Raw genomic sequence first — 72,089 nt, 5'->3', positions numbered from 1 at the left:
TGTTTCCAACGGGGCTGTGGGGGCACATAAAGGTCGTTGCGAGGGCCTCTCCCCCCATCCGGTCTAAAAGAACGGATCTTCGACTTTGCTCATGTCAGGATGAGGTTTTCCTCCTGTTCCTAACATGGCTATGGGGGCACATTAGGATGTTGTAGGGCCTCTCCCCCCATCCAGTCTAGAAGAACCAGGCCTTTGACTTTGCTCATGTTAGGGTGAGGTTCTCCTCCTGTCCCTAACATGGCTGTGGGGGCGCATAAGGGCATTGTAGGGCCTCTCCCCCCATCTGGTCTAAAAGAACCGGGCCTTTGACTTTGCTCATGTTAGGGCGAGGTTCTCCTCCTGTCCCTAACATGGCTGTGGGGGCGCATAAGGGCATTGTAGGGCCTCTCCCCCCATTCAATCTAAAAGAACCGGGCCTTTGACTTTGCTCATGTTAGGGCGAGGTTCTCCTCCTGTCCCTAACATGGCTGTGGGGGCGCATAAGGGCATTGTATGGCCTCTCCCCCCATCTGGTCTAAAAGAACCAGGCCTTTGACTTTGCCTATATTAGGATGAGGTTCTCCTCCTGTCCCTAACATGGCCCTGGGGGCACTCAAGGGCCGTTATATGGGCCTCTCCCCCGATCTGATCTTAAAATAATCGAACTTTCATTTTGCTCATGTTAGGATGAGATTTTCCTCCTGTTCCTAACATGACCATGGAGGCACTAAAGGGCCGTTATATGGGCCTCTCCTCCGATCCGATCTTAAAATAATCGGACTTTCATTTTGCTCATGTTAGGACGAGATTCTCCTTCTGTTCCTAATATGACCATGGGGGCACTCAAGGGCCGTTATATGGGCCTCTCCCTCGATCCGATCTTAAAATAATCAAACTTTTATTTTGCTCATGTTAGGATGAGATTCTCCTCCTATTCCTAACATGACCATGGGGCACTCAAGGGCCGTTATATGGGCCTCTCCCCAGATCCGATCTTAAAATAATCGGACTTTCATTTTGCTCATGTTAGGACGAGATTCTCCTCCTATTCCTAACATGACCATGGGGGCACTCAAGGGCCGTTATATGGGCCTCTCCCTTGATCCGATCTTAAAATAATCGGACTTTCATTTTGCTTATGTTAGGACGAGATTCTCTTCCTGTTCCTAACATGACCATGGGGGCACTCAAGGGCCGTTATATGGACCTCTCCCCCGATCCGATCTTAAAATAATCAAACTTTCATTTTGCTCATGTTAGGACGAGGTTCTCCTCCTGTTCCTAACATGACCTTGTTTTAATTGTTCGAAGGGGTTATCTCCAGTCGTAACAAGTCCATGCCAAAAGAGAAAGACATGCAAAGTTGAAAGGAATTTTGATTCAAAGCAAAGTCGTTAATAGTACATTTACAGGTTTCTCGAGTCCCATGGTCATGGAAGGTCTACTCCTCCTTGAGGTCCTCCGGTGATGGAGTCGATGGTCCCGATTGGAGGCCGATCTTCGAGCTGCTCCTCTCTCCTTGGTGGTTCAGGTTGCGGCAGGGCCCTTGGCCGATCCTCTCTGCCTTCAGGTCGGCATCGAATGAACCTGTCAAGCCGACCTCGTCTGATGAGCTCCTCGATCTCATCTCAGAGCTGGATGCATTCCTCCGTGTTGTGGCCGTGGTCGCGATGGTAGAGGCAGAACTTGTTGGGATTGTGCTTCCCGGGGTATGTGCGCATCCTCTCTGTCCTAGGGAGCTGCTCTCTGACCTCCATCAGCACCTGGGTTTTCGAGGCATTAAGGGGGGCATAGTTGTGGAATCTTCCCGATGGAGAACTCCGCCGAACTCCGCGGTCCGAACTTCTCTGCCTACATACCCGGGGAAGAGTATGGACATGCTTGTGCCCGGGAGGAGTTCGAGAACATGGCCGAGCTTCTCTCGGCCCTTTTTCGACTGCGGGCTTACTCGAGTCTCCCGCCTGCCGCTCTCTCACAGTTTTCTCATCCTTCATTTTGAAGGCTTCTTCCGCTCGGGCGTACCCTTCGGCCCGAGCCAACAGATCAGCAAAATTCCCGGGGTACTTCTTCTCCAGGGAGAATAAAAGGTCATTCTTCTAAAGGCCACCCTTCAAGGCGGCCATTGCTACCGACTGGTCCAAGTTCCGGACCTCCAGCATGGCGACATTGAAATAGTTGATGTAGGCCCGAATGGACTCCCCCTCCCTCTGCTTGATATTGATGAGGGACTCCGAACCCTTCCGGGGGTGCCGGCTACTGACAAAATGGGCCACAAATTGGTGGCTCATCTGATCGAAGGAAAAGATGGTACCTGACTTCAGCGCCGAGTACCAGTTTCTCGCCGCTTCCTTCAAGGTGGATGGGAAGGCTCAGCATAGAATGGCGTCGGATGCGCCATGAAGCAGCATCATCGTCCGGAAGGCCTCCAGATGATCAACCGAGTCCGAAGTCCCGTTGTAGCTTTCAAACTGGGGGAGTTTGAAGTTTGGCGGGATCGATTCCTGCATGATCATTTGAGAAAAGGGAGGGTCAGTGCAAATATCCTCACCATAAGCGGGGGGAGCGTGGTGGAGTTCTTCGATTCATCGGTTCATCTCCTGGAGCCTCCGGTCCAGAAAATCCTCTCGACTACGGGTCTCGAGGGTCCTCTAGCAGAATGGGGGTAGAGATCTTCCAGGGGTGGAATCGTGGTCCGACTGAGGGCACTCCACCCTCGGATTCGTCTTTCCGGAAAAGATGGGGCGGCTGGCCCAAGTGGCCCGCCCTACCGTCGGATTCTGATGTTTCGATGACGCTCTTTTCAGACGCACCGATGCTTGTGGCTGCTGCTACTGCTGTATGGCCTGCACAACTTCAGTGAGGCCTCTGACCTGCTGCGCCAGCAGGTCAAATTGCTCCGCACCGACCGTCATTGCCGGAGGAGGAGGGGGAGACTGGGAAACTGGAGGTGAGGTCGGAGCTTGAGATCTGGCCACGGAGGCTGTGGATCATCGCGTGGATGCCTTGCGGGGAGGCATCGGGCAAAGACCAAGTGGAGGAAGGAGGAGAGGATGCCGGAAAAGATGCCCGGAGAAGGTCCCGTTGAGTGCTCCTTTAAGAACAAGGGTACTGCGAAGACACAGTCCTTCTTCTAGCGCCAATCCTGTTGGTGCAAAAATCCGCCTGCGTCGGAGAAGCTAGAGTCAAGGGAGTCACGGTCGCCGCCGGGACCGGCAAAAGAAGTCTAAACTGGAGGTGGGGTTGCTCCGGCAAGACCCTCCGACGCTCAAGTCAGTTCTCTGCCTCAACAAGAATGGAGTGCTCGAACGATAATTTTAGCAGAGTTTCTAGGTAAAAATGAGGGCTTAGAGAATAACGTATCTGGGGTCCCCCTTTTATAGGTGGAGGGAGCAACAGACGGATAGCGATGTCTGTAACCGTCTGGCAGTGGGCTGCCCAGAGTCAGGAAGAGTTTGTTGTGAAGAGTAGTGGGGTGGAATCGTGGCTATCATCGGGACATGCCACGTGGAGTCTGTCGCAGAGAGTGGAACGGCGTCCGTTGTCGCGACTTGCCAGAGGATGGAAGAATCGCGCGGTATCCATCGCAGGAAGTGGAGCAGGATCGTGGGCATCATAGTGGTCTGCCAGGGAGTAATGGGGCCGCGCAGAATCCATTGCAGGAAGTGGAGCAGAGTCGTGGCCGTTACTGCGGCCACGCCAGGGAATGCAGGCCTGTCGATTGAAGTTCGACTGGAGTGTCTGGCGGAGAGAGGTGGTTAGCTACCCGTTTGAGAGGAGCCCAGAGTCCGGCTCCCATGGGAGTTCGGACGAAGTCTTCCTTTAGCTGAAGTTGAGGATGAGGTCCGGCTCCCGTGAGAGTTCGGACGGAGTCTTCCCGCAGTCGGAGTCGGAGACGAGATCTGGCTCTCGTAGGAGCCCGGGCGAGGTCTACCTGCAATCAAAGTCAAAGGCGAAGTCCGGCTCCCTTAGGAGTACGGACGGAGTTTACCAGCAGCCAAGGTCGAGGTGGAGCCCGGCTCCCGTAGGAGTCCGGGCGGAGCCTTCCAGCAGTTGAGGTCAGGGACGAGGTCCGGATGGAGTCTTCCTACGGCCGAAGTCGGAGATGAGGTCCGGCTCCCGTAGGAGCCTGGGCTGAGTCTTCCTGCAATGGGAGTTGTGGGTGAAGTCCGGCTCCCGTAGGAGTCTGGACGAAGTTTACCTGTGAGCGAAGTCGTGGGTGGAGCTCGGCTCCCGTAGGAGTCTGGGCAAAATCCGCCTGCAGCCGGAGTAGGGAATGAGGTCTGACTCCCATAGGAGTCCGGGCGGAGTCTTCCCGCAGCCAGAGCTAGAGACGAGATCTGGCTCTCGTAGGAGTCCGGGCTAAGTCTTCCTGCGATGGGAGTTGTGGGTGAAGTTCGGCTCCCGTAGGAGTCCGGACGAAGTTTACCTGTGAGCGAAGTCATGGGCGGAGCTCGGCTCCCGTAGGAGTCCGGACGAAGTCCGTCTGCAGTCGGAGTAGGGAACAAGGTCCGGCTCCCGTAGGAGTCCGAGCGAAGTCTTCCCGCAGCTGGAGCTGGAGACAAGATCTGGCTCCCGTAGGAGTCCAGGCTGAGTCTTCCTGCAATGGGAGTTGTGGGTGAAGTTTGGCTCCCGTAGGAGTCCGGACGAAGTTTACCTGTGAGCGAAGTCGTGGGCGGAGCTCGGCTCCCGTAGGAGTCCGAGCGAAGTCCGCCTACAGTCGGAGTAGGAAACGAGGTCCGGCTCCCGTAGGAGTCCGGGCGGAGTCTTCCCACAGCCGGAGCTGGAGACGAGATCTGGCTCCCGTAGGAGTCCGGGCTGAGTCTTCCTGCGATGGGAGTTGTGGGTGAAGTTCGGCTCCCGTAAGAGTCCAGACGAAGTTTACCTGTGAGCAAAGTCATGGGCGGAGCTCGGCTCCCATAGGAGTCCGGGCGAAGTCCGCCTGCAGCCGGAGTAGGGAACGAGGTCCGACTCCCATAGGAGTCCGGGCGGAGTCTTCTCGCAGCTGGAGCTGGAGACGAGATCTGGCTCCCGTAGGAGTCCGGGCTGAGTCTTCCTGTGATGGGAGTTGTGGGTGAAGTTCGGCTCTCGTAGGAGTCTGGACGAAGTTTACCTGTGAGCGAAGTCATGGGCGGAGCTCGGCTCCCATAGGAGTCCGGGCGAAGTCCGCCTGCAGTCGGAGTAGGGAACGAGGTCCGGCTCCCGTAGGAGTCTGGGCAGAGTCTTCCCGCAGCTGGAGCTGGAGATGAGATCTGGCTCCCGTAGGAGTCCGAGCTTAGTCTTCCTGCGATGGGAGTTGTGGGTGAAGTTCGGCTCCCGTAGGTGTCCGGACGAAGTTTACCTATGAGCGAAGTCGTGGGCGGAGCTCGGCTCCCGTAGGAGTCCGGACAAAGTCCGCCTGCAGTCGGAGTAAGGAACGAGGTCCGGCTCCCATAGGAGTCCAGGCGGAGTCTTCCCGCAGCTGGAGCTGGAGACGAGATCTGGCTCCCGTAGGAGTCTGGGCTGAGTCTTCTTGCGATGGGAGTTGTGGGTGAAGTTCGGCTCCCGTAGGAGTCCGGACGAAGTTTACCTATGAGCGAAGTCATGGGTGGAGCTCGGCTCCTGTAGGAGTCCGGGCGAAGTCCGCCTACAGCTAGAGTAGGGAACGAGGTCCGGCTCCCATAGGAGTCCGGATGAAATCTGGTAGTTGTAGGAATCTACCGTTGGAGAAGTTCAACCGTTGACAAAGTCCGGGATAGTTCGGATTGGAGTTGAACCTGGCTGGAAGAAGTCTGGAAGAGATTCGGGGAACAGCTGATAGTCGTAGAAAGTCGGCTGGCGGCGGAGCTCAGTGAGCACTTGGGGCGGCTTAATAGATGACTGGGGGAACTCATATTGAAGGAGCCCGCGTGGTGCAGTGGGAGTTCGTCCGTCGGGGGAATTCAGTCAGCACCGTGAGAATCCGGCTGTTGGAGAAGTCCGAAGAGATACCATCCACGGTCGAAATCCGGAGGAGTCCTGGGAGGGTCAATCCTGTCAAAAACTTCGGCTGAGGGTATTTTATACCCAACAGTGACTAAGTCAACTATACCAAAGGTAGGCTTCAATGACATTATCTAATCTAGGATGCTAGTTAGATGTGTACTTTATACTAACAGGCTATGGTACTGAGTTTATATCATTTTCAATTATCTACTCATTATTGCAGTATCATTCACAATGATATCACAATAATCATTCTTTTTGACACCATCAATAAGATTGGACAATAGTGATAATTACTTAAAATGACATCTTCGGGATTGAAAACAAGCTTGATGATTCCTAATATTAAGACTGAAATAGACTTCCATCTCTTACATTCAGGAATCTCTTGCCATTTATAAACCTTCTACTATCCTGAAATCTTTTACAACTATTTATAAATATGACTTGTACTGTCAGTATCCTATACCTAGGTAGTAGTTTTATCAATAGAGAAACTTCAAAGAGTTATTATATAACTATCTTGACCAGCAACCATTTGTTGATTTCTCTTTTAAGCCTATTTAGGTTAGTCTGAGACTTCTTGATCAATTCGGTCAAAAATTATATTCAACTTTCGATACTAGCTATCAAAGTTAGGTCCGATAACATTGTCATTGTCTAAAAGTGAATAGAGTGATAATATTTTAGCCATTTCTGAAAAGAGAACAATTGATCTATTAGTATATGAATATTTTAAGCCTAAAGACTTGGACTTTAGTCTAAAGGTTCTTTCACTATTTTATACGAATTGGTAGCCTCTATCTCCAATCTGAGAAATTACTTTAATTCTTTAGCAGGTACTAGAATCCACACAGACTGCATTCAGGCCTGAATAGGACTCGGCCAACCCTAATGCATCCATGGGTAGGTTCATAACCAATTATTTCTCCAAATAATTTCTAACAATTAGATTTTGCCCTAAGCATCCCTTCAACAGGCAGTGGTGCCTCCACTGAAAATTTTGGTTAGATCCAACTATTAACATGACAACATCAAGTGCATCCAATAAACGAATGTCCAGGCCCAAGTATGGCTCGACCAATCTGAGTATTGATCTGAAGGTATAATAATATGATCATATGATAGATAATAATTTTAATATGTAATAGACACCAGGCGTGTGGCACCTCCAATATCTATTTAAAATATTGAACTCGTTATCACGCACCTTAATGGGAGGCTATGATCTAGTTATCTCCATAACTAGTTCATTTTATGAACCTAATAATTTAAAAAATTTGATTAATTTATTTAATAAGATATCAATCGACTTACAAATCATAAATTCTCTCACTGACTTCACCAAGTCATATAAAGGATTAGTGACTAGCGGATCCAGCCGGCACATCGTAAATCCTCCCACTGATTTCATCAAGTCATAAGAAGGACTAGAGACAAATTGGGCTAACCGACAAGTCAGTTCAAGGCACCTAAATCAGTCATACTGATTAACCTTAATGATATGGATCAATTTGAGTCACTTAGTGATCTAATCAGCCCAATGACTCGGGTTCAACCTTTGAGCCTCAATTAAGGTCCATTTGGTTTAATCAAAAATATGAACTCAACCAACTACAACTATTGTATTTAATCTAGAATATCCTTAACCTAATCTAAATCAACTGTTGATTAGATTTGATCAACTACCCTTTTAAGTTTATTAAGTCTTTGATTTTTAACCTTAGGTCTAACCCAACTAAAAGAACCTGATTTGAGCTAATCTATACCTCATATTTTATGCAATGTCATAGATCTTTAATCATAATTCTAGATCTAAAATATATTTTTTAATTCTTAATTAAGTATAGTATTAATATGGGTTAAGATTATTAATTGAAATCATTTCAATTTTGTAAAATAATTTTGTATCAATTTTATGCAAAATTTTTTGTTCTGAAAATTAGAACGGCTCACTCCTGAACCGAGTTGGCTAACTTCAGTAGGTCGACTAAGTGTGATATTTGATCGACTAACTGATCATAAACAGTAATCATTACTGTTTGACCTTAGACAACTGGATCGGGTCAGTCAGTACTGAAATAATTAAATCAGGAGACTGGTTGGACTCAGTTCAAAATTAGTCGGCTCAGTTAGCGTGACAACAAGTATCACATAGTTTCATATCTAAAAATTTTTGCATAAACTGAAATAAAATCAATCATAACAAACTTTAGATCATATCTAAATATTTTATGATTTCAAATTTTATTTTTCGTGATTAAAATAATTTTAATCATATAGACTAGATATTCTACTTTTCATACAACTCAAATTTTGTATCACATACAACAAATCCTAGAGTTTCATCATCTAGAGTTTTGTAGAAAAGTAAGTTCTTCCTTTCGCTTTCTTCTTCATGGGATTAAATCACATGGCATCCCTACACGTCATAAGAGCATCCTTTCAAATAGGAAGAGAGGGCCTTTAAACCTTTTTGCTCCTATGATCGGATAGTCTGATGATCAACCCAATCTAATTACTTGCTAATTGGATCATCTAATCTACTCACATATTATATATGCAAAAATTTAGATCAAATATAAACTACATCAGATCTAATTTTTATATTAGATCATATCTAAAATCAAATCATAACATACCTCATACATTACTAAATCTACATTTTAACTCTACATGCATATATGTTCATGTCATAATGAACATTCGCTCTGATACCAGTTGAACAGAAGTGTGGTGGTTTTGTGTATGCATTTTTAAAATTTTACAGTGAAATATACATAGATTAAATAATTTAATCTATAATGTATATATAGATCAAATCTAAAACTACCATACAGGATTCATGACATGAACTAATATGCATGTATGTAAATCTAAAATCTAAAATTCAGTAAGTATGGATCATATCTATATATAATTAGATCATATCTAAATTATATTAAGATCATATCTAAATATGAATTGAGTTCAAAACTCTATACCTGAGTGCAAATAGCAGATCACCACATCCGAAATCTATGATAGTTGGTTCTTCATGATGCTCGACAGCCATACACGTGTCCGACCTCTACAGGTATCCATATGAAGCCCATGTGCTGATCGATCTCTCTGGGAGTGCTAGCTTGCGAAGATACCATACTTTGGCTGATTTAAGAGGAACATAAAGAAGATAAAGAATAAAGAGATCTTTTTCTTTTCTTTCTGGATCCACACATCAGATCTCTACAATAGAGATCAAGAGAAGAACCCTTTCTTCTCAATTCTTCCACGCACAAGAGAGAACCTTTTTCTCTTCTTTTTATACTTTTAAGAAGAATTTTTCTTCTCTAAATTTTTATGATAAAAATTAAATCTAATTTGATTTCTCATGCTAAAAATCATATAAAATTCTAAGCTCTAGAAGAACCCAAAAGAGAGATCCAAGAGAAGAACCATTCTTCTCTCTTCTTCTCCCTTTTTCTCTTTGATCTAGAACTCTAGGAAGCCCCAAACATCCAACTAAATTTTTTTGATATTTTTTCTCTAAATTCTCATATTAAAAATTAGATCCAATCTAATTTTTATCCTAAAAAAAATAGAAAAAGAATCTATGAGAAGAATTCCTTCTTCTCCAAGGCTGCGCATAAGAAAGAAGATCCTTCTTCTTCCATCTCTTTCTCTCATTGGGAAGAACTTTTCTTCTCCAATTTTCTGCTGTAAAACTAGTAAGAGAGCCTCTCTTTGATGCCTAAGAACTAACAGTAAAAGTCTCACAAAATCTCTTCAAAAGGAGTTGGAAAGGAAGCCTAGATGCATGGGATATGGGGCGTCCAACTCTTGGATGCCCCTCCTTTCCTTTTGGCAACAAGAGTTGGACGCCCCTCCTTTCTTTTTGGCAACAAGAAGAGGGGGGATGCCCACTTTATCTCATGGAAGGGAGGGAGAATGTGGCTCTTCATGTGGGGCATGGGATTTTACATGGTGAAGAGGTGGGGTGTGAGGAATTCTTAAATAGATGGGTGGAGGGAGTTGGTTCAGTCCTATTCCAAATAGGACTCATGAATCTTGGTCAAACTCTAGCTAATTCTTGGACCTAATCCTAACTAATTTAAAAATTAATTATAACAAACTAACTAATTAGGTCCTAGCCCAATTATAAAACTAATTAGGCCCCAATCCAATTAGAGAATTAGTTAGATCAAAACTCTATTGATCCAAGGATTGATTCTTAATGGATATCAGGAAACTTATTGATTAATAGGACTTGATCCAATCAAACTTATATCAAACTAAATTGAATCTAATTCAACTCAAAATTTGATTTGCATCCCTAAGGTCAATTGGAACAAGTCCTGTTATCCAATAGGGCTGCATCCAATCAATCTAAAGCAAATCTAATTGAATCCAATTCAATTAGATTTGATCCAATCTTCATTACTCAATCAAATTGAGTCAATTAACAATCATATTGTTAATTAATTATTTCTCTAATTTATCAATCTTTAGTAAATAATTTATTGCAACCTTTGTAAAAGATTAATCATCAATCACATTGATAATTAAACCCTTCAATGATTCATAATCGTTGATCAGCCATTTGATCAGATGGTACTTCTATGTGTGTGACTCCATCGATTCAAATCTAAGCTAGTAGTACAAGAACAATTCTTGTACTAATCGATATTACCATCTAGCAATAGTTTCCGACATTCGAAGAGGCCAAATGTATACCCAGCAACACTCTAGAACCCATGTGGATATAGTTATCGTTTAATTCATCCCTTTGACACTTGATGCTCAAAGACGACTTTGGGTTAAACTGTCAATCCAGGATGAGTGGTCCATATTGTGTCTCAACCTCAAAAATCTTATGACTCCTCACTATGACTACTTTGATCAAAGTTTTACTAAATTGAAACACAGTGATGAATCATCTCCAATTTTACTTGAAGCATTCAATTCCTTCTTGACTCGCACTCAGAATTCATAAGTTCTTGACTGTATCCAAAAATCTTCCATCATTGAATTAGAAATTCGGATAGTCTAGCACCAAAACATAGTGAGTTGCTTACAAGTCACCAAGACAGCCTTAGGTCAGAGGGACACATATACCCATATCCCATCAGAGCAATCCTTGATAGCAGAGTGCCCCGGAAGTAGTCACGCTCAGTGAAATATACTCCTACAAATCACCCATATGCCATACCCATGTCACCACACGTCTTGATTAAGAGGACAATCAACTAATATGGTATACAACAACCTACACTTGATACAATTATCGTCCTTGTAACAATTGCATCATTTAGTCATGAGCAGGATTTAAAAACCATACGATAAATCCTCCTTTATCATTTTGAAAGTAGCTCTAAGGACTTCATCATAACATATGAGTTCTATTTAAGAAGATGTATTCCTTATGATGAATCTTGTCGGATAATATTTATCATTTTATAATTCAATATATATGTATGGAGCACAATCATCTACAACCTAGATGATTGGCTTTACGACATAATTTCCAACAGGCCTTAAGCCAGGTATTTGGTTTCAAACTTTGGCTAAGGATGAGGTACAATCAGGTCGACTATAGCCAACCTCAGGAAGAGGCAGTAACCCCAATGGGAAAAGACTACCAACCTTGTGGCTCTAAAAACTCCAGATTTGAAGACGGTTTGCTTTAGGATGTCGATCTTCAACACGTCAATAGTGAATAGCTCGATGAGATCAACCTCGACCTTGGGCTGGTACTCTCTTTGGCCAATCTATCAGAAGCTCGATCTCGAGAGGGAGAGGCATCTAGTGTAGTACCTCGACCTCGGCTAACACTTTTTCAGTATGATCAAGCTATAGGAGTGATGCTTATCAGATCTTAAGTATGCGATAGGTATGAAGATCATCAGACACGACCTACTGAATTGGCAGTAATTTCTACTCCTCAGTCCAATCCTGATTCACCTCATATTCGGCCGACCTACAGCTCATACATGACCGATCTACTACGGTAGCTCATACTCGACCGACCTACAAGTCATATACAGTCGATCTACTATAGTAGCTCATACTCGGCTTACCTACAGCTCATACATGTCCGATCTATGGTAGCTCATATGTAGCCGATCTATGTTCTCCTCATCCGTGGCCGATTTATGGTAACTCATCTATTGCCGATCTATATTCTCTACCAACAAATCCATCCTTCCTCCAAATTGGGAAAGTCTAGATAAGGTAGAATTCCTCTATGATCAAATCTCCGTAAAAGGGAAGTCCTTCTTCAATTCTATTTGTATGATGAATCCGAAAATCACCAGGATTTCGAGACGGATATAACTTAAACTCCTCTCCTATAAATTAAAGGCTCCAGAACCCTCCAAGATACGTAATCAATCAACTCCTAACTCGCTCTCCTCATCGTTTTCCATCTCCTGACTTGAGTTTCGGAGGGTTTATACCGTAGCCACCTCCAGTGTTGACTTGTTTTGTAAGTGCTTGGGCAAAGCTCTAGTGGTGGATTCATCTTGGCCACATCCACCTTGACGTCCGACCTTTAGGTGGGGAGATCAGTAGCAATAATATATAATTTTTTTTTTAATTTTATAAATATAGTATACGGTTTATTTGCTCTCAATTTGACATAAATCCATTCACGTACATCATGTCTTATTTTGACTACTTTTACAAAAGACCTCAGACATCCTACGCTTCACCCCACAGGGCCGAACACTAGGTAGCCCATGACTAACATCATGACCGGTTCAAACAAGCTTAGCAGCGGCGAAAACGGTTTGGAGGTGAAACACTACTACACTTGGGACGCGTGGAGCAAGAAAGAGCACGCGTGGAGAGGCAGTGCTAAAGCCGGGTCTGACAGCAAACATAACCAGCACGACAAACGCTCTCATCGCCTTCCACGTTTTCACACTTCAACAAACATCTGTAACCCCTCCACAGCTCCACTCCTCCCACGTATGCCTCCAGTTCCCCAACCTCCTAAGCTGAAAATTCTCTCCTCGGCTTCCCCTCTTACAAATCCCCCATTCTCTTTATTCTCCGTCTCAGCTGCATGAACACCATACCAAAGTCATGGCAACAGGAATGGCGGCTAGGGGCTTCCTGGGCCCTCTTCTATCTGTCAACCTTGCCATGTACATCGTCGTCCTCGGCCTCGCCGGATGGTCCCTCGATAAGTTCGACGACCAAGAGGCTCACCGACGTTAAGTTGTCGGATTTCTTGTCCATCTGTTCTTCTTACTTGACCTGTTTCGATGGCTTGAAGGTTTGTTATTTGATTTGAAAGACTTTGCTTGCTTACGAGCTTTATCGTCTGCATAGATTTAGGAGGGAATACGTCGACGAGCTACCTGCTGATCTTCTCGTTAACGGCTGGAGCAATGGGTTCGTGCTCGGTGCTGGCAGGCCTGCTGCATATTAGGGCATGGCGGAGCGACAGCTTGGCTAGTGCAGTGTCCTCTGCATTGGTTTCTTCGGCTCTAACAGCCCTCTCCTTCGGGTATAATTCCTCTCACAACGTAGTTTTACCATGTCTTTTTACCGTGTTTTCCTTAGGAGGAATGTACATGGGTTAATTATAGGGCGCAGGAAAATTAACGGAGATTGCGAGTCCAGAGAGAGGAGAAAATAAATAGGTTAGAAATCTCGACTTGTGTATAAATCTACAAAACACTGCAAACAAGCAAATAAATAAATAAATGTAACTCATCTTTCACCACCACCACCACGACAACAACAACAACAACAACAAAAAAGAGCTCATGATCAAACTATGCAAAATAATTGAACTCATGATCAACTGTGACGTCCAAACCAGATCAAATATGGATTGGAGATTGTTAGAGTTTTCATACGGTTCCAAAGTTCTACTGAATTTTTCTCATCTTGGTTGCAAAAGTAGCCAAAGTGATGATTGAAATGCAGCCATTAAGAGAATTCTGAAACAAGGATATTATGCTATACAAGGATGGAAAACAGGAGCTGGCTAATTCACAGATAAAAACGCATCTTTCTGAAATATCAGTCATAGAGACAAAACCAAAACCTATCCCATCTCCACAATTGAGTTTCCACAATTTGTTATTTTTTTTACATGTTGACTAAAGCCGAGATGATTATTACCATTAACTGACAAGGTCACAATTTTTTTCTCTTCGGGTTCTGCAGTCTTGCATGCAAGCATATCAATTTGGGAAATCGAGGGAGACGTCTGGTACTTTTAAGTACTCCAATCATTCATAAAGCATGGATTAAAATTGTTCTCAAACATGTATTGTGTTTAAATGTTGCAGAGGACTTTGGAGGCATTTATCATTATTTTGACATTCACACCGCTGCTTTACCTGATCCTGCTACATGCTGGCATCATGAGCAACAGATATGGCCCTGGTTACCGGAACTACAGCACTATGGAGTAATGTCTCATGACACTCAGAAGGATTCAACCACAACAGCACCTCCAGATGCATAAATATATCAGTGGTGTTTAATCTGATACAAGCTCAACTTGGTTGGGCTTCTGTTCTCCAACTTTCCTTTTTCCCTTAAATTTTTATCCTATCCGAAGTTAAAAACTCAGAACCTTGTATCAGCTCAAAGTAATCATTTCAGTGAGTTGTGTCTTCCTCTGTTGAACTGTTGGCTGGGCCTTGTAATTCTAAGTCCCTGCATTCTTTGAAGATGAACTCGGACAACAGGGCTATGTGGTCGCTTCCCATCTCCTGGATTTAAGATAAACTTCTTTAATTAGTAGCCATAAATCTTGCAGCTGGAGGTACACAAGTATGAACGTGCAAGAAAACATCATAAGGTCTGACACATGCCTGTCTGATTGCTGGAGAAAACAATCAGATCATCAAATGCGGGAAAAACTAAGAGAGGATTAGAGCCAAAGGGCCACCGATGAAGCTCTGTTTTTTCAAGGTATTTTGAATCAATTACCAAAGCTAAAAACGTCACCTCATCTGAGGGCATTTCAGTAACAACTCTACAAGGCGTCAAAACTAGAAAATTAGTCATGAAAGCTTTAAAAAAAATTTGTTCAGGGAAAAAGGACCAGCAAAGCAGAATTGACTCGCAAATGCTGTTTGAGATTAACAATTCTGTTGCTTAAATGCTAATAGGTGAAGAAGGCTGGAATTAGAAGGTAGAAGCAAAACAATTGGATGGAAAAAAATTTTAATGATATTTACCATCGGATGCAAACTCAATTTCAGAAAATCAATCTTACTGCTGGTGCATCTACTAACATATAAGCTCCATGAGATCCCAATTATCAGGTGCCAAAGTATGCCACACTTAAGGGTTATAGTTAATTTGTGGTACGATCCACCTGATAAATTCACATAAGATGTGTCTCGTTTCATAATTAGTAAAATGCTTTTCAAAGAGTGCCTTAGAATAAGTTGCTTGAAACTATTACAGCCGGCAACCTAATGAAAACATGCAAAATCCTGATCCTAGCAAGGCTTGTTTGTCTAAAACCCGAATATGCTAGGATAGGATTGCTGCGAGAAGGGAGGGAGGCAGCATGAGAGGAAGTGAGAACACAGGGACCATTGCCACTCAGTGGGATTAAGAAAAAGACCTGCTGGGAGCAAGCTGCATGACCATCACGCTCTTCTTCTCCCTCCCTGTCCCCCATGCTATTCTGGAACATATGGGAAGCTCCGAAACAGGCCCTAAGGGTCTATTTGGCCCGATCTTGCAAGGTCCAACAAGATGAGGGGAGAAAAGGAGCATGAAAGAATAAGTAAAAGAACTATGGAGCCTTCTTCTTTTTTTCCTCTTTTTTCCTTCTTTTTTTTTTTTTTTCCTGATCTAGGGGACCAGGCTCAAAAGGAACCTCTCAAGGCTTTCTTTTTTCTACATCCCATAGGGATCAGGCCTAAAAACACCCATGCTGCTGTGCTCTCCCACTTCCTTCTCCACCCCCTTCCCCTGCTCACTCCAACCCATCCTGCCGGATCTTGAGAGATAAGACTACAAATGGGTTGAATTTGGCCCAGATCCATACCATATCTAAGAAAATCTAAGATCAAATTCAGGTTCAAATCCATCAAAATGAATAAGTTCCAAATTCACATCTGAGCTTGATTAATAATCAGATTCTAATTTTGATCCATGTATTTTTTGAAGTAACTTCGCAAATAATTTTAGTAGGCCAACTAGCCAAGAGTCCATGGTCTCCAAAACTAGAAAATATGTTTATCAAAATAATCTTCCATATATGGTAAACCAATGACAAGTTGCGGCAGGAAAGTAGCATCAAGATTTTACGTCTCGGCAAGACAGGAGGCGTCTCGGCTAGTTCCTGTGAGAAAAAAGGATAGGGATGGGGTCGGGACTCTGAAACCCATCCATACAGGGAAAGAAAAAGAAAGAGAGAAGAAAGAACGGAAGATGGAAAAAAGAGAAAAGTGAAAAGAAAGAAGAACAAGAAAAACGAAGGAAAGGAAGGGAAAAGAAAAGAAAAGGAAAGAAGAAAGAAAAGAAAGAGAGAAGAAGAAAAGAAAAAAAAAGGAAGGGAAGATGAAAAGAAAGAAAAAAAAAAGAAAGAAAGAAAAGTAGAAGAAAAAGAAACAAAGGAAAGAAAGCAAAAAAGAAAGATAGAAGGCAAGTAGGGGAGAAAGACGGATGATATCTGCCGGAATGCATGATCGGAACGACCTTCGAAATGAGATGGAACAGTGGGGCATCCAGTTCCATGAATATATTGGGACTCCTCTATCTCACGGGATTTAAAACCTTGAGTAGCATGATATAGGAAGTGACTGATTGGTGATGTAAAAAATCAAATCACTATTGTGATAGATTTTAGTTTCTACTTATATTCAGTTTGATTGAAACATAAAATCCATATGTTGGTAGAGATTTTGGAACTACAATAGCAATGGGCAAGAGTTAAGAAGAGCATGCAAGAGAAAAAGGAAAAGAAGTAACAGAAGTCATATAGCCAATTCTCACCATTATATTTATATCAAGGTTCCCAAACCAGACCGAGGCTCGTACTAGTCAGTGATGGTTTAGTACAGTATTGGTACATACCATATCAAGCCGAGGTGTACTAAAGATGAAAGATCGAGAGAAGAGGAAGGGAGAGAAGGAGAAATCCTAACCCTATAAGGCAAAGAACCAAGGGAGAGAGAGAAGATGAAGGGGAGAGCGATGGAGAGGTAGAGAGGGAAGAGGGAGAAAGAGATGGAGGGAGAGAGGGAGAGAGAAAGAGGCATATAAAGGGAGAGGTGTTGGAGTAGGCATCAACCAAGAGCAATAGTGTCAACATCAACATCAGCTTCAATCAAAGAAGAGACCATCTAAACCACCAAGAAGAAAGCATCAACATCCATCAACATGGATCATCAGAAGAGAGGAGAGAGAGCGAGAGGATGCTGAGAGAGAGATTGCAGAAAGAGTAGAATCAAGAGTGAGGAAGACCCGGAGAGAAGCTTCAAGAAGTCGCTCTTCTGCTTTTTATATTCAAAAAGGATTGAACTGAAGGGCTAAACCATGCCAATCACCAAGCAATCTAGTTTGGTATATCTTGAACCATGGTATTCCGTACCAGCTCGAACCGACTAGTACACCCCATACTGTACCGTACCAACGGAAAATTGGTTCGGTTCAGGCCTATTTTTCGAAAAATGGCCTGAATCAGACCGAACCACATGGTACGGGCTGATATGATGCGGTACAGCACCGGTACGATGCCGTACGGCCTGGTTTTCTTTATTTTTTTTGCCGTTGGATGGAATTTTTTTGAATTTTTATTCTCAGTACGGGCCAGTACGGTGCGGTACTGTACCGTACCATACCGACCGACAACCAGTACAAGGTCCGGTATCGATATTTAAAACCTTGCCTTGAACTATCCAGTTGGGTACTGTTTAGCAAACTTTGATTTATACTAACTACTTATATAGTTTGAGACTTTGAGTATCTGTATTTAGGTTATCAAGTTTTAGGGTTCCAATATAGCTACACCTGAGTTCCACACAATAAGAAATTGGATCCTATATATCAAATCCAATTTCAATCTGATAAGTTATCAAAAATTTAATTTGATCTATATCTAATTATTTTAAAATAATTGGGTCGGCTATTGAGTTTTCAGTACCAATTATATCTCTATCCAAAGTTCTTCTCAATTAGACCTTAAGTAGGAAGAAGAATATGAATCATAATATCATTGGTTACTTCCATGGCTTGGCTTACAAAATTGCTATGTTTCTTTAAATCAATTTTTATTGGATCCATTCACATATGATATGTTATTTTCTCTTTATAAGCCTTAGACATAAATTCTAAGATCCTTCTGACCACACAACTCTAGCTTAAGATACATGCCACCATACCAATTCAGAAGTTTTCATATTGATTGTTGCTGTCCACATTACAAATCTTCTCAATACCTTCACGTCCTATCTATGCCCACCTCAAATGGCGGTCATCTCATAATCATATTCTTCTGCACATGAGCTATCCTCATTGCCTAAATTTCAGTCAATGCAATATATTCTTCCTAACTCTATTCCTCACTCTTGATATCAAATTTTTCATGATGCATTGTTGCTGCCCTTTCCATCCCATTCCAGATGAGCTAGAGAACTCCGGATCCCAAGGAACTCGGTCAGTTGGTGAAGGGTACACTGCCAAGCTTGTTCGGATAAGGGATAAATGCATGTGTGGCATGCCACCAGCATTGAACTAGTTGAAAAGATGTTGATCGAAAGGAGGATAGGGCAATGCAAGTCTAGGTGCCTTGACCTTCAAGGACTTTTACCACCATCATACTATCGTTCGAAGGAGGTGGTACTGGATATTAGTATAGCATTAGTCTATAGTAAGGCTGTAGCACTAGACTATGGTAAGGATGTACCGCTAGGCTGTGATGGGAAATCTAAGTTATGTCCACACTTAAGATAAAAGATTAAGATAAAGTAATATGATTGGATTGGTTGTCAAAAGGTCTATTTATATGGTACACTATTTATACTAATACATAACCCTCAACCACAATAATTATTTGCTCCAACGGTTACTTTCTACGCATGGTCTTCACTCATGGTGGCTCTGGTAACTGTCACCAATTGTCAACCCACTACACACGTCATAAGCATTATTGCTTTACAATTATCAAACTAAAAATCATATTCTATTGGCCTTGAGCTTGTTCTAGCCATCTGTCTTCACTCAGCCTACAATATGATCTTCTGCCTTTAGGAATTTTTAACCCATAAGATCGCCCCTGTCTTCCACTAGGCAAACAGCCAAGACTTGATCTTTTGACTGAGTTATCCAGATTAAAGCTGCATTCTGCTTGTTCGGCTTGAATCTTCATCCTTAGTACAATTTCTCACAGTTGAACTTTATTCATTTAGTCTAGCAAGGGTCATGGGATTCCTTCTGGCACTGATTCCATCCAACCTGCTCCACATGATGCTTGCTCTCAACCACTAGCTAAATTGGTGAGACGTGTAAACAAAGGCCCCCACATCTCATCAGTTGTCAATCAGGCAGACAATGGGTGGTAATAGCCACCACATCTGCTTCTATAATTATGGTGCCCAGAAGTTCAAATCTTGAATGCCTTTTGGAATTCCTGCACTTTCATCCTAACCCGTGTTGATCCATATCTTCTCTTCTAAAGATGGACTAGATGGCTTAATCAGATTGCTTCCCCTTCGGGACAGCACCCCTCAATGAACCACAATCAATTAGAATCCTTTTAAGACTCGATATTCTGCTGCGCCAAAACCTTTTTAAGAAGCTCAATGGGTTCATCCTCCAATAATGACTCAGCCACAATTATCATCAATATTCAGCCTCCCTCTTGGATCAATGATTTTCAACACCTGCTAGCTGAATTCTCTTGGAAGAATCAGACCATATCCTTTGAAGCAGAACTGCTAGACGACAACCCAACCTCTTCAGCCAGAGTGAGACTGGAAGAGCTGTGAGAGATCTTGAGTAGGGTCCATCTTTGCAGTAGAGCAGTTGTATCAACTTACTGGCCGAAGTTTAGTGGAATGTCTCCTTATGAAATGAAAATAATATATAATATTATTTATTATTTTTTCATTTAGAACAAATTCATTACCTCTTCGATCCTCAAGCAAATTATTATCTAGCTCAGAATTCTGCACGATCAATGGTCCACGTAAGGATCTCCAAGTACACATAACATCAAGTACCATGTCAAATTGGCCCCCATGTAGTCATGTTGCCCCTAGCATATGGCTCCAATATGTGTACCATCCAAGGAAAGTGTAGCTGCTTTTGTTTTGATGGTTGCCCTCCAACCCTTTTAATGGCAATGAGTTGCATTGTAGGATGATAGTGCTACTACCTTCCATTACCACCAAGAGATCACGGGCTTCAAAAGTAAAAACCTGTGATGGCGTAGCATCACCAACATCAACAACAATTATCTATAATGCACTGTGACTGACAGCTCCAAGTGCCAATCCAATGGTAACCGAAATACCAATACCTTGTTTAGTCTAATGTAATCCTACATTTGCTAGCAAGATTTCCACCTTGCCTCAGTCTGTGGAGCCCAAAGACTCCATATGATCATCTTTGACCTCTTCCTCCTGATAGACCAAAATCTAAGGGATAGGTGACTTAAAGGCCTTGGCATTCTCGTGCCATGGCAATAGGGAAACCAATTCAACTACCATGAAAACAGGATCAGCTAATTCCACCACAGTTTATACTGGAATGTACTATTCAATGAAACAAGTCTATCAACCTATACCACATTAGAGCCAAAAAAGCTGCATACCGCTCCAAGAGTGACCAAAGTATGGCAGCCACTTTCACTGCAGCTGCTTGATCTCCTTCTGCATGATTTGATGATAGCTATGCAGTTGTCCTATTGAAAAGAGTATGATGATGATTATGTGACATCCCACCAGACATGCTAGAAAGCTTGTCAACACCTTTTCCATCCTGTTCCAAGTGAGCCAAGGAACTAGGTTACTTGGCAGGAGGTGTGCCTTCAAGCTTGTTTGGACAACGGGTAGATGCTACGCAGATATGCTACAATGTTGGACTAGCCAGAAAGATGTTAATTAGAGGGAGGATAGAGTAATATAAGTTCAGATGTCTTGACCTTCAAGAACTTTCACCGCTATCACACCTCCATTCAAAAGAGACATAACTAGATAGGGGAACAGCATTTGGTTACAAAAAAGATACAGTACTGAGCTACAGTAAGAGTGCAGCACTAGGAAGCAGTACAGGTGTAGTATTAGGCTATGGTAGGAAATCTAAATTATGCTTACTCCTAAGATAATAGATTAAGATAAAAATAAAGTAATGCAATTGAATTGATTGTTGAAGGATCTATTTACAAAGTATAATTCCATCATTTATACTAAAACATAACAACTATCCTTAAACACAATAACTATCCACTCTGATGATTGCTTCCCATATCTTGTCTTCACTCCTGGTGGTTCTGATAAACAATCACCGACTATCCTCCCACTGCGCACATCATAAGCATGATTGCTCTGTAGCTGCCAAACGAATAATTATATTCTATCAACCTTTGGCTTGTGCTAGCCTTTTCTGTTCATTTGCCTACCATATAATCTTCTGTCCAACCAACGTTCAAGACTTGATCTTTCAGCCTATATATTTAGATTAAAGCCGAAATCTACCTTTCGGCCTAAGTCTTTACCCTTGGTAGTTGGTACAGTTTCTCATAGCTGAACTTTTGTTCAGTCTAGCAAGGGTCACATGACTCCTACTTGCACTGATTCCATCAACTTTGTTCCACGTGGCCCTTACTCTCACCCACCAGCACAATTGTTGAGATGTGGTGTAAATACACCCTCATCTTTATTGGCATATCTTCTATTACTTCACCGCCTGACATCTTGATCAGTAACATAAAGTCTACCAACAGCATCTTGGTATAATGCTTGTCTATACAAAAAGATGCTAAACAATGAAAAGCAATCCCTTTTTTAATTGCAAACAATGATTATCATCTTTGAATTTAACCAGCTTTCTCTGCAACTTTAACAATAGGCATCCAAGAACTAAGACTAAAATGACCTTCAATGACAGGGAAACCAATTCAAGTGTTTTTTATAAGGTATGAAAGTATGATCCAAGCAGTCACAAAGAGTCTTCACAAAAATAGAGATAAAAACATTAACAAAATCAGGGCTAAGAATAACAACAAAAACTTAAAAAAAAACAAAAACAAAAACAAAAACAAAAACAAAAATGAGATCTTTCTTTATAGAGTGCTATGAAGCTAGTACAGGATGTACCCATGGTCTGTCGTATCACCTGGTATAGGTCATACCATATCATATCAGTCTTGTACCAGTATGTTGTCTCGCACCATACTAACAACACTCAATATGTTGTCTCATACCGAACCGCATACCAACACTGCAATAGGATGGTACCGGTATGGGGTCTAGTATCAAGATGGCGAACCTTGAATGTATCCATAGTTTCAAGACCAAAAATTCAAAACAAAAGTCAGCTTAGTCAAGTTGCTTTTAGAGACTTGGGCAAGTACCATACTAGTATGAGATGTACCTATAGTATAAACCCAAAAACTCCGCTTGTCTCTAAAGTTAGCTCAGTAGAGTTGGTTCAAAACTCAATCAAGCACCCAATAATACATGCTCGTATAGGATGTACCCATAGTTTAAACCGTAGCAACTCAAGCCAACTCAAAGGTTAGCTTAGTCAAGTTTATTCAAAGACTCGATCAAGTACCCAATGATACAACATGCATACATGCATGATATATGCATGTATTTTTATGTTCCTTTGACTACCATTCAAATCACATGAACTGAAGGAAACAAATGAACCATCATGATAAATACTATAATAGTTCTAACCAAAAAATACTAAACTAATGGAGACCATCATGAGTTCTAAACTTTTAACAATGTCAAGGACGAGCACCGACAAGCTTGTAGATGGACAAGGCTTGGATCAAGAGCCTCAGCTGATGCATCAAGCCTTAGACCGAGTCAAATTTTGGATTGAGTACAATGTTAAGTTAGTTTAGGCAATTAACTTAGGATTTTCATCACTTTCTTTGTATTTTCTTTATGTTTTTATATTTTAGGTTGTTTCTGCTGCATTTTTAGTGTTTTGAGCTGATTGCAATATGTACTTATATGGAGGGGTATTCTAGTCACAAAAAGTCTTAAAACCCTATCTATAGTGGGTGGCTCCTCTTTTCTATTTTTTTAAGCAGAATAAAGTAACATATTTTTCATACATAGAGTTCTTATCCTTCATGCAACACAAAGATAGGTGCAAGGCCTTTTTGAAGCAAGTTGGGGTCTAAATTTTCCTCCATAACCTCTCTTGCATCTTTTCCTCCTTTGTTTCTCTTCCATTATAGTGCTATGTCTGTTTGTTTTTTATGCAAAAAAAGTAACCCTAGCACAAGAACACCAAAATAACCTATTATTGCTTGCATCTATTTCAACTAAAAATATATTTTTTAATCAAAAAAATTATGTAAAAATGGAAAATCATGGTTTCAACTTCCATGCGCAGATTACCTTGAGATTTTCAGCATAGCATGAAATCATGCTAAAATATAAATTTTTGGCAAGATTTTCCCTTATTTTACCATTTTTGGCCTATTTTACGTATAAAATGGAAAAAAAATGAGAAGAATGAAGAGGAGGGAGGGGATTTACCTAATCATGGCTTCGTTAGGCCTTAAAACCATAAAAAATTGCTTCTCCCCTACCCTCAATAGAAAAGAGAGGAAAGGCATCAAGATGCCTTCTCCCATTCTAAGTCACTAAGGAGCTAGGAACTAACTCAAACCGAGTCTTACCAAGCAAAGCCAAGCGGGACCTATTCCCACGGAATCCTTGAACTTGCAAACCAGCCTGGTTCCACATCACTTCAGTATAGTACACTCCAAACTGGCAGTTTAGCATGATACTCACTAATTCATGCAAGTTCGGGTCAACTTTACAAATGATATTAGTGTTAAAGACTTGATCAAGGCAACCGGTTTGGTCCGAGATCTGACTAAGTTGGTAAGTCAAGCAAAGTCAAGATCCATCGAAATCTCAATTTCACACAATACGAATCTTCTACCAAGTTGGCTTGAAAACCTACCAAGTTTCAAATCAGCTTGCAAGTTTTAAAACTATGCCACATAATGTTATCTTTGGATTGGATCATGTTTCATTTGAAAATTTCCATGCTTAAGAAATCTATGCCAATATATGATACAATTTGTGTTTAGGATCTAGATTAATGGAGTTTTAGTGCAGGGGGTCTTTTGTTTTAAAACTATGCAGATACAACTTTATTGAGGTCACCATGCATATTCATATATTTTTTGCTCCCCTATTTTTTCATGTGGAGATGATGATTTGTTGTGTCAATTATTATATGACCCATTAGAAGTTGGCACCCTTGATCTTTTTTTATAAACAAATGTTATATATGCTTGATGCAGAATTAAGAGGCTTCTCTTTGACTTCCTTATCGAACTTTGTATACTATGGATCATGATTATAGGATAAGTTCATAATAAACATGGATCATCACATATCTTTAATAGGTTTTGGGCTCAAAATACTACCATTAAAAAAGCATAATTGAACTAGTAAGCCAATTAGCGAACAGCAAATTGATCTTGAGCCCATATTTGAAACAACTCTAAATTTGCTCCTTGTCTTATGGTTTATGCTTATTTTTTCAACCATTGACATGATGCAACATAACCTGCATGGCCTCATGATTGGTGAGGAAGGGCAAAGTCAAAAAGCTTGTTACCACTTTATTTACGATTCATATGCTAGGGTTCAACACTGTTTTCAAGTCTTATGCATAAAGCTTGGTTTGGCATTGCTTTTGGAGGACCAACAAGTGCTTCTTGAAGGGCCAAAAGCTCTTTTAGTTTTTTTTTATTATATTTGGTAAAAATATTGAAATAGCTTCTACTTCCTCCAAAAGCTGAAAAAAGTCTGATAGGGAAAGCTCTAATCTATTGGGCAAATACTCCGCTTGAGATACATTGGGAAACTTTTTAAAAAAATAATTTCAAAGACTTTCATTGCATGAAGGATTTTGAATTTCAACCTTAAGATATCTATTGTTACTTAGGAATCACCCACAAAAAATAATTATATTATTTATTATGTTATTTAGATTAAAATATAAAAATAAGTTTTAAATTAATGATATTTTATAATAATGTACAAATAAGAGTAATATAATATAATATAATATGGTAAAAATATAATAATCTGTACATTATTTATATTATTGTCATGATTATTATATTTTTATAATTATATCATAATAATATAATATTGCTATATGATAATAATATGTAATATAATACTACTATATAAGATTTTAAATCCCGTGGGACAGACATGTCTCGGTATCTGCATGGAATGGGATGCCCCACTATCCCATCCCATCTCGATAGCTATCCCGATCATGCATCTCGATAAATATCCTCCTTTTCTCTCCTCTTCTTTCATTTCTTTTCTTTTTTTCTTTTCTTCTTTCTTTTTTTTCTTTTTCTTCTATCTTCCTTTCTTTTTTTTTTCTTTTTGTTTCATTTTCTTAACCCTTCTTTTCTTTTTTTCCTTTTTATTAAACCTTTCCTTTCTTTTTTTTTTTTTTTTACTTATTCTTTTTCTTTCCATTCTTCCTTCTTTTCTTTCTTTTTCTTCTTTATTTTTCTTCTTCTTCTTTCCTTTCACCTTTTTTCCTTTCTTCATCTTCTTTTCTTTTTTTCTTCTTTCTTTGTCTCTCCTTACATGGATGGATTTCGAAGTCCCAACCCCGTCTCGATCCCGCTTTCTCGTAAAAACGAGATGGGATGGCCGGAACACCCCTCATCCCGTCGGAATGCAAAACCTTGCTACTATATTACCATAATAATATCATTTTATTATGTTATAATATTGTTACTGTAATATAATAATATCATATCAAAATATTGCTATACTTTATAATAAATATAAAAAATACTGTTTATTATATTATTTAGAATAGAATATCATAGCAACTTATTTTCTGAATCAAAAAACACCTTATAATAATAATTTTTGATGGTACAAGCAATTAGACAATTGAAAGCACTATGCAATATACTTTGTTGTCATTTCCTGATACTAAAAGTAGTTTCTTAGTTTGGTCACCATCAAATGTTAAAATTTCACGGTACTTCATATATGTGGTTGCTAAACAGCAAACAACTACCTATTAAAAGTTATGTTGGTAAAAGCTCTATTTCTTAAAGCTCTACAAACAAAAACTCTACTACCTACAGCAATGCCAAATGAAGCCTCAGTAGAGCACCTGTAGTTACTAAACAACAAAAAGTATTTTTGTTAAAGTTTTGTTCGTGAAATCTCTATTTCCCAAAGCTCTCCTACCTATAGCAATGCCAAACAAGGCCTAAGTAGAGCCCCATCTAGGCCCACTTAGAACCTACCCAAGCCTTCATAAATTTTTTTAAAAAAAAAAGGAAAAGAAAAAAGAGAACCTCTACATGATCTACTATACTTTTACATCCTCCCAGCCGGTTTTTCTTCCTCACCTTTAGGTAATCCCACATCTCTCCCCCCGTTTCAGGCTTCAAGCATGGGTTTTCCTCTCCCACTTCCATGCTCTCCCTAGCTCCACATTTACTCGTTCCCCAGAATCTCTGTCTCACCCTTGTTTTCTCCACCAAACATGGTTGCTGTTGGGTATAAAATACCCACAGCCGAAGTCCTCAACGGAATCAACGATTCCGCCCACGATGCCGACCTCAAGGGAAGACTCCGCCCGGACTCCTACGGGAGCCGGGCTCCGTCCTCAACATCAACTGCTGGTAAGCCCCGTCCGGACTCCTACGGGAGCCGGACTTCGCCTTTAACTTTGATTGCAGGAAGACTCCGCCCGGACTCCTATGGGAGCCGGGCTTCGTCCTCGACTCCAACGGCTGCAGACAGACTTCGTCCGGACTCCTACGGGAGCCGGACTTCGCCTTTAACTTTGATTGCAGGAAGACTCCGCCCGGACTCCTACGGGAGCCGGGCTTCGTCCTCGACTCCAACGGCTGCAAGACAGACTTCGTCCGGACTCCTACGGGAGCCGGACTCCGCCGACAACTCCGACCTCAAGTTGACTCCGCCCGGACTCCTACGGGAGCCGCGCTCCGTCCTCAACGTCAACTGCTAGTAAGCTGTCCGGACTCCTACGGGAGCCAATCTTCGCCTTTAACTTTGATTGCAGGGAGACTCCACCCGGACTCCTACGGGAGCCGGGTTTCGTCCTCAACTCCAACAGCTACAAGCAGACTTCGTCCGGACTCCTACGGGAGCCGGACTCCGTCAACAACTTCAACCGCAAGTGGACTCCGCCCGGACTCCTATGGGAGCCGAGCTCCGCCCTCGACGTCAGCTGCCGGTAAGCCTTGTCCGGACTCCTACGGGAGCCGGACTTTGCATCTGATTTTGATTGCAGGGGATTCCACCCGGACTCCCACGGGAGCCGGGCTCCACCCACTACCCCAACCGCAAGGAGGACTCCGCCTGGACCCCTACGTGGGGTCAGACTCCGACCACAGCCGAACTTCAGCCGACAAATCTGCACTCCCAGGCCACAATCACGGCCACGATTCTGCTACACTTCCTGCGGCGGATTCCGCACAGCTCCACCACTCCCTGACAGGCCGCAGTAACGATCGCAGCGCTGCTCCACTCCCTACGACGGATCCCACGCGGCTCCATTACTACCTGACAGGCCACGATAAACGGCCGCGATCCTGCTCCACCTCCTGCAACGGATACCGTGCGATTCTCCCATCCGCTGGCAAGTCGCGACAACAAACGCCGCCCCACTTCACTCGGCAGACTCCACGTGGCACGCCCCAGTGATAGCCACGGGTCCATTCCACTACTCTTCGCAGCAAACTCCGCCTGACCCTGGACAGCCCACTGCCAGACGGTTACAGATACCGCCATCAATCCGTTATCTCCCCCGCCTATAAAAAGGGGGACCCAGATACGTTATTCTCTAAGCTCATTTCTTATCTCAAAACTCTGCTAAATTCTCCGTTCGAGCGCTCCATTCTTGTTGATGCAGAGAACTGACTTGAGCGTCGGAGGGTCTTGCCGGAGCAACCCCACCTCCGGTTTAGACTTTCCTTGCAGGTCCCGGCGGCGACCGCGACTTCCCCGACTCCAGCTTCTCCGGCGCAAGCGGATTTTTGCACCAATAGGATTGGCGCTAGAGGAAGGGCGGCGAACCTTCGCAGTACCCTTGTTCTTAAAGGAGCGTTCAACGGAGCCGCCTCCGATCATCTCCTCCGACACCCACTCCTTATTTTCCCCCGCTGGGTCCACACTCGATGCCTCCACGCAAGGCGTCCACACGACGGTCCACGGCCTCCGCGGTTAGATCTCAGGCTCCAGCCTCCCCTCCTATTTCTCAACCTCCTCCTCCTCCTCCAGCGGCGGCGGTCGGCACGGAGCAGTTTGACTTGCTGGCACAGCAGGTCAGAGGCCTCGTCGAAGCTGTGCAAGCAATGCAGCAGCAGCAGCCGCAGGCGTCAGCACACCCGAAAAGGGCGTCTCCGGAATGTCAGAACCCGGCGGCGGGGCGGGCCACCTGGGCCAGCCGCCCCGTCCTTCCCGGGAAAACAAACCCGAGGGTAGAGAGCCCTCAATCGGACCACGACTCCACCCCTGGAAGATCCCTGCCCCCGTTCTGCCAGAGGACCCTCGAGACTCGAAGTCGAGAGGATTTCCTGGACCGGAGGCTCCAGGAGATGAACCGGCGGATTGAAGAACTCCGCCATGCGCCCCCCGCTTATGGTGAGGACATTTGTACTGACCCTCCTTTCTCCCAAACGATCATGCAGGAACCGATCCCGCCAAACTTCAAGCTTCCCCAGTTCGAAAGCTACGACGGGACTTCAGACCCGGTTGATCATCTGGAGGCCTTCCGGACGATGATGCTGCTTCACGGTGCTCCTGACGCCATCTTATGCCGGGCTTTCCCGTCTACTTTGAAGGGAGCGGCGAGGAACTGGTATTCGGCTTTGAAACCGGGTACCATCTTCTCCTTCGATCAAATGAGCCACCAATTTGTGGCCCATTTTGTCAGCAGCCGGCGCCCCCGGAAGGGTTCGGAGTCCCTCATCAACATCAAGCAGAGGGAAAGGGAGTCCATACGGGCCTACATCAACCGCTTCAACATCGCGGCGCTGGAGGTCCGGAACTTGGACCAATCAGTTGCCATGGCCGCCCTGAAAGGCGGCCTTCAGAAGAATGATCTTTTGTTCTCTCTGGAGAAGAAGTATCCCAGGGATTTTGCCGATTTGCTGGCTCGGGCTGAGGGATACGCCCGAGCGGAAGAAGCCTTCAAAATGAAGGATGAAGAGACAGCAAGGGAGCGGCAAGCGGGAGATTCGAGTAAGCCCGCAGTTGAGAAAAGGCCAAAGGAAGTCCGGCCGCGTTCTCAATCCCCTCCTGGGCATAAGCGCGCCCATACTCCACCCCGGGCACGCAGGCAGAGAAGCCCGGACCGTGGGGTTCGGCGGGGTTCCCCACCAGGGAGATTCCGCAACCACGCCCCCCTCAACGCCTCGAAGGCCCAGGTATTAATGGAGGTCAGGGAGCAGCTCCCTAGGCCAGAGAGGATGCGCACACACCCCGGGAAGCGCAACCCCAACAAGTTCTGCCTCTACCACCGCGACCACGGCCACGACACAGAGGAATGCATCCAGCTCCAGGACGAGATCGAGGAGCTCATTTGGCGAGGTCGACTTGACAGATTCATCCGCCGCAGGCCTGAGGGTAGAGGAGACCGGCCAAGAGCCCTTCCACAGCCTGAACCGCCGAGAAGGGAGGAGCAACCCGGGGACCGGCCTCCCATCGGGACCATCGACTCCATCACCGGAGGGCCTCAAGGAGGAACGGGCCACCCGCGACCGAGGAGCTCGGAAAACCTGTAAATGTATCACTTACGATTTCGCCTTGAATCTAATTTTCTTTCTACTTAACGTGCTCTTCCCACCTGGCGTGGATTTATTATGACTGGATACGACCCCACCGAACGCTTAAAACATAGCCATGTCAGGAACAGGAGGAGAACCTCGTCCTGACATGAGCAAAGTCAAAGGCCCGGTTCTTTTAGACCGGATGGGGGGAGAGGCCTTACAACGCCCTAATGTGCCCCCACAGCCATGTCAGGAACAGGAGGAGAACCTCGTCCTGACATGAGCAAAGTCAAAGGCCCGGTTCTTTTAGACCGGATGGGGGGAGAGGCCTTACAATGCCCTAATGTGCCCCCACAGCCATGTCAGGAACAGGAGGAGAACCTCGTCCTGACATGAGCAAAGTCAAAGGCCCGGTTCTTTTAGACCGGATGGGGGGAGAGGCCTTACAACACCCTAATGTGCCCCCACAGCCATGTCAGGAACAGGAGGAGAACCTCGTCCTGACATGAGCAAAGTCAAAGGCCCGGTTCTTTTAGACCGGATGGGGGGAGAGGCCTTACAACGCCCTAATGTGCCCCCACAGTCATGTCAGGAACAGGAGGAGAACCTCGTCCTGACATTAGCAAAGTCGAAGGCCCGGTTCTTTTAGACCGGATGGGGGGAGAGGCCTTACAGCGCCCTAACGCACCCCCACAGCCAAGCCGGGAACAGGAGGAGAACCTCACACTGGCTCGAACAAAAAGGAAGACTTCACCCGGACTCCTACGAGAGCCGAGTTCCAGCCACGACGCCAGGGATGACTTCACCCGGACTCCTACGAGAGCCGGATTCCAGCCACGACGCCAGGGAAGACTTCACCCGGACTCCTACGAGAGCCGGGTTCCAGCCACGACGCCAGGAAAGACTTCACCCGGACTCCTACGAGAGCCGGGTTCCGGCCACGACGCCAGGGAAGACTTCACCCGAACTCCTACGGGAGCCGGGTTCCGTCCACGACGCCAAGGAAGACTTTCGGCACCGATTAGGAAGACAACGACATCCCCGAAATAATGTGGGGTCCGGACGGCCAAGCTCGGGCTTGCGGCCACGCACGACGAGAAAGGCAAGCTAACGCATCGACGACCGGGCGCCCCCTGACGACGTCTACATCAGACAAGTCAAACGACAAGAAAGGTTCGGCAGACAACAATATTAGTGCAACGTGCGGACGAGGTAACACAAAACGCTCTTTTTATTCCATTTCCGATATACACACTACAAAGTCAGGAAGGCCAAGGAAAGAAGGGCAAAACGACAAAAAGGAAGTAACTACATGACAAGACAGAAAGACAAAAAGAGCTCTAAGGAGGCCCTGCTCCCTCCGACCTAGAGTTATCTATTCCGCCCCTCAACCAGGACTGCCTCAGATTCTCAATTTCCTCTTCTAGCTCTTCCCTCTTCCGCAGCGCGTCCTGGAGCGCCCGACGAAGTTGCTGGCTCTCAGCCTCCGCCTCTCGACGCCTCTTCCTCAAAACTTCGGACTCCGCCTCCGCGTCCGCGACGGCCCGCCGCTCGAGTGCCAGTTGGATCTTCACTTGTTGCAGCTCGGCTGTCTTTTCCCCGAGGGAGACAGAAATCCCCTCCACGGTGCCTCTTAGGGCTTGGAGCTCTTTAGAATCTTGGACGGAAGTAAGCTGTGCCCTGCCAGCCAGCTGTCTCTGGAGACGGACGACTTCGTCGGCTGCCGTCCTGAATCTCCCTTTGTATTCTTCCACTTGCCTGCGCCAGCTAGCCCGTTGCACGTCGTGGCTCACCTCGGCATCCTGAAGCTACTGCTGAAGGTCGGAAACCTTCTGCGACCATCTCTGGTCATCGTCGACCCGGGCCAAGAGCCGGGATGAATTTCCTTCCAGCTGGCCGATCTTCCCCTTCGCAGCTGACAGTTCCACCTTGAGGGCGCTGATCCTGGCGGCCTGGGCCCAAATCCGGTCACTGGAGCTCTTCTTGCATTCCTCGAGCTCCTTTACAAAGTTCGCCTTCCTCCGGCTATACTCCATGATCCCCTTCACATGGAGACTCCGAAAGTGGGCGGCCTCAGCGGCGGCTTCAGAGTGACCTTCTCTCGATTTGCGGAGCTCGGCTTCCGTCTTCTTTAACTTCTTCGTCAGGTGAAGGACCTCCTTTTTCAACCGCTGGATCGTTGATTTCAGCGGGACCCCCAAGGGCAGGGGGAGTGCTTCTGCGGGACACTGCCATCGGAAGGTAAAGGCGTCAAAGAACGATTCATGGCAGGAAGAAAAATAGAGAGGAGGGAGGAGGAAAGAGAAGCCGTCCGCAACGAGAAATTCAACTTTATTGATTGAATGATTTTTAAAGACAAATGGAAAAGAAAAATTACGACGAAATAAAGGTACAAGATCGGAGGTCTCAGACCTCAGGGGCGGGGGTGGAGAACTCAGCGCGGGGGCTGCGACAGCAGTGGCGGCTGACGAGGGGCCGGCCTCGTCCTCAGACTCCTCGCCTAGGAAGCTGAGGTCGAGCTCTGAAAATTTTCTGGCCACCTTCTCTTGGCAGAGCTCGAACCCCTTAATGAACGCTTCCTGGCCGAACTGGATATTCAGGTCCCTCATCTCCGCGGAGGCCTTGAATTCCTCCACCGCAAGGACTCTGGCCTCCGAGACCAGGACCGGAGTTTGCTCGACCAAGTGGGCGACCTCGGCCTCCGCCTTCCTCGCCGATTCCTCCAAGATCTGCCTCTCCTCCTCCCGGGCTTTCTTCTCCCTTTCCAGGGCCTCCTGGAGGGCGGCTACTTCGGCCGTCTTTGCTTGGAGGCGAGCAACCTCCGTCTGACAGCGCTCCTCCACCTGAAGGATGTCCCTCCTCGTGCGGCTCATCGCCTCGATATAGGCGAGGAGCTGGTGCCCAATCTGCAAAGACAGCTAGGGAATCAGTACAAGGGCCGAATAGCCATGTAAATGAAGAGTCGCTCACCTCAAGGAAGGACCCCAAAGAATCCCAAGCCCGCTACTCAGGATCGACGCGGTCGATCCTCTCCACGACGTCAGGCAGAATGCAGCCGTCGATCAGCCGCCTGATCAGGTCCCTATCATTGAAGGGATTCTCCGACCCCTCCTCGGAGCAGAGGACTCGTCCGCAGCATTTCGGCGGCTACTCGCCCTGCGGGCCACCGATTTCCTCCTTTTCCCCGCGGCGGGCGCCTCCGTGGGGCGGACCCCCGGGGCAGGGGCCCCAATCGGCAGACTCCTCGAGGAGGCCCGAGGAGCTGTTAGCTCGGCATCCGAGGGAATGTCGATGGCCGAGGCCGCCTGGACGGGTGCCGCTGAGCTCGTCTCCTCTGCCCTGGCCCTCTTCGCCGATCCGGAGGTCGTAGCGCCCTTTCTCTTGTGGACCCTCATGCCCCTGGCGAGCCTCCGCACTGCTTCGGCGTCCATTCCTAAAAAAAAAAAAAAAAAAAAGAGAAAAAAGAAGAGAAGAAAAGGAGAGAGAGAAAAGGATAGAAAAAAAAGAAGCAAACCAATCAGTCAAAAAAAAAAAAAAAAAAGAAAAGAAGAGAGAAAGAAAGAAACAGAAGGAAAAAAGAGAGAGAGGGAAGAAGAGGTAAAAAGAAGAAGAGAAGGGAAGCATGAAAAGAGAAGATAAGGTAAAAGATGAATACTCGCTGGATCCTGAGAACTCAGGCCGATGTTGAAAAGAAACTGCTCCCTCAGAAGATTGGGAAGGGAAGGAGCGGAATAAGCTAGAAGCTTCTGGGCGGCCTGGAGGTCGTCCTCCCCCAGGCTGGGAGCCCGGCGGACAGAATCCCTCAAAGAGCCCGAAGGGGGCAGGCCCAGTTTCAGGGTCGGGCAATGGACGAAGAGGTATTTCCTCTTCCAATTGTGGATCGAAGAAGGGGCGCCTTTCAGCAACCCCTTCTTGCCGAACTGGGGGGAGAAATACCACCAGTCCTTCGCCGAAGGATGGCGCTTGAAGGTATAGAAGTGCCTAAACAAGGAGAGAGACGGCTGGACCTCGACTACGTGGCAGAGAGAGAGAAATCCTATCAAAAACCTAAAAGAATTAGGGGCCACGGAAGCCAAGGAGATGTCCAAGAAACGGAAGAGGACAACGACAAAGGAAGGAAGCGGAAGCCGGAGTCCAGCACGGAATGCTTCCTGGTACAAGCAAAAGCGACCCGGAGGAGTGCTGGTCCGACCAGAAGGGCCAGGCAGCTCCAGGTCGTACTCCGGAGGAACTCCGTACTGAACCCTTATCAGAAGGAGCTCCTCCGAGGTCAGGGAACACGGAATGGCGCCCGGCGCAAAAATCGGGCGGAGCCCAGCCCCAGACGCGGGTTCGTCTGCAGAGACGGGGACCTGGGGGTTCGAGGCGGAAGAACTCCCGGAACTGCAGGGAGCAGAAGAGCCGAAAGACATTTCGAGTAGTTTCGAAGGGGGGGCTCTAAAGGACCCTAAGAAGGCGGACAGAAGGGGGAATGAGAGGTCACAGGAAGCTAACTCGGAGGGATGCAAAAAGATAATGACAGAAAAGAAGTCCCTAGGTGGTGAGAAGAAGGTTGGCGGTGCTGGAACTAACCTATATCGCTCTGAGGGACCCGAGGAACAAAAACAGGAGACGCCTACGACTCGAGAAGACGCCCACTGAAACAGGGCTCTCGAAGAAAAGGCAAACACTGGTAAGAACTCAGGAACGAAGTAGGGCACCTAAAGGTGGGAGGACGGGTTTAAATAGACCCTGGGATCCAGCGCCATAATGATCGCGAATCCCCCCAGACCGGTCCGCATCCGACACGTGTCCCACTCCCCCTTGGCAGGCGGCTAAAAGCGGCTGACGGTTGACAGGGCCATTATTACGTCGTACCTAGGCCAGTGTACCTGCGGAAATTTCGAAGAGTCACTTCGCACCGCCCCAATTCGAAAAGACTCCGGCACGCGCGCAATTAATGCCCAAAATATCTGGGGGCAGCAGTGCGTGGGATTCGAGGGACGGCTTCGGCTGTACCCATCTCTCTGTACTTCCTTCGTTCGAAATTCAAACTCGGAAGTAGGGGGACTGGTGTTGGGTATAAAATACCCACAGCCGAAGTCCTCAACGGAATCAACGATTCCGCCCACGATGCCGACCTCAAGGGAAGACTCCGCCCGGACTCCTACGGGAGCCGAACTTCGTCCTCAACATCAACTGCTGGTAAACCCCGTCCGGACTCCTACGGGAGCCGGACTTGCCTTTAACTTTGATTGCAGGAAGACTCCGCTCGGACTCCTATGGGAGCCGGGCTTCGTCCTCGACTCCAACGGCTGCAGACAGACTTCGTCCGGACTCCTACGGGAGCCGGACTCCGTCAACAACTTCAACCGCAAGTGGACTCCGCCCGGACTCCTATGGGAGCCGGGCTCCGCCCTCGACGTCAACTGCTGGTAAGCCCCGTCCGGACTCCTACGGGAGCCGGACTTCGCCTTTAACTTTGATTGCAGGAAGACTCCGCCCGGACTCCTACGGGAGCCGGACTTCGTCCTCGACTCCAACGGCTGCAAGACAGACTTCGTCCGGACTCCTACGGGAGCCGACTCCGCCGACAACTCCGACCTCAAGTTGACTCCGCCCGGACTCCTACGGGAGCCGGGCTCCGTCCTCAACGTCAACTGCTGGTAAGCTGTCCGGACTCCTACGGGAGCCAATCTTCGCCTTTAACTTTGATTGCAGGAAGACTCCACCCGGACTCCTACGGGAGCCGGATTTCGTCCTCAACTCCAACAGCTACAAGCAGACTTCGTCCGGACTCCTACGGGAGCCGGACTCCGTCAACAACTTCAACCGCAAGTGGACTCCGCCCGGACTCCTATGGGAGCCGGGCTCCGCCCTCGACGTCAGCTGCCGGTAAGCCTTGTCCGGACTCCTACGGGAGCCGGACTTTGCATCTGATTTTGATTGCAGGGGATTCCACCCGGACTCCTACGGGAGCCGGGCTCCACCCACTACCCCAACCGCAAGGAGGACTCCGCCTGGACCCCTACGTGGGGTCAGACTCCGACCACAGCCGAACTTCAGCCGACAAATCTGCACTCCCAGGCCACAATCACGGCCACGATTCTGCTACACTTCCTGCGGCGGATTCCGCGTAGCTCCACCACTCCCTGACAGGCCGCAGTAACGATCGCAGCGCTGCTCCACTCCCTACGACGGATCCCACGCGGCTCCATTACTACCTGACAGGCCACGATAAACGGCCGCGATCCTGCTCCACCTCCTGCAACGGATACCGCGCGATTCTCCCATCCGCTGGCAAGTCACGACAACAAACGCCGCCCCACTTCACGCGGCAGACTCCACGTGGCACGCCTCAGTGATAGCCACGGGTCCATTCCACTACTCTTCGCAGCAAACTCCGCCTGACCCTGGGCAGCCCACTGCCAGACGGTTACAGATACCGCCATCAATCCGTTATCTCCCCCGCCTATAAAAAGGGGGACCCAGATACGTTATTCTCTAAGCTCATTTCTTATCTCAAAACTCTGCTAAATTCTCCATTCGAGCGCTCCATTCTTGTTGAGGCAGAGAACTGACTTGAGCGTCGGAGGGTCTTGCCGGAGCAACCCCACCTCCGGTTTAGACTTCCTTTGCAGGTCCCGACGGCGACCGCGACTTCTCCGACTCCAGCTTCTCCGGCGCAAGCGGATTTTTGCACCAACAGTTGCTATGGCCAAGTTCCCACTAGTCGCCTACTTGCCACCATCCCATTGATGTCTTTTAGACTTCAATCATATTGCTATTACTCTCTCATTTTCCTATGGCTATCGGCTGTGGAGCCAAGGGGTAAGTGGAGCCATGGCCCCTTCCCCTCACCTTGTAAAGAAAAAAAAAGAACCAAGTTCTTTAATACATTAAACATGTAGTCTTCACTAAAATTTCCACAATAGTCAACAAATCCTTCCCAATCTAAATCTATTAGGAGATTGATCAACCAAAGAGAATCAGCCCATAAAATTTTATTCACCCATGCCTCTATCTTTGCTTACGTCTTCTCTTTTAAATGCAAAATATACGAAACCATCAACCCTGTATACTCTGGGATTACAAGAAATCCCAGCAAGACTCCCATGTCATGCCTCTCTCTTCTCCCTTGTTTGTCACTAGCATGATGTTTTCATCAGGGAGGTTCTTTACTTGCCTAGTTTTCTATATGTTGGTTTCATGCTTTTTTTATTTCCCTAATATGCCTTCAGATTATTTTTCATAAACCTCATGGCAATTCACTGTACATTTATTATTATAATAATAAGTATCATATTGCATCTTCATTTTCTGAACTTTTACCGCCTTTTATTTTGAATACCTAGTTGAGAACATAAAACTTGGAAATTATTTTTAGTAAAACCATGTTATTTCCTCAAACATCCGTCTGGACACGTGTCTCTTCATTCCAGTCCAAACACAGATTGTTGAGGAGATTAGCAGTTTGCTGAATGGGAATTTTTTTTTTCAAGCACCATGCTGAAACAGAATTATTTCAATTTTGTTCCATTTCCAAGTTATAGCATTACCTCTTTTATCTATTCTCTTATTTTGTCTCATCTTTTTGTTGGTACCCATTACTGAGCCCTATCAAGAACAACAAATGGAGCAACACTTGAGATCAATTTGCAAGATGCAAAAATCTAAGAAACTGAACTACTTTTATATTTCTCATTATGTGATCTTCCTACTTCTTGTCTCTTAATTCATAATAATTTAAAAGACTTTATTTCAGATTATAAATAGTATGCATGTCTTTATATATAACTGGGTATATCCATACGTAATATATACGCTCGTCCATGTTGTGCTTGGGTAACTGTTCTTATAACATGAATCAAAGGACTATAGGACTGCACAGAATCGGAAAACAGAAAGAGATGTACTATTTTGGCATCGACAAAAAAATAAATAGCATTGGTTCTATTTTAGTTGCCACAAATAGTTTTTTTGAAAGCTTTCCGCCAGATTTCTTTGGTGGTCTTTTACAAAATCATACCCTCAGATGTTTGATTATTATTTCCAATTACATCTTTATGGTCTAAATTTGTATCAGATACTGCTATTATGTGTATCTATTTATTATTTCTAAGTCTTGAAAAGTTGATGGTTCCGACTTACTTCTTTACGTTAGTGTGATATTTTTTTCCCTTTATAGATAAAAAAGAAAAAAATTCTGCAGAATGAGTGAAGGTATTGGAATTAAGACATTTTCCTCCAATCTGGTGGCCTTGGATTTTGATTATCCTACTAGCCATGCCTACTAAAATCTAGGAGGTTTGGGCAAGCTGTTGGAGAAAAATCAATAAGACTCAGTGGGTTAAGGCTGTCCAAGGTATGATGATATAAATGGGAGACCACCAAAATGATGGAGAAGGTTGAGCTACTTCCACAAAAGTACATTGATACCATCTTTTTTGGCGAGATGAATGTGGCATGTGAACATTGGAAGAATACACCACCAAAGAAATCTGTTTCCTTGGACCAAGGACATCATAAAGAAGGATTGGCCAAACTGCCAAAGTGTGCATCCATGTTAATATTGCTAAACCTCTGTGGTCAGGCATCCACATTTTAGCTAAAAGTAGGAAAACATAGCAATAATTCTCTTGGAGAAATCTCTCTAATCTGTGCCGCGTGGAGGTGCTGGCCAGTAAAGATACAGTTGGGGAATTTTCTTGTCAAGACTATGCCATGAATGATAACATCTCGAGTTCCAATTAGGGATGACCAAGAATGGTGGAATCGGTACCGACAAGCATGCTGGCATGCGATCAGTACAATATGGTACCAGTCCATGCCATACCAAACCATGGCATATCGAAACCGTGAGGGAGAAAGAAGAGGGAGGAGAGGAAAAAGGAGAGGGAGGGAGCGAAGAGACTTGGTCGGTCTCCCGCATCCGGCAGCCATAGCCAAGGAAGGATAGGAAGCAGAAGATAGACTAGAAGGAGGATGTCGACAATGACGAGTGGAGGTGGGAGAGCGGCGAGGGTTTTGAGAGCAACAACATTGGGTTGGAGGAGGAGACGGAGGGATTAGCAGATCCATGATGGGGCAGCGACAACGAATGGGTAGGGTTTCAATGTGGGGGGGTGTTTCCCTTGCGCAAGTTGGGAAGAGAGGGGAGGGGAGGTGACAATCACGAACTAGAGATACGACATGCCTATTTAATCAATGAGCATGAAGAGGGGGGGATTGGGTTCGGCCTATATAAAGAAATAGGCTAACTAGGGGCCTTTTTAATTCAGTTCAATCTATCTACCGAGCCGGCAAGGCGAACTAACCTGGTTTCCCATCTATTCGGTTCGGTACACCCTAAACCATTTTGGCACAACTAGAGGTGGCAATCGAGTCGGGTCACATACAGGTCAAGTCGGTGCTAGTTGGGTCAAAAATTCATCAACCCAAACCTGACTTATTTATTTAATCGATCAAAAATTCAGATCTTAATTCGACCTGTTTATTAAATAGATAACTCGACCCAACCTACATAACCCATTTATTAAATAGGTCAAGTCAAGTTAAACTGGTTAAACGGATTGAATAGGTTAAACAAGTTAAGCAGGTCAGATTTAACAGGTCAGAAACAAGTTAAGCAGGTTTAAAATAAGTTAAACATGTTTTAAATGGGCTGAATGGGTCGAGATATGATTCAACCCAATTATTAAATGGATCAAAATAGATTAAACGGATCAAAGGTTTAAACATGAACCCAACTCATTATATAAACAAGTTTAGATGGGTTGACTCGTTTATGACCCAAACCCATTTACGTCAAACCCAAACCTACTTATAATAGGTCGTTCGCAGGTCGAGTTGACTAGTCAGATCATAAATTGGCACCCTTAGGTACGGCCAACCAAAAGGATGAAAAACAAAGAATTGAAGCCAACTTGAGATATTTTCTAATGTCTATACCTATTAAGAACGAGTTTTCAAGCCAAATAAGAACTGTTGTGTGGGGCATAGTTGGAAAACTAGCAGGACGTGGAGATACAAAGATGGCTAATGGTTTGATAACCATGAATGAAGGGTCAGGATTTGCTACATTTGCTAGTAAGATCCAAAGAGACCACATCTTGGACATGACAAATCACCAACCCATGGAGAGGTCATTGGAAGCCTTGCACAAGTTATGGACCATGTGGGAGGTACGACAAAGGATAAACACAAACACCCCCTCCCCACCCATAATGCACATAGTGGCAATCCAAAAACAACAAGGAGACGGACCCATCAACCGTCTCAAAGGTCTTAGTAGTAGAAGAAATTGGGACTAAAGAGAGACAAGTTCTTATTTGTGCATTACCGAAGCTAAACTTCAAAGATGATCCACTTTGCACCCTAAGCTCACAAACACCTCTCATAGTTATGCATCCTTGGTCCACGAAAGCTTACTCTATCTCAACTTGATCATACCAATTAAATTTAACCAATTTGCTAATCACAAGAACTTATTTAAAAACAATTGTCCCAATTTTAGTGCCCATCAATAGATTTTAACCTCTCGTATGATCCAAGAGGATCACCAAACTTGAAGCACACTACTTTGGCCATTATGGGGATGTTTGAACAGTATTTAGGAGCAAGATCTACCACATCGAGAAGTCGAATCGCATGCCAAACTTCTGAAGGTCAACTTGGTCGTACGATGCTCAATTAAGATGCTCCTTTTTCTTCAAATTGGGCAACATTTTAAGCTCTACAATATAGTATTGCCCCTTAAAAGGTGCAGCACATTGAGGAATCAGGACCAAATACCATCATTTGGACCTCGAACATGCAGTTAAACCAAAAATTTGCTTTTCGAGAAAGATTTTGATTGGGCATATCTCCTAATCCGGAAAGAATTAAGCAGAGCATCAGAACGTGAAGCCATATATAAGTGGGATCTAATTTCTATAAGATTTTAGCTTTTTCATATTTATTTCACTAGTCATGTTTATTTTTTGGAAGAGTTGTATCCTATTTGAATAGAAGGAATCCAACTGGATAGTGCAAGGATGAACCTCACGAGCGTAAATAGAGGCTTTATCTCAATTTGAGATTCATTAATGAAAGAAAAGGGGGTCTGACCCTATTTTTGCCAATCTTTTGAGAGATTCAAGTTGAATGGGCTGAGGGTATTACTCCATTCTCCCTGATTGGATCATCCTATTACTAATGTGGATTCCTACCCCATTCACCCTTCAAAGTCCTAAAATCACAAATCCTCCTTCAAAGCTCTCAAGAGAGTTATAATGGTAGAGATTGAGACCACTCCCTGCAATTGAAACCAACTACTTGGTAGAGCATCTTCAACAAGGTCTATTGTTTTTACTATGGAGGTGAAAGAGCTATCTCTTGATTAGGAGGATTGTGAGTCTATCAATGGGATCAAGGTCAACCCTAATTCCTTGAGCTCGCTACTATTCTAATCCTCAGAATCGTAGGGGGTTTCTAAGCCCTCTTTTTTGAATTATGTAAGAAAATAATTTGATACCATACCAAAGAAAAGAAATTAATTAGGTCTCATGATTCTAATATATTTTGTTTCCTTGAAACATGTTTATTCTATAATTTTATTTCCAAGGCTCAAAAATTTCTTGGTCAAAACTGGTGCGTTTTTATTATTCTATTGGAAGGTTTGTCCAAAGGAATTATCATAACTAGGATGTCTAAAATGGATAATATTGATTTTTGCTCTTGCAATAAGCAAGCTACTTTTGGTGTGAATGTGATCATTACACCTTCTCATGATCCTTAGGTTTTAAGGAGTTATTTATGCTAGCACAAATGGGACCTACAGGAAAATAGTGACAGAAAACCACCTCTAATATTTTGGATATCAGTATATCTGATATCCACATTTCTCATAGGTGATTTTACCTGTACTACATCCAAAACTCAGAAACATGGAGGGAAAGATCATGTGGGGGCAGGGACATTCATGAATTCATAGCTTTATTGTGTAACAATAGACTCATTGATCTAGAATTTGCTGGTCCAAACTATCCAAGGTGCAATAATAGACTTGGTAGGGACCAAAGTTTGGAAGAGGATTTACCAAGCTGTTGCTAATGGAAGACAAATTGACATGTTTCTAGACTATCAGGCACGTCATTTCCCATGCATAAATTCAGTACACTATTGTCTTCCTAATGTTAAAGCCTCTCCTAACCCAAAACCCAAGCCTTTCAATTTTGGAAAATTCTGGCTTTCTTGCAAGGATATAACCGAGGTGGTTCAAAATGCACATAGAGTGATGTTCATGTTTAGTCCACCAACCTTGCATTGAAAATTGGAATCAAGATTGGCAATATTTTCCTTAAGATAATAGTTCTTCAATAAGAAATTCTTGAGATTCAACAAAGAGAGGTGTTAGCCAAGAACAACACCTCCACCACTACAGCATATAAGCAGCTACAACAAAATTGTGGCAACAATAAATCTTTTCGCATTAGAAGTCTCAAATATCTTGGCTAAGAGAATGGATCGAGGGAACATGAGTATGCCGTTCCTTTATCATCTTAAGGCACAAGAATCACATTGAGTGCATAAATACCAAAACGAGGAAGATAACCTAGGTTGATGAGGTGATTAGATGTGCCATGCAACATTTCTTCTATGAGAAATGGAATCTCAGCTTTCCTGATGAACTTATAGAGCTCCCCTTAATACCTTACAAGGTCTCTAATCAAGAAAGTGCTCCCCTCCGAGGCCCATAAAACTGGTACCAGTTATCATACCAGTACCTTACCCATTCTATACAATATGGTCTGTACAGTATGGTAATACACCCCGGCTTACACAAGCACAAGATGCTTTTCTTCACTCTGAAAAATGGTACCATCTGAAACTGGATCGTATGGGTTGATCTAAGCATTACAGAGCAGTTTTGCTTGGTTTAGACTGGTTTGGGCTCATATATCAAAAACCTAGGAACAGTCCCAATTTGAATTATAGTACGGTGCACCTCAGTATGGGCAGCTCAAGATGGTTCTGCAAACTTGCTCTTCTTATTTCTCCGATTTTTTACGATGAGATTGAGTTGACCATCTAATTCAAATGCCGCAGACAGAGCACCCTGACTTTGATGGATTTTAGCCCTGTTTTTTAAAGCATTATGCAGTATTATCAAAAAGGATTTTGGTAGTAGTAACCAAGAACATCTTCAACATAGCTTAGATGGATAATCTACTTTTCTCACCCTAATCTTTGAGAAAACCAATGCTGTTAAGCTAAAAGGCAATAACCTACAGGCCCATCAGTCTCTATAACATCTTGTAAAGTGATTGTAAAGCTTCTTGTCAACCATGTGAAGCCTATTCTCAACATGATATATGAGGAATTGGGAACTTTAATTGCTATCAAAGCATAGCTGAAAACGACCTCCTAGCCAAGGAAATTTTACATTTCCTGGAGAGGCTCCTACTAGAGGGTCCCTAGTGGCAATTAGAGGCAACATAGAGAGGGCTTGCAAGCATGTGAAATGGAATTAACTTTCCACCATCCTCCAACACTGCCACTTTGGGTTCCATAATCAATTCATTGGATGGGTTAAGTGTTCAATAATCAATTCCTTCGATAATGACCTGCCTTCTAACCAGGTCATCTTCCATTTTTGTTCTGAGACAAGGAGGCTGACTCTCCCCATTCCTATTTCTCTATTTGCAGACCTGAGGTCTAGGAACTTAAATCAAGCATTGAATGGGGTCAAGGATTGTGTTACGTTGCTTTCACCTGCCATCCTAGTTAATGACCTACCTTTTAACCGGTTCATTTTCCATTTTGGTCTGAGCCAAGGAAGCCAGCTCTCCCCATTCCTATTTATTCTAAGTGCTGACATGGTGTCTAAGACCTTGCATCAAGCATTGGATGCAGGATTATTGAAGGGATTCAAGCCTAACCCAGGGTCCATTTGTCTCTCATTAACTGTTCAGTGTTCACAGATGACTGTCTACTTATTGGTCTTGATAAGTAGAGAGGATTCAAGCCTAACCCATGTTAAGGACCTTAAGGTGTCACAACCAATAGAGATAAAATGTCAACCTGAGAAAATTTCATGTTTTCTTGAACCCCTCGACACCCACTCAAATGCAAAAGATGATGAGGAATTAAGGATTCAAATCAAGAACAGTGTTTGACCTAATTCGGGAGTTCCATCTTCTAGCAATAGATTGACAATATCTGATCTAGCAGTGGAAATTTCTCTCCTTTGCATGTAGAGTGATGTTATTGTAGTCAATGCTCATGTCTACAGCAACCTTCGTATTGTCTAACTGTACTATTCCTATAACCACCATTAATAAAAGGGAGAGAATTTCCATGATTTCCTTTGGTGCTATTCTTCAGAGTAGAGGAAATGAAACCTACCATCCTAGGAGTGTATCATCCACCAACCTCAGTCTAGATTTCTTTGACCACCCATGGATTGAAACAACTCTATTGAGTAGGCTTCCCTTACAAATGAATATTGAAGTTCTAGACTGTTCAGCAACAGCCGTAGATTATATAAGCCCCACAGGAAGGAGTGGGATATTGCCAAATTAACTTTAGGTTTTCTTATGGAGATGGTTCCCATTGTCACATTTGACATATATCCTAGGAGTATTCAACAGGAATTGATGTCTAATATATTTCCAATACAGATGTGGCATACAATTTGAAGTATTCATGCTTCCCATACACACGTATGCAAATGTATAATATGCGCGCGTGTGTGTGTATCCACACACATGCACGTGCACACACACGCGCGCACACGCACAAGCACGCACGCATACATACATGAGGACAACTTCAGATTGCTATTTAAATGCAACGACCCTTAACTTGGAAGACTAACAAAAGTATTGAAGTTATGATCAAATAGTTAGTAAATAAACAATACCTTACTTGGCAGACCGCCTAGCTTTCGTAATATGTCAATGGAAATAGTGTCTAAAACCCGCGTACATGCAAGTCCAGTTGAGTACCTTCATTAAAGAGAACAAGGTCAGATCACATTAAGGTATTTATGAAGTAAAGATGGACTAAAAGTAGCTCACCAAATATAGTCAACCGTTCCAAGAAATTTAGAGTGATAGGTGGTAGCTAGCGGTTCGCCATGACGACCCCTTGTCCTTGCATTACCCTTTAAAGAAAATTGCAATCTCTTGAAATATATTTCAAAATAAGATAGGAAATTTCAAGTACTTAGGGTGAGCCCAAAAAAATTGTATCTTTTGTTTTTTTGAAATTACAAATCATGATTTCATAATATAGAATATTTGGTTGTGTGATGAAATTTTAGAGCATCCTAAAATCAGAAATTTAATAATTTTTATTTCAAGAAGAATTTTTCAAAATCACATTTTTCTCTTATTATGTTGATCCTATGATTGATTTTGATGATTACCAAATTTTGAGCAATTGTAATTCTAATCATGTGTTTCAAGGATGAATGTAGGATTTTCAAAATGTTTAAATTGAAGAATTCATCCAGAAAAAGATTTTCTCAAAGAAGCTAAATCAAGGATTTCAAAAAAGATTTTTCAAGTTTCAGACTTAGTTGAGTCGACTCCAGGAGGCTAGGAACCGACCCCTGCACTGAAACAGGCTGAAACAAAAGAGTTTCTAAGTTTTAGGATGATCAGGAATCGATTCCAAAGAAGAGTCGACTCTGGCACATTGGAAGAAACCTGGCACGGATTCGAATCGACTCATGCACAGAACAAGCCAACTCTCTTAGAAAAGACAGAAGGCAGCATTTTCAAGATGCAGCTTGGGTCGACCCCTGAAGAGCTCGAGTCGACCCCAGGACAACTGGAGTCGACCCCTAAGGAATTAGAGTCGACCCCAAGCCTGGGATTGCACTAACGGTTAGTTTTCTGCATTATTGCTAATGGCTAGATTTTACTTCTAACAGTTATTCCAATCCTTCCAATGGCTAAAATTCACTCTCCAACCACTTTCAAGGTTTTTAAATGCCAGAGAATCAATTGGGAAGTAAGCTAAGTGAATCAAAAAGAGAAAATCATCAATTTGAGCAAGCTTCATTGAATACCATTGAAAAAGAGAGCGAAAAGAAAACTAAGTGCACAGATTTGAGAGCTTTCAAAGAGTGATATTCTCCAATAATTTCTACATCCTCTCGAGCATCAAAGAAGAGAAGTCAAGCATCAAAAATGCAACTTTTCATCGACTTTCTCCATATCTAAAAGAGTTTTTTTTTTTTTTTTTTGTGCTAAATTTTTGTTTCTAGTATTTTATTTTCTTTATAAGTTTCTTTTGGAGGAAAGAAACCTCCAAAAGAAACTTGAGGTAAAGGCCTATCCAAACCCAAAATTGGATTTTATAGATTTTGGTTAGTGAAATCGTAAAATCAACTGGATTTAATTATGATCTCAAAAAACAATTGTGTAAGGTTGTGGTTGGTGATCCCATAAAACCAGCTGGATTTAATTGTGATCCCAAAAAATAATTGTGTAAGTTTCTAGTTGGTGATCCCGAAAAATCAACTGAGTTTGTTTGTGATCCTGAATAAAACAAACATGCTGTAATCAAAGAGATTATAGTGGAATTCCTAACGGGCTCTTAGGGAGTGGATGTAGCGTGGGGTTGCACTAAACTACTATAAATTTGTGTCGTTTGTATTGTGCCTTTTGTGCTTGTTTTATTTATTTTAATTCTCGCTTTACATTCTTACTCTACCTTCATTATTTCAATTATGCTGCTACATAATTACATACACTCCACAATCACTTAAGTTAGAAGCACTTAATTGTTTAAATTATTGATTTAGTTGAAATTTTTGAAAAACTCAATTTACACTCTCTCTTGGGTTGCTACCTTTTTGGACAACATATTATATTCAAATATTTCTATTCTTGAACTCTCTAGCAACCAAACACTATCAAAAAATTCTTAATATTTTAAAACTCAGATACCTTAAATCATGGGGACAAAATCATAATTTTGAAACTAAAACCTCCAAACACAGCCTTCAAGAAAATAGACAAGTACTTTAACACTAGCATAAGCGCTATGCAGCTTCAACGGATGCTCAAGTTTTGTACATTTTGATTGCCCAGTCGCATTTTTCAACTCCTCATCAGTCCAATGAAACTTTAGAAAGCTGCAAAAGAAAAAAATAAATAATTAATTATGGGTATTGAAGAACTGAAGATGAGATCTCCCATAAGTATGTCAATAGATATAGTAACACATATACTATTATCGAAACATTTAGCTTCTTGATTACCTAGGCAGATCATATAGAGCAAACTCACATCTATCTTGTCCAAATATATATCTTCTATCATGTGCAGCAATATCTAGCTGAAATAAACAACAAAGAGCCCTTAGGTATCATTAATCATCTCAATTAAAGTTGAGTTCAAACATGATTGTATGTCACAAACTCACAATCTCGTATAGAAGTACCAGGTTAAGTTGAAAATCAAATAATGCACACATAACTATCTAACAAACAGTTTATTCACCTCTGAGGTTGACAAGAATTCATATATTGCACTCTGCCCACAAGAAAATAATCAGAAGTTAGCTGTCACATAGTGTACAGAAACAAGCACATTTTTCATAATATTTATGACTACGGTCTTTGTTATGGAGTATCTTGAGATGGCCTGGTAGGTGGAAACATGAAAGCTACTTTTGATCACTGTGTACCAAGAAGTCAATGACAACTACAAGAGGCTAGTTCAGGGGAAGGAAGAACTTCATGTAACATTGATTTTCCCACGGAAGAAAAAGTCTCTATCTGTTACACCTTTGTCCTGATTGCTGCCTGCTACTGAACTCCCTTATGAATTAACTAGCGTAATTCATTCCCATAAAGAAATGTCTTCATAAGACCAATGGAAGGCAGTAAGTCGATGATATAAATGCATAACCTACTATAATTATTGGGCAGAATCAACATACTTCAGGGGTGCTGTTAAAATCACCAGCAAGCACAACAGGAATGTTATCCCATTTTTCTGAAAGAGCATTGACCTTTGACAACAGTAATCGAACCTGAAAAAACAAATATAAGTACAGAAGCAACTCACAGAAGCCATTTAACATGTAGCAGAGGAAAAAATTTGAGAAGTGGAGCTTAAGGGATTTTCATGTATGTGCTAATATAAGACATTTGCGGTGAACAAAATGAATGTGATGCTCCAATATTGTTGGACAACAATTCAAATTACATATGCATCATCCATATAGATTCATATACGTTACATATATACACATACTTTTTGGACATACCTGCATTTATGTGCAAAAATGTCTCCATATACACAAACACATATAACGTAGATACATACATAAAAATGTCCGCATAGATACATAGTTCAGATGTAGGATACCTATCCAAAAGTTTTCATCATACCTATATCTAAAAATTGATGTACATATACTTATGTATCTATGGATACATATAAAGACATATTTGCACATATAGCAGTATAGTTACAGGCAAGGTTCTACATCCCGGTGGGATGAGGGGCGTCTTGGCTGCCCCGTCCCATTCCTGTGAGAAAATTAGGACCGAGACAAGCTTGGGACTCCGAAAGCCTTCCTCGTAGGGAGAGAAGAAGAAAGATGAAAGGAAGAAAGGAAGGAAAGATGAAAAAAAGAAAAAAAATGAAAGAAAAGAAGAAGAAAAATTAAAAAAAAAAGGAATGGAGAAGAAAAAGAAAAGGAAAGAAAGGAAGGTAGAAAGCTGGAGGCCCTCTGGCGGCTTCTCCTCCCTCTTTTTTTTTTGCCTTCCCCCCCTCTCTCTATCTTTCTCTATCGATCGAGATTTGGCGGACAAAGTAGAGGGCTTGGTGGCCCTCCAAGTGTGCCCACAGCCCGCCTGTGGCCACTGCCGGTGTCTCTTCCGCCCACCCTCTCCCTCCTATGCCCTTCTCCCTCCCCCTCCCCTCTTTATCTCTTTTCCTCATCCTCGGTTTCCTTCTTCTCTTCTATATCGGTTCGTGCTGGTCCAGTCCGGTATGGATCCACACCAACTCATACCGCCGACATGGACCTCAGTTCCGGTTTCGTTGACCTTCAATTGAGGATTATTGCGATTTAGAGATATGACTTCATCATATCTTCACCCATTTACAAGAAGAAGGTCAAGTATATGTATTTTCCAAATAAGGCCAATCCCATGTGTTGGGTATAAAATACCCACAGCTGAAGTCCTCAGCAGAATCAGCTCAAGGAGGACTCCGCCTGAACTCCTACGGGAGCCGGGCTCCGTCCTCAACATCAACTGTCGGTAAGCCTTGTCCAGACTCCTACGGGAGTCGAACTTCGCCTTTAGCTTTAATTGCAGGAAGACTCCGCCCGGACTCCTACGGGAGCCGGGCTTCGTCCTCGACTCCAACGGCTGCAGACAGACTTCGTCCGGACTCCTACGGGAGCCGGACTCCGCCAACAACTTCAACCGCAAGTAGACTCCGCCCGAACTCCTACGGGAGCCGGGCTCCGTCCTCAACAACAACTGCCGGTATGCCTTGTCCGGACTCCTACGGGAGCCGGACTTCGCCTTTAGCTTTAATTGCAGGAAGACTCCGCCCGGACTCCTACGGGAACCGGGCTTCGTCCTCGACTCCAACGGCTGCAGACAGACTTCGTCCGGACTCCTACGGGAGCCGGACTCAGCCGACAACTTCAACCGCAAGTAGACTCCGCCCGAACTCCTACGGGAGCCGGGCTTCGTCCTCGACTCCAACGGCTGCAGACAGACTTCGTCCGGACCCCTACGAGAGCCGGACTCAGCCGACAACTTCAACCGCAAGTAGACTCCGCCCGAACTCCTACGGGAGCCGGGCTCCGTCCTCAACATCAACTGCCGGTAAGCCTTGTCCGAACTCCTACGGGAGTCGAACTTCGCCTTTAGCTTTAATTGCAGGAAGACTCCGCCCGGACTCCTACGGGAGCCGGGCTTCGTCCTCGACTCCAACGGCTGCAGACAGACTTCTCCGGACTCCTACGGGAGCCGGACTCAGCCGACAACTTCAACCGCAAGTAGACTCCGCCCGAACTCCCACGGGAGCCGGGCTCCGTCCCCAACATCAACTGCCGGTAAGCCTTGTCCGAACTCCTACGGGAGCCGAACTTCGCCTTTAGCTTTAATTGCAGGAAGACTCCGCCCGGACTCCTACGGGAGTCGGGCTTCGTCCTCGACTCCAACGGCTGCAGACAGACTTCGTCCGGACTCTTACGGGAGCCGGACTCCGCCGACAACTTCAACCGCAAGTAGACTCCGCCCGAACTCCTACGAGAGCCGGGCTACGTCCTCAACAACAACTGCCGGATGCCTTGTCCGGACTCCTACGGGAGCCGAACTTCGCCTTTAGTTTTAATTGCAGAAAGACTCCGCCCGGACTCCTACGGGAGTCGGGCTTCGTCCTCGACTCCAACGGCTGCAGACAGACTTCGTCCGGACTCCTACGGGAGCCGGACTCAGCCGACAACTTCAACCGCAAGTAGACTCCGCCCGAACTCCCACGGGAGCCGGGCTCCGTCCCCAATATCAACTGCCGGTAAGCCTTGTCCGAACTCCTATGGGAGCCGAACTTCGCCTTTAGCTTTAATTGCAGGAAGACTCCGCCCGGACTCCTACGGGAGCCGAGCTTCGTCCTCGACTCCAACGGCTGCAGACAGACTTCTCCGGACTCCTACGGGAGCCGGACTCCGCCGACAACTTCAACCGCAAGTAGACTCCGCCCGAACTCCTACGGGAGCCGGGCTCCGTCCTCAACAACAACTGCCGGTATGCCTTGTCCGGACTCCTACGGGAGCCGGACTTCGCCTTTAGCTTTAATTGCAGGAAGACTCCGTCCGAACTCCTACGGGAACCGGGCTTCGTCCTCGACTCCAACGGCTGCAGACAGACTTCGTCCGGACTCCTACGAGAGCCGGACTCCGCCGACAACTTCAACCGCAAGTAGACTCCGCCCGAACTCCTACGGGAGCCGGGCTTCGTCGCCAACTTCGACCGCCGGTAAGATCCGTCCGGACTCCTACGGGAGCCGGACTTCGCACCTGATTTTGATTGCAGGAGACTCCGCCCGAACTCCTGCGGGAGCCGGGCTCCGCCCACGACTTCAACTCCGAGAAGACTCCGCCCGGACTCCCACGGGAGCCGGGCTCCCCCCACGACTCCAACCGCAAGGAGGACTCCGCCCGGACTCCTACGGGAGCCAGACTCCGTCATCAGCTCCGACCGCTGCCGAACTTCAGCCGGCGGATCTGCACTCCCTGGCAGGCCACAATAACGGCCACGATCCTGCTCCACTTCCTGCGGCGGATTCCGTGCAGCTCCATCACTCCCTGACAGGCCGCAGTAACGGTCACAGCACTACTCCACTCCCTACGACGGATCTCGCGCAGCTCCACTACTCCCTGGCAGGCCACAATAACGGCCGCGATCCTGCTCCACTTCCTGCGGCGGATTCCGCGCAGCTCCATCACTCCCTGACAGGCCGCAGTAACGGTCACAGCACTACTCCACTCCCTACGACGGATCTCGCGCAGCTCCACTACTCTCTGGCAGGCCACAATAACGGCCGCGATCCTGCTCCACTTCCTGCGACGGATACCGCGCGATTCTCCCATCCGCTGGCAAATCGCGACAACAGACGCCGCTCCACTCCCCGCGACAGACTCCACGTGGCACACCCCGGTGATAGCCACGGGTCCACTCCACTACTCTTCGCAGCAAACTCCGCCTAACCCTGGGCAACCCACTGCCAGACGGTTACAGATGTCGCTATCAGGCTACTGCCCCCTCCGCCTATAAAAGGGGGCTCCAGATACGTTATTCTATAAGCTCTCATCTTTTATCTAAAAACTCTGCTAAATTCTCCGTTCGAGCACTCCATTCTTGTTGAGGCAGAGAACTGACTTGAGCGTCGGAGGGTCTTGCCGGAGCAACCCCACCTCCGGTTTAGACTTCCTTTGCAGGTCCCGACGGTGACCGCGACTTCTCCGACTCCAGCTTCTCCGGCGCAAGCGGATTTTTGCACCAACAGGATTGGCGTTAGAGGAAGGGGCCTGTGTCTTCGCAGTACCCTTGTTCTTGAAGGAGCGTTCAACGGAGCCGCCCCCGATCGTCTCCTCCGACACCCACTCCTTGTTTCCCCCACGGGATCCATACTTGATGCCTCCTCGCAAGGCGTCCATGCGACGGTCCACGGCCTCCGCGGCCAGATCCCAGGCTCCGGCCTCCCCTCCTGTTTCTCAACCTCCTCCTCCGGCGGCGGCGGTCGGCGCGGAGCAGTTTGACCTGCTGGCGCAGCAGGTTAGAGGCCTCACCGAGGCTGTGCAAGCTATGCAGCAGCAGCAGCTGCAGGCATCGGTACGCCCGGAAAGGGTGTCCCCGGAACACCAGAATCCGGCGGCAGGGCGGGCCACCTGGGCCAGCCGCCCCGTCCTTCCTGGGAAAACGAATCCGAGGGTAGAGAGCCCTCAATCGGACCACGACTCCACCCCGGGAAGATCCCTGCCCCCGTTCTGCCAGAGGACCCTCGAGACTCGAAGTCGAGAGGATTTCCTGGACCGGAGGCTCCAGGAGATGAACCGGCGGATCGAAGAACTCCGCCATGCGCCCCCCGCTTATGGTGAGGATATTTGTACTGACCCTCCCTTCTCTCAAATGATCATGTAGGAACCAATCCCGCCAAACTTCAAGCTTCCCCAGTTCGAAAGCTACGACGGGACTTCGGACCCGGTTGATCATCTGGAGGCCTTCCGGACGATGATGCTGCTTCACGGTGCTCCTGATGCCATCTTATGCCGGGTCTTCCTGTCCACCTTGAAGGGAGCGGCGAGGAACTGGTACTCGGCTTTGAAACCGGGTACCATCTTTTCCTTCGATCAAATGAGCCACCAATTTGTGGCCCATTTTGTCAGCAGCCGGCGCCCCCGGAAGGGTTCGGAATCCCTCATCAACATCAAGCAAAGGGAAGGGGAGTCCATTCAGGCCTACATCAACCGCTTCAACATCGCGGCGCTGGAGGTCCGGAACTTGGACCAATCAGTCGCAATGGCCGCCCTGAAGGGTGGCCTTCAGAAGAATGATCTTTTGTTCTCCCTGGAGAAGAAGTATCCCAGGGATTTTGCTGATTTGCTGGCCCGGGCCGAAGGATACGCCCGAGCGGAAGAAGCCTTCAAAATGAAGGATGAAGAGACGGTGAGGGAGCGGCAAGCGGGAGACTCGAGTAAGCCCGTAATTGAAAAAAGGCCAAAGGAAGCCCAGCTGCGTTCTCGATCCCCTCCTGGCCATAAGCGCGCCCATACTCCACCCCGGGCGCGCAGGCAGAGAGCCCGGATCGCGGGGTTCGGCGGGGTTCCCCACCAGGGAGATTCCGCAACTACGCCCCCCTCAACGCCTCGAAGGCCCAGGTATTGATGGAGGTCAGGGAGCAGCTCCCTAGGCCGGAGAGGATGCGCACACACCCCGGGAAGCGCAACCCCAACAAGTTCTGCCTCTACCACCGCGACCACGGCCACGACACAGAGGAATGCATCCAGCTCCGGGACGAGATCGAGGAGCTCATTCGGCGAGGTCGGCTCGACAGATTCATCCGACGCAGGCCCGAGGGTAGAGGAGATCGGCCAAGGGCCCTTCCGCAGCCTGAACCGCCAAGAAGGGAGGAGCAACCCGGGGACCGACCTCCCATCGGGACCATCGACTCCATCACCGGAGGGCCTCAGGGAGGAGCGGACCACCCGCGACCGTGGAACTCGAAAAATCTGTAAATGTATCACTTACGATTTCACCTTGAATCTAAATTTCTTTCTACTTGACGTACTCTTCCCATCTGGCGTGGATTTATTACGACTGGATATGACCCCTCCAAACGCTTGAAGCAAAGTTATGTTAGGAACGGGGGAGAACCCCGTCCTAACATACCTAAAATGAAAGTCCGACTATCTCAAAATCGGATTGGGGGAGAGGCCTTACAACGCCCTAATGTGCCCCCACAGCTATGTCAGGAACAGGAGGAGAACCTCGTCCTGACATGAGCAAAGTCAAAGGCCCGGTTCTTTTAGACTGGATGGGGGGAGAGGCCTTACAACGCCCTAATGTACCCCCACAGCCATGTCAGGAATAGGAGGAGAACCTCGTCCTGACATGAGCAAAGTCAAAGGCCCGGTTCTTTTAGACCGGATGGGGGGAGAGGCCTTACAACGCCCTAATGTGCCCCCACAGCCATGTCAGGAACAGGAGGAGAACCTCGTCCTGACATGAGCAAAGTCAAAGGCCCGGTTCTTTTAGACCGGATGGGGGGAGAGGCCTTACAACGCCCTAATGTGCCCCCACAGCCATATCAGGAACAGGAGGAGAATCTCGTCCTGACATGAGCAAAGTCAAAGGCCCGGTTCTTTTAGACCGGATGGGGGGAGAGGCCTTACAGCACCCTAACGCGCCCCCACAGCCAAGCCGGGAACGGGAGGAGAACCTCGCCCTGGCTCGAGCAAAGTGGAAGGCCCGGACTCCTACGGGAGCCGGGCTCCATCCACGACGCCAAGGAAGACTCCACCCGGACTCCTACGGGAGCTGGGCTCCGTCCACGACGCCAAGAAAGACTCCACCCGGACTCCTACGGGAGCCGGACTCCGTCTACGACGCTAAGGGAGACTCCACCCGGACTCCTACGGAGCCGGGCTCCGTCAACGTCACCAAGGAAGACCCACCCGGACTCCTACGGGAGCCGGACTCCGTACACGACGCCAAGGAAGACCCCACCCGGACTCCTACGGGAGTCGGGCTCCACCCGCGACTTCTGCAGCAAGGACTGATGGTGGCGAAACCCGGCCGCCCAACAAGATCGGATGAAAGGAAAAAGTCCCTCAGCGGCACCTCCTCGCTTCTATGCAACCCCGCGAAAAGCGGGGGGAGGGCCCTCACTCTGAGAAGAGGAGGAAAATTAAAAAGGAAGGATGACGAACTACGACGGGAACAGATGAAGGAGGAACCGCACCAAAAGACCTAAAGGACTTCGTCCCAATTGAAACGGGGGGTTCCTACCGAACACCCCCGGCCTCTGAAAAGACTTTCGACACCGCTTAGGAAGACAACGACATCCCCGAAGTAATGCGGAGCCCGGACGGTCAAGCTCGGGCTTGCGGCCATGTACGACGAGAAAGGCGAGCTAACGCATCGACGACCGGGCCCCCCCCAACGACGTCTACATCAGACAGGTCAAACGACAAGAAAAGTTCGGCGAACGGCAATTTAGCGCAACGCGCGGACAAGGTAACACAAAACACCCTTTTCATTCCATTTCCGATATACACGGTACAAAGCCCGAAAGGCCAAGGAAAGAAAGGCAAAACGACAAAAAGAGAAGTAAATACATGAAAAGACAGAAAGACGAAAAGAGCTCTAAGGAGGCCCGGCTCCCTCCGACCTAGAATTATCTACTCCATCCCTTAACCAGGACTGCCTTAGATTCTCAATTTTTTCTTCTAGCTCTCCCCTTTTCTGCAGCGCGTCCTGGAGCGCCCGACGAAGTTGCTGGCTCTCGGCCTCCGCCTCTCGACGCCTCTTCCTCAAGACCTCGGATTTCGCCTCCGCGTCCGCGACGGCCCGCTGCTCGTATGCCAGTTGGATCTTCAGTTGTTGCAGCTCAGCTATCTTTTCCCCGAGGGAGACAGAAATCCCCTCAACGGTGCCTCTTAGGGCTTGGAGCTCATCAGAATCTCGGGCGGAAGTAAGCTGTGCCCTACTAGCCAGCTGCCTCTGGAGACGGACGACTTCGTCGGCCGCCGCCCTGAATCTCCCTTTATATTCTTCCACCTGCCTGCACCAGCTAGCCCGATGCACGTCGTGGCTCACCTCGGCGTCCTGAAGCTGCTGCTGAAGGTCGGAGACCTTCTTCGACCACTTCTGGTCACCGTCGACCCGGGCCAAGAGTCGGGATGAATTTCCCTCCAGCTGGCCGATCTTCCCCTTCGCAGCTGACAGTTCCATCTTGAGGGCGCTGATCCTGGCGGCCTGGGCCCAAATTCGATCGCTGGCGCTCTTCTTGCATTCCTCGAGTTCCTTCGCGAAGTCCGCCTTCCTACGGCTATACTCCATGATCCCCTTCACGTGGAGATTCCGAAAGTGGGTAGCCTCAGCGGTGGCTTCAGAATGACCTTCTCTCAATCGGCGAAGCTCGCCTTCCATCTTCTTTAACTTCTTTGTCAGGTGAAAGACTTCCTTCTTCAGCCGCTGGATCGTCGATTTCAGCGGGACCCCCAGGGGCAGGGGGAGTGCTTCTGCAGGACACTGCCATCGGAAGGCAAAAGCGTCAAAGCACGACTCATTGCAGGAAGGAGAACAAAAAGGAGGGGGGAGGAGAAGCCGTCCGCAACAAGAAATTCAACTTTATTGATTGGATGATTTTTGAAGACAAACAGAAAAGAAAAATTGCGACGAAATAAAGGTACAAGATCGGAGGTCTCAGACCTCGGGGGTGGGGGTTGGAGAACTCGGTGTCCCCGGCAAGGGGGCTGCGACGGCAGTGGCGGCTGGCGAGGGATCGGTCTCGTCTTCAGACTCCTCGCCTAGGAAGCTGAGGTCGAGCTCTGAAAATTTTCTGGCCACCTTCTCTTGGCAGAGCTCGAACCCCTTTATGAACGCTTCCTGGCCAAATTGGACCTTCAGGTCCCTCATCTCCGCGGAGGCCTTGAATTCCTCTATCGCAAGGGCTCTGGCCTCCGAGACCAGGACCGGAGTTTGCTCGACCAAGTTGGCGACCTCGGCCTCCGCCCTTCTCGCCGATTCCTTCAAGGTCTGCCTCTCCTCCTCCCGGGCTCGCTTCTCTCTTTCCAGGGCCTCCTGGAGGGCGGCTACTTCGGCCGTCTTTGCTTGGAGGCGAGCAACCTCGGCCTGGCAGCATTCCTCCACCTGGAGGATGTCCCTCCTCGCGCGGCTCACCGCCTCGATATAGGCGAGGAGCTGGTGCCCAATCTGCAAGGGCGGCTAGGAATTAGAACAAAGGCCGAATAGCCATGTAAATGAAGATCCGCTTACCTCAAGGAAGGACCCCAAAGAGTCCCAGGCCCGCTGCTCGGGATCGGCGCGGTCGATCCTCTCAACGACGTCAGGCAGAATGCAGCCGTCGATCAGCCGCCTGATCAAGTCCCTATCGTTGAAGGGATTCTCCGACCCCTCTTCAGAGCAGAGGGACTCGTCCACAGCAGTTCGGCGGCTACTCGCCCTGCGGGCCACCGATTTTCTTCTTTTCCTCTCGGCTATGGGCGCCTCCGTGGGGCGGACCCCCGAAACGGGGGCCCCAGTCGGCGGACTCCTCGAGGAAGCCCGGGGAGCCGTTGGCTCGGCATCCGAGGGAATGTCGATGGCCGGGGCCACCTGGACGGGTGCAGCTAAGCTCGACTCCTCCGCCCTGGCCCTCTTCGCCGACCCGGAGGTCGCAGCGCCCTTTCTCTTGTGGGCCCTAAGGCCCCTGGCAAGCATCCGCGCTGCTTCGGCGTCCATTCCTAAAAAAAAAAAAAAAAAAAAAAAAAAGAGAGAAGGAAAAGAGAAAAAGAGAGAGAGAAAAGGAAAGAAGAAAAAGAAGCAAGCCAATCAGTCAAGAGTCAAAAAAAAAAAAAAAAAAAAAAAAGAGAGAGAAGAAAGGGAGAAGAAAGAAAGAAAGAAATAGAAGAGAAAAGAGGGAGAAGGAAGAAGAGATAAAAAGAGAAAGGAAAAAGAGAAAGGCATGAAAAGAGAAGATAAGGTAAAAGATGAATACTCGCTGGATCCTGGGGACTCAGGCCGATGTTGAAAAGAAATTGCTCCCTTAGAAGATTGGGAAGGGAAGGAGCGGAGTAAGCTAGAAACTTCCGGGCAGCCTGGAGGTCATCCTCCCCCAGGCTGGGGGCCCGACGGACAGAATCCCTCAGAGAGCCCCAAGGGGGCAGGCCCAGTCTCAAGGTCGGGCAGTGGACGAAGAGATATTTTTCCTTCCAATTGTGGATTGAAGAAGCGGCGCCTTTCAGCAACCCCTTCTTGCCGAACTGGGGGGAGAAGTACCACCAGTCCTTCGCCGAAGGATGGCGCTTAAAAGTATAGAAGTGCCTAAACAAGGAGAGGGACGGTTGGACCTCGACTACGTGGCAAAGGGAGAGAAATCCTATCAAAAACCTAAAAGAATTCGGGGCCACGGAAGCCAAGGAGATGTCTAAGAAGCGGAAGAGGGCAACAACAAAGGAGGGAAGCGGAAGCCGGAGTCCGGTGCGGAACGCTTCCTGGTACAGACAAAAACGATCAGATGGGGGAGTGCTGGCCCGGTCAGAAGGGCCAGGCAGTTCCAGGTCGTACTCCGGAGGAACTCCATACTGAACCCTTATCAGAAGGAGTTTCTCCGAGGTCAGGGAACATGGAATGGCGCCCGGTGCAAAAATCGGGCGGAGCCCAGCCCCAGACACAGGTTCGTCTACAGAGCAGGGGACCTGGGGGTTTGAGGCGGAAGAGCTCCCGGAACTGCAGGGAGCGGAAGAGCCGGACGACATTTCGGGAAGTTTCGAAGGAGGGCTTTAAAGGTCCCTAGGAAGACGGACAGGATGGGGGACGAGAGGCCACAGGAAACTAACTCGGAGGGATGCAAAAAATAATGACAGAGAAGAAGTCCCTAGGCGGTGGGAAGAAGGTTGAAGGTGCTGGAACTAACCTATATCGCTCTGAGGGACCAGAGGGACGAAGACAGGGACGATTTGGAAGATACCTACGGCTCGAGAAGATGCCCACTGAAACAGGGCTCTCGAAGAGAAGGCAGACACTGATAGAAACTCTGGAATGGAATAGGGCACCTAAAGGTGGGAGGACGGGTTTAAATAGACCCTGAGATCCGGCGCCATAATGATCACGAATCCCCCCAAGCCAGTCCGCATCCGGCATGTGTCCCACTCCCCCCGGCAGGCGGCTAAAAGCGGCTGATGGATCAGCAGGGCCATTATGGCGCCGTACCTGGACCAGTGTACCGGCGAGAATTTCGAAGGGTCCCTTCGTATCGCCCCGATCCGAAAAGACTCCAGCACGCGCACATTTAATACCAAAATATCTGGGGGCGGCAGTGCGCGGGATTCGAGGGGACGGTTTCGGCTGTGCCCATCTCTCTGTACTTCCTTCGTTCGAAATTCAAACTCGGAAGTAGGGGGACTGGTGTTGGGTATAAAATACCCACAGCCGAAGTCCTCAGCAGAATCAGCTCAAGGAGGACTCCGCCCGAACTCCTACGGGAGCCGGGCTCCGTCCTCAACATCAACTGCCGGTAAGCCTTGTCCGGACTCCTACGGGAGCCGAACTTCGCCTTTAGCTTTAATTGCAAGAAGACTCCGCCCGGACTCCTATGGGAGCCGGGCTTCGTCCTCGACTCCAACGGCTGCAGACAGACTTCGTCCGGACTCCTACGGGAGCCGGACTCCGCCGACAACTTCAACCGCAAGTAGACTCCGCCCGAACTCCTATGGGAGCCGGGCTCCGTCCTCAACAACAACTGCCGGTATGCCTTGTCCGGACTCCTACGGGAGCCGGACTTCGCCTTTAGCTTTAATTGCAGGAAGACTCCGCCCGGACTCCTACGAGAACCGGGCTTCGTCCTCGACTCCAACGGCTGCAGACAGACTTCGTCCGGACTCCTACGGGAGCCGGACTCAGCCGACAACTTCAACCGCAAGTAGACTCCGCCCGGACTCCTACGGGAGCCGGGCTTCGTCCTCGACTCCAACGGCTGCAGACAGACTTCGTCCGGACCCCTACGGGAGCCGGACTCAGCCGACAACTTCAACCGCAAGTAGACTCCGCCCGAACTCCTACGGGAGTCGGGCTCCGTCCTCAACATCAACTGCCGGTAAGCCTTGTCCGGACTCCTACGGGAGCCGAACTTCGCCTTTAGCTTTAATTGCAGGAAGACTCCGCCCGGACTCCTACGGGAGCCGGGTTTCGTCCTCGACTCCAACGGCTGCAGACAAACTTCGTCCGGACTCCTACGGGAGCCGGACTCAGCCGACAACTTCAACCGCAAGTAGACTCCGCCCGAACTCCTACGGGAGCCGGGCTCCGTCCTCAACAACAACTGCCGGTATGCCTTGTCCGGACTCCTACGGGAGCCGAACTTCGCCTTTAGCTTTAATTGCAGGAAGACTCCGCCCGGACTCCTACGGGAGCCGGGCTTCGTCCTCGACTCCAACGGCTGCAGACAGACTTCGTCTGGACTCCTACGGGAGCCGGACTCAGCCGACAACTTCAACCGCAAGTAGACTCCGCCCGAACTCCCACAGGAGCCGGGCTCCGTCCCCAACATCAACTGCCGGTAAGCCTTGTCTGGACTCCTACGGGAGCCGAACTTCGCCTTTAGCTTTAATTGCAGGAATACTCCGCCCGGACTCCTACGGGAGCCGGGCTTCGTCCTCGACTCCAACGGCTGCAGACATACTTCGTCCGGACTCCTACGGGAGCCGGACTTCGCCGACAACTTCAACCGCAAGTAGACTCCACCCGAACTCCTACGGGAGCCGGGCTCCGTCCTCAACAACAACTGCCGGTATGCCTTGTCCGGACTCCTACGGGAGCCGAACTTCGCCTTTAGCTTTAATTGCAGAAAGACTCCGCCCGGACTCCTACGGAAACCGGGCTTCGTCCTCGACTCCAACGGCTGCAGACAGACTTCGTCCGGACTCCTACGAGAGCCGGACTCCGCCGACAACTTCAACCGCAAGTAGACTCCGCCCGAACTCCTACGGGAGCCGGGCTTCGTCGCCAACTTCGACCGCCGGTAAGATCCGTCCGGACTCCTACGGGAGCCGGACTTCGCACCTGATTTTGATTGCAGGAGACTCCGCCCGGACTCCTGCGGGAGCCGGGCTCCGCCCGCGACTTCAACTCCGAGAGGACTCCGCCCGGACTCCCACGGGAGCCGGGCTCCCCCCACGACTCCAACCGCAAGGAGGACTCCGCCCGGACTCCTACGGGAGCCAGACTCCGTCATCTGCTCCGACCGCTGCCGAACTTCAGCCGACGGATCTGCACTCCCTGGCAGGCCACAATAACGGCCACGATCCTGCTCCACTTCCTGCGGTGGATTCCGCGCAGCTCCATCACTCCCCGACAGGCCGCAGTAACGGTCACAGCACTACTCCACTCCCTACGACGGATCTCGCGCAGCTCCACTACTCCCTGGCAGGCCACAATAATGGCCGCGATCCTGCTCCACTTCCTGCGGCGGATTCCGCGCAGCTCCATCACTCCCTGACAGGCCGCAGTAACGGTCACAGCACTACTCCACTCCCTACGACAGATCTCGCGCAGCTCCACTACTCCCTGGCAGGCCACAATAACGGCCGCGATCCTGCTCCACTTCCTGCGACGGATACCGCGCGATTCTCCCATCCGCTGGCAAATCGCGACAACAGACGCCGCTCCACTCCCCGCGGCAGACTCCACTGGCACACCCCGGTGATAGCCACGGGTCCACTCCACTACTCTTCGCAGCAAACTCCGCCTGACCCTGGGCAGCCCACTGCCAGACGGTTACAGATGTCGCTATCAGGCTACTACCCCCTCCGCCTATAAAAGGGGGCTCCAGATACGTTATTCTATAAGCTCTCATCTTTTATCTAAAAACTCTGCTAAATTCTCCGTTCGAGCACTCCATTCTTGTTGAGGCAGAGAACTGACTTGAGCGTCGGAGGGTCTTGCCGGAGCAACCCCACCTCTGGTTTAGACTTCCTTTGCAGGTCCCGGCGGCGACCGCGACTTTCCCGACTCCAGCTTCTCCGGCGCAAGCGGATTTTTGCACCAACACCATGAAACAAAGAGCGTGAAATGCAACACCTATCTTCATCTGTCAAAAGTTGAGCCAAATCCATGGAAGGTGACTTCAATGCTTGCAAGATTACACCATGCTCATAAGATATAAGGCCATGTCATACAATATGAGGCCATGCTTATAATAGGCTTCAATGCTTTGCAAGACTACCTAGATGAAATATCTTGCATAACTTCCCACATGGAATTAGAGTCTTTTATGCTTAGAGCAACATAAGAAACAATTCAAGATAAGATTACACCGTGAACATTATTTTAAAATCTCTCCAAACTCCCCAGTATTATGTTTCTTTTTAGAAACCATTGTATTTACAATCAGATTTATTTATAATGATTGGGGCACAGATTTCATTATCAGCAAATGAGTTTGTAATGTTGATGATAATAGTTGTATTTGCATAAAGAATAGAGGCAAGTAATGGAAGGTGACAAAAACTATCTGGGTCTCCTAATGCTGCCCATGATTCAGATCTAATATCTCGGGTCAAAATAAAACTAAAATGCACCAAGAGCGTTATTGCCAAAGAAAGAACTATCACATCTTTTTTCTGGAAGGACTGTTATCAACTTGCTGAAATAGGAGACAAAAATTGTGGCAAAAAAAGTTAAATATTACAATTATGTTCTTTGCACTGTATTTTGACACTATAGCCTTGATACACATAAAATGTCCCAAATACTTGTTTTTGTTAAATGTATAGGAATGAAAATGATTGGGAAAAGAAACAAGAATAAACAGTAGCAGGTACTTGTCTATTCATGCATTTAAAGAGGAGTTTGCTATTACGTGCAACCATCGGTGAAAATATTAGGGTTTTGGTTGCCATGAAAAGCCTCTCATAGCTTACATTCATTACAAGGGATATGACAAAGACAAATTATAATAAGAATATGTATTATAATCTATTTACAACACTACTGACAGGAGCTTGGAGAAACAATTTGTTCAACCTTTGTATACTACAGATTCCTCGACTGGCCCTTTACTTTCTGGATAACAAAGGTTGGACTGTTCAAAGTAAATTTCATCGCTTGTCTTGAAGAGAGTTGTAAATGCAAACTGTTCCAAGTTCAAGACTTCAACTCAAATAAAGACAATTAACGATCATAAATATCTATTAGGAAAGAATTAGCAATAATGCTACAATTGAAAAAAGCAACCAAGTTAGATGATATTTCATACATATGGTGGGTAATATTAGATGGAAAGTGATTCAGGCATGATTTGGCATTTTGTGATAAAGATTAATGCAAATGATAGGAAAAAAGTGACACATAATGCATGTGTGTATGTGTGCACATATGGGCGTACACTAGAACAATCTGACACATAATGGATCTGAAAACTATTTATAGGCATACCTGACCCAACTTAATATCTCCACGTTTTGGATTGAAAAGCACATGGATGTTGCCAACCACTAATCTCCTTGGATCAGCTTCACGCTTCTGCCTATAATAAACCAAAATCAATATGGATAAAGAAAATATATGGAAAACTTTGTGATGGGATGCCAAATATAATCTACAGCATGCAACTGAAGATTACAAACATTGTGCAGAAGTTTCTCTTACCAGGCAAACTGACTCTGTCACAAGAAAATAAAATTGCTTAGCTGACTATATTGAAACAGAGTAAATATTCCTTTAATTTATCATCAAAATAGGATATTCTTGCTTCTGGACAACTTTGAATGGATACAACCAAACTTCGCTGTCTCGGTACTAGATCCTGTACCAGTACCATCCTATTATAGTGTCGGTACATGGTTCTAGTACAAGACTGGTACAATATGGTATGGAGTGTATCAGGTGGTTCAGCCGGGAATGGCATTCTATGGATACAATAGCAAGTTAGTGCACCTCACATGACCAGTTTAAATTATACATATGTTAGAGATGCTAGCGGGACAGCATGTGGGGTATTAGAACATTCATTATCCGTAAGTCTATCATTTTATCAACATAACAATGTAAGACACCTAGCCATGGACAACCTCTGATTTCTGAGTTTTGTTCAAAGATCTAACTGCAGCAGCAGTATTCTGAAATAATTTGAAGACATCTGGGAAGCTTTAAAGGAACAGCCTCTATTGGATGCTTAAGAGCTACCTCACCTCCCTTCTAGTTCAAAGATTGAGTCCTTAAAACTTCCCAGCACCAAATATTAGAACCACCCAGAATTAAAATAAACTCCTCTAACAGAAGAAACGTAACTGAGATCTAAAAATTACAATGAAGTATTCCTTCTATATCTAAGAGAAACAAGCAAAAAACTAAGCACAAAAATACAAACCAGGACTCTTAAACAGAATGTTACAGCACATCAAAGATAAGGTAGAAAAGAAAAATACGCTAAATGCATCCATACTATCATAGTCAAGGTTTTAAATCCAGGGGCACAAAAGTGTCCCAGCCTCCCGGGTTCTCCATGCAACAAGATGCCCCCTATCCTGTCCCGTCCCGACAGCTGTCTCGATCATACATTCCGGTGAATAACCTCCATCTTTCTCCCCTTCTTTTTTTCTTTTTTTTTTTATTTTTTTTTCCTCTACCTTTCTTTCTTTCCTTTCCTTTTTCTTTCTTTTTCTTCTCCGTTCCTTTCTTTTTCTCTATTTTTCTTCTCCTTTCCTTTCATTTTTTCCTTTTCTTTACCTTTCCTTCCTTTCCTTCTTTTCTCTTTCTTCTTCTTTTCCTACGTAGAAGGATTTCGGAGTCTCAAGCCCATCTTGGTCCCATTTTCTCACAGGAACGGGACGGGATGGCCGAGATGCCCCCCATCCCACCAAGACGTAAAACCTTGATCATAGTCATAGGTTTGGCATTTATGAAAAATACAGTCAAGGATAAGGATCCAAAATTCAAAAAAATGAGGGCAATCTTTCAAAAGTTTGAAAAGAACATAGATGACTAAATATTACAAAAACAAATCTATCAAAAATAGAACAAAAAAGTTATGGAAATATTTTATATATTTAATATACAACGAAGCATGGGAGCAATAAGAGCAGCATGTGAAAGCATAGACGACATCACCTACCCTCACATATAATCGATGAATAAGTCAAATGAAGAATTATTTATTAATTCATTTACCAAGGACATATTGAACAATCATGATTCCAAGAGAAAATCAAGAACAATTCTAGATTTTTTTTTTTTTAACAAGCTCACAACATCCACTTTGTTATTTCAAAGGCAAGAATCTCTATATTTAGGGACTGGGAGGCCCAGAGTTTCTCCTTTCACATCCCCACAACTCTCTTGACCTCTATTAGCTACTCACTTCTATAATAAATACTTTCATGTAATTATATTCTTAACTAAAGGAAGAGAGAGAAGTGAATCCCCCAAAGTTGGGGTCTGTTTATGCACTTACATGAATAATAAACACTATTTTGACCAAATGTGGAATGACAGGGATGGGAAATCACAGCCAGCCAAACTTCATTTCATGCACACCACACATGCCCAACTCAAGCAAGAACACAAACTAAACACTTGAGGTTACTATGTTCACACCTAAAATAACAAATTCCAAAGGAAGAAGCAGTACATCTTTGATTTCCACTTTGTGAAACAATGGCAGCCCTAACATGTGTATTTTTTCCATTATGAGAAATTACGCTGCCACCAATCTCTGTAATTCTCCTATCAATCATATTGAGGGATGAAGAATATGTGGTCCTAGCATTAGCTCAGATTGGTAAAGAAGTTTAGTGGTCACAGAATCGATAAAAGAAAAGCAACAAATGTTAATTACCTTTCGAAAAAATAATTTACTCACTGATGCATGCCGTCATTTGGCCACTAGAAGAGATCTCACAAATAAGTTGTGTCAAATATCACTTGATGTACCCTTTTTTTAGAGTGTACACTAATCCCTTCTCAAGCTTTATCAGATGTTTGTATTAAGAAGCAATCTGTTATGAAGTCACAATTGCATATTACTAATCCACCACAGCATCATCATATCTCTAATATATACTTCTTTTGTACCAAATATTTTGACATAACTTTGACTATTCATCAATTCTCTTGTTACATTATAATCACTTGATGTTTTCTTGGCATGCCAAGAATTTTTAGTTTCTCAAAAAGTTCTGCTGCAATCAACCACGCCTGTGCTTCAGCTTTCATGCATTAAATAAGGACGAAGTTCCTACGTATCAATAGGGAGTTCCCCATATAAACCTTTCCAAAGACTTTGATGCCAGATCTTAAATTATAGAACCAAAAGGACATGTCAGTGAATATTCGTTTAAAGAGAATAAAGCTTCTAATTTATCATGGTACCTCAAATACAAATAGCTGAGCAACATTATCACGAAGACCAAAGGCACTGAACTCGATGTAGTCTTCCTCAAGTAAGCGAAACCTGGACAAAACAATGACCACCATGGTAGGAAAGATGGTTAAATAGAATTCATGCAAACCCAATAATTCTTACCGCTTTACTTTCCAGAATATTGCACATCCATCCTTGGCCAGCCCTGTGCGTCCCTATAAAAGGTATTTGTAATCAGTCCTATTCATGAAATACTTGGTGTAACTGAAAATAAATCACTTTCACTATTAAGGAACAGGAGGTATTTACCTTATAACTACCAGCATATCCTTTTTTCTTCATATTCATCAAGATATCCTCGTATCTATCTACTTCCTGAAATACCAGAAACGAGGCAATCTGTTAACGACAAAATAAATATGATGAGCTTTATTTTAAAAGAGTCAATTCATTGGGTTCAGCACCACAAAGACAACATCAGCAAATAAAGTATGAAGAGCAACATACTTGCCTGAAGACACACTATATCAGCATTCCATCTGCAAATTTCCTGGAAAATGAGCCCTTTCCTCGAGTCCCATTTCATAACATCAAAAGGAATCTTCCAATAAAGGTCTCTGTGATGTGAAGCATTCTTATCTGCCAATATGTTATATGATACAAGCACAAATCTGTCTGGCACCAAAGAATAGGTCAGATTCGGGCCTCTCCCACCCACTTGCATGCTTAAAAGAAAATTTAACATTCACATGGACCACAAAATTTCAACAGGTTTCAATTGAAACTGGAATTATTGTGATCACTTACAAGTCAATTTCAGTTAGGGCCTGTTTGGATGGTTGGGTCCAAAATCCTAACAGATTTGTGGCCCAACCACCAAAAATACAGAATTATAGGCTGGACTTTACCTATTTTAAAAGTATCCAGGATCACTTTTTGTGTGGGCTGGTCCGAATCCCTAGGGAGAAAAAAAATGACCTCAACACTCAAAAGGTGGTTTCAGATGGTTGTAAAATAGGCCAAACCCAGCCTATGATTCTGTATTTTGGTGGTTGGGCCACGAATCTTATAGGATTTTGGACCCAACCATCCAAACAGGCCCTTAAAAGTTCTCATTTCAAAAGAAAACTTGCAAGGTTACTTAAAACACGGACAATGATATGACACTAAGAGAATCTGGTAGAACAGATCAAATTTCACTCTATTTGCCCCAAGACACCGAAAGAAATCAGATTAGCAATTGCCCACCCCGCCAACCCTCCCAAAAAAAGAAATCAAACATCTAGAAGGGGGGATGCTTGCTAAATATTATTATATAGTGGTTCCTCACAGGTTAGCAATGGAAGTAGAGGATCTGGGATTGGTGCAGGTTCACCAGTAAGTTATCTATGTTTTTCAGCCCTAACAAGTTTCTATGTTTCAATTCTTTTGGGCACCTGGACACAACAAGACAGTTTGTAGCATTCCTAGAGTTGATTATGTTGTTTGCAACATTAAATATCAAAAGATAGCATTTCAAATAGTTCTTTCTGGGAAAGGAAATATTGCAAGCATTCAAGAGGAGATTTGACTAAGTGCAAATTTGTTGGGTTATCCCTCCCAATGAAGAGAAGAGCCCATTCATCTTGCCTGGCTATATGGAATGGAGAAGCTCATCGCTAAAGCCCAATCCAGATATTTTTGGCATCTTTTCTAATAAAAGAAAAAGGGAAGAGATTAGGGTTGGTTAGTGAATATGAGAGAGGTCCCTTCTTTCTTTAGGGTGAGTGTTTGTTCTTGTTGGATGACCTCAATGAAGGAAACACCAGAAGTCCCATAGCTTCGGAACATCATTTCCTCTGAAGAAGGCAAGAAAGAAGAGGGCACCAGATTTGTGAGGATCCATCCTCAAATCCACACACATGATTCTCAGCATCCCCAAATTGGCATTCTTGAAAGGTTTTGAGAACTCCATGTGGGTGAGTCCATTCAAATACCTCGTATGTTGAAATCCACCGAGTTTCCCAAGGAGATTTGATGCATAGTCTAAGAGGTGCTTTTGATGTTTGGTAGCCTCTAGGTTGTGCCCTATAAAGTTGTGATCCAAGAGAGATGTTCTTTTAATATTGTGATCCTTGGCTTGACCAAGAAGATCTTTCTAGTCCATTAATTGGAGACAATGAAAGCTTGATGGAACAACCTTGTTGAGCTTTTCACATAAAATATCTTGGTCTCTTATTTATTGATGATTTTTATTGTGTGTATTTGTGATCCTGTTGCTCAGACATAGAAGGGAAAGAGAAAAATTTCTGCTACTATCATTTAAAGTCCATATGTACATGTTTTGAGTGTACACACTAAAATTCTTGTCTATTTCCACTAGTATCCTTCATTATGGGCGGTGGGCACTAGTTCGGTGTGAAACACAGTTACTTCAAATTTGTTTTCTTTCCATTTTCAACCCAACAAAAATAAGATCAATCTAAAGTGAATATGCAGCTCTAATAAATCATCAACAACTTTCTCCTCTTTTCTCTGTAATTAAATACATGAAAACAAGTTATCTTTGCATAAAATACTAGCTAACTTAGTAAAATGTTCAATTTTAAAGCATTTATTTACTTGCATACTGATTGCTTTATAAAAAAAATTGTAAAGAAGTTATTCTGCTTTCAGGCTCTTGCATATTAAAAATTTTGGACACTCTAGAAAGCCCTTATAAGAGGCACCTCATTTTAGTCGACTATCTCCTTAACAGTTTTACTATGACTGCCCACATGTTCTAGATTGTGCTTCATGTCAAGTTCTGCAAAATGTGGGCATGGAACAGCAAGAGATGGGAGTAACGGCCAGCTTGTGATTTTGAGTCCAAGGTTGGAGATACTAATGAGTTCTTAAGTGATATATGAGAGGGAAGATGAACAAGGATGGCCTAGGCATCAAAAAGATTATTATTGCTCCATCCCTGAGGAACTAAAGAGCATAAAATCGGGTGATGGATTGATGGGAAAGAGGACTGGATCTTAAGTATGCCAATAGACTGCAAATGGCACTGTGCGAACTGCAACTTAGGATTTACAAGCTTCCACATCATGATTCAAAAAAAGGGGTGACAGATTTCTTAGAAAGAAGTACGGGACTTCCAGTGCACAAATAAACTGCAAAATGCCACCACGCTAACTGCATCCAACATTTCAAAGCAGGATTTTACAAGCTTCCGCGGCATGATTAGTGCAGTCAAAATTGAGGAGCACAAGGATTTAGGCATCAGCTTGCTAGCATTGGTGTAACAAATTCAACAGTTGCCAACAAACAAGAAATGGACGCTATTTAGCGAGACTGGAACGGCAGTTAGATTCAGAGCGAACTAAGATTCTTATCCCAAAGGATATTCGATTCACCACTGGCCCAAGGAAACATCAGAATAGTCAGCATAGAACATACGCTCAAATATTTAGAGCGCAATAACAAAGACATCCTCATAAAGGCAAAAAAACAAAAAAAAGGAATTTGAACCTTTTATCTCGACACCGATTTTCTACTTGCACCAGAGTTTGAGCCCAAAGTAGACAATGTAACGTAAGTAGTTAAAGCCCTAAGCAATCTATTTGTTGTTTCTCAAAAAATCTATAATTCTTTTTGGGCTTCACACTTCCATTTGAGCAAGCCACACGATAGAACTACATTTATACTTCGAGCATGGAATCTGGAGTACCATTTCTGGAATCGGTGGAATCGGACAGTGATAAGTCCTCGGCTTCGATCCAGCGGCGTACGGGCTTCAAGTTGTACAACCTTCTCCTCCTCTCGGGATTATACCAGCGACGATCCTTGGGCACTGGCGCGTACGGGGTTTCTCCAGCGCTGCAGACCGGCAAGCGCCAACGTCTGTAAGGGCGGCGAAGAGCCAACGCGGCCAGCGGCAGATGGGCGCTGCTCAGCCACGAAGTCTCACAGCCCATTGCCAGTGGGAAGAAAGGAAGAGAGCGAAGTCCAATTGGAGATTGTTTTCATGGATAAGGTAAATTACCTACAAGAAATGATTACATATCCCATCAAGCCTATGTATTCTCTATGCAGCCACCGGAAGATGTTATCCGACTGACTCGTTCGGTTCACGGGGATTACAGGAGAAAAGCTGATTGCAAGAAATTGGCAGGAGAGAGGATTTTATAAAAAAAATATATATATATATACTTCAGACGTTCCATGAGAAATAAAAATATATTCTCATGTTTCATGAGAAATAAAAATACATAGAGGGATGGATTTTAATATTTTTTAAAATTTTCAAAAAATAAAAATTGATGATTATTTTTTTTCTAAAAATATTTTTTTTAAATCTATAATTGAATTTATATAAAATATTAATAAAAGATTAAATGATTAAAATGAAATACCGAATCATTCATATATATATATATATATATATATATATATAATATATATATATATATATATATGCAGCCACCGGAAGATGTTATCCGACTGACTCGTTCGGTTCACGGGGATTACAGGAGAAAAGCTGATGGCAAGAAATTGGCAGGAGAGAGGATTTTATAAAAAAATATATATATATATATACTTCAGACGTTCCATGAGAAATAAAAATATATTCTCATGTTTCATGAGAAATAAAAATACATAGAGGGATGGATTTTAATATTTTTTAAAATTTTCAAAAAATAAAAATTGATGATTATTTTTTTCTAAAAATATTTTTTTAAATCTATAATTGAATTTATATAAAATATTAATAAAAGATTAAATGATTAAAATGAAATACCGAATCATTCATATATATATATATATATATATATATATTATATGTATGTATGTATGCATCTACATATGTATGTATGTATGTATATATATGTACGTACGTATGTATATATATATATGTATGTATGTATGTACATACATAAATATGTATAAATATATATATACACATACATATATATATATATATATATATATATATATATATATATATATATATATATACACATGTGTGTGTATATATACATATACATATTGTTGGTGCAAAAATCTGCCTGCACCGGAGAAGCTGGAGTTGGGGAAGCCGCGGTCGCCGCCGGGACCTGCAAAGGAAGTCTAAACCGGAGGTGGGGTTGCTCCGGCAAGACCCTCCGACGCTCAAGTCAGTTCTCTGCCTCAACAAGAATGGAGTGCTCGAATGGAGAATTTAGCAGAGTTTTTAGATAAGGCAAAAGAGCTTAAAGAATAACGTATCTGGGTCCCCTTTATAGGCGGGGGAGGCAACAGACTGATGGCGACGTTTGTAACCGCCTGGCAGTGGGCCGTCCATAGTCAGGGGAATTGATTGCGAAAGATAATGGAGCAGACATGTGGCCATCATCATAGCCCACCACATAGGGCCTGTTGCAGGTAGTGGAGCGGCGTCCGTTGCCGCTAATTGTCAGCGAGTAGTGGGATCATGCAGCACCTGCCGCAGGGAGCGGAGCAGCATCATAGCTGTTGACACAGCCTGTCAGAGAGTAGTGGGATCGTGCAGCACCTGTCGCAGGGGGAGGTGGAGCCGCGCGGAATCCGCTACAAGAAGTGGAACAGGATCTTGGCAGTTATTGTTATCCGCCAAGGGACACAGATCTGTTGATCAAGGCTCGGCAGCGGTCGGAGTTCGGCCTTTGCAGGAGTCCGGGAGGAGTCCCCCCTTCGGTTGAGGTCGTGGGTGGGGTCCGGCTCCAGCAGCCGATACCGAGGTCGGAGACTGAGGTCGGAGTCCGGCTCCCGTAGGAGTCCGGTTGGAGCCGTTCTGCTGTTGATGGAGGAGCCCGGCTCCCGTAGGAGCCCGGGCGGAGCCGTTCTGCTGTCGATAGAGGAGCCCGGCTCCCGTGGGAGTCCGGGTGGAGCCGTTCTGCTGTCGATGGAGGAGCCCGGCTCTCGTAGGAGTCCGGGCGGAGCCGTTCTGCTGTCGATGGAGGAGCCCGGCTCCCGTAGGAGTCCGGGCGGAGCCGTTCTGCTGTCGATGGAGGAGCCCGGCTCCCGTAGGAGTCCTGACGGAGCCGTTCTGCTGTCGATGGAGGAGCCCGACTCCCGTAGGAGTCCGGGCGGAGCCGTTCTGCTGTCGATGGAGG

At 45.6% G+C, this 72,089-nt stretch overlaps 2 protein-coding genes across 7 annotated transcripts; one reads left to right on the top strand and one right to left on the bottom strand.

Moving 5' to 3' along the window:
- The first annotated feature begins 12,633 nt into the window (after positions 1-12,633).
- LOC105035782 (membrane protein PM19L-like) lies at positions 12,634-14,547 on the top strand. 2 transcript variants are annotated; one of them, XM_010911480.4, is made up of 4 exons: positions 12,861-13,135; positions 13,255-13,432; positions 14,101-14,146; positions 14,226-14,547. In XM_010911480.4, exons 1-4 carry the CDS (start codon positions 13,006-13,008, stop codon positions 14,349-14,351), a joined length of 480 nt encoding a protein of 159 aa, XP_010909782.1. In that variant the 5' UTR covers positions 12,861-13,005; the 3' UTR covers positions 14,352-14,547. The 2 variants fall into 2 exon arrangements, 1 of the variants encoding a protein (XP_010909782.1); XR_003799375.2 differs by lacking the exon at positions 14,101-14,146 and having other exon boundaries at positions 12,634-13,432.
- LOC105035783 (carbon catabolite repressor protein 4 homolog 3) lies at positions 14,148-70,113 on the bottom strand. Of its 5 annotated transcripts, none has more exons than XM_073253794.1 (13): positions 69,686-70,110; positions 66,499-66,666; positions 66,301-66,362; positions 66,154-66,206; positions 66,000-66,081; positions 63,066-63,152; positions 47,822-47,914; positions 47,380-47,412; positions 47,139-47,215; positions 46,901-47,012; positions 44,944-45,029; positions 44,787-44,871; positions 14,148-14,654 (listed from the first exon to the last, which is right to left on the bottom strand). In XM_073253794.1, the coding sequence occupies exons 1-13, from the start codon at positions 69,930-69,932 to the stop codon at positions 14,541-14,543; spliced, it is 1,299 nt and encodes a 432-aa protein (XP_073109895.1). In that variant the 5' UTR covers positions 69,933-70,110; the 3' UTR covers positions 14,148-14,540. The 5 variants fall into 5 exon arrangements, 3 of the variants coding, with proteins under 3 accessions (XP_073109895.1, XP_073109897.1, XP_073109896.1); XM_073253796.1 differs by having other exon boundaries at positions 66,499-66,662; positions 69,686-69,915; XM_073253795.1 differs by lacking the exon at positions 44,944-45,029 and having other exon boundaries at positions 69,686-70,112.
- Between the last annotated feature and the right edge of the window lie 1,976 nt (positions 70,114-72,089).

This window comes from Elaeis guineensis, chromosome 3, assembly GCF_000442705.2.
Source record: "Elaeis guineensis isolate ETL-2024a chromosome 3, EG11, whole genome shotgun sequence".
NCBI lineage: Eukaryota > Viridiplantae > Streptophyta > Magnoliopsida > Arecales > Arecaceae > Elaeis > Elaeis guineensis.
The sequence above is the reverse complement of the archived record's forward strand: the minus strand, read 5'-3'. Positions and strand labels throughout refer to the sequence as shown.

Excerpts from the sequence above, each read along its gene's own strand:
- LOC105035783 (XM_073253794.1), bottom strand. The coding sequence starts at position 69,932 with ATGGGCTGTGAGACTTCGTGGCTGAGCAGCGCCCATCTGCCGCTGGCC. Across the intron at positions 66,207-66,300 it reads GATATGCTGGTAGTTATAAG|GGACGCACAGGGCTGGCCAA; the intron begins GTAAATACCTCC and ends TACCTTTTATAG. Across the intron at positions 45,030-46,900 it reads GCGCTTATGCTAGTGTTAAA|GGTAATGCAAGGACAAGGGG; the intron begins GTACTTGTCTAT and ends TTTTCTTTAAAG.
- LOC105035782 (XM_010911480.4), top strand. The coding sequence starts at position 13,006 with ATGGCAACAGGAATGGCGGCTAGGGGCTTCCTGGGCCCTCTTCTATCT. Across the intron at positions 13,433-14,100 it reads CTAACAGCCCTCTCCTTCGG|TCTTGCATGCAAGCATATCA; the intron begins GTATAATTCCTC and ends CGGGTTCTGCAG. Across the intron at positions 14,147-14,225 it reads GAAATCGAGGGAGACGTCTG|AGGACTTTGGAGGCATTTAT; the intron begins GTACTTTTAAGT and ends TAAATGTTGCAG.